The following is a 59,958-nucleotide window of genomic DNA, read 5'->3' as shown; positions in this document are numbered from 1 at the left end:
ACAGATTGGCAATGATTATGAGTGATTTATTATGAAGATGTATCTTTATATTTTAAACAATTTGTAAAGTCTTAAATTCTTTCTGTATGGTTGCATGCATGTTTGTATACAGTTTTTCTAATAGGTGTTATATATGTTATGTATATAATTGAGACTAAATAATTAAATAAAACTAGATAAATGTATATATAGGGTACATGCAATGGCACTAACGTGTCACATTAAAGGTTCCGTGATAACTGTTATATGAAAACATCTGCGTATGTTTGAAAAATCAAAATTGCACAGGTCCACATGTTAAATTATGAATGCTGCATAAGCCGGTGCTTGCAACGTTTTGCTGTCTGATGAATAATCGTTTTCGTATTCAATAATAAATGTACAATATCATGTCATTTTTACATCCTGCACCGGGTATACGTATGTATTACGCATATAAATAATATCTTAAGTTGTCAGATAATATGGTTTCTTTTATTCTATGATTTCAACAATGCCAGTTAGACCATGGGACATCAATAAAATACCAAATGCCAGATAAAGATGTAAATTTATGTCATACATACAGATATATGACTCTATTGTGTAACTAGATTGCTTTATTATGCTGTACAATGAGATGCAGTAGGAAGAGTTACTGACAAAGCATATCAGAATGACAGTTTTAGCTAATAAGTGTTGATTTTGTCAACTATGCTAAATTATTGTTAAACGTCACTAAATGGTTATGAAGGAAGTCCTCGGATGGTCTGTCGTGGTTTATTTCAGGCACAAATGGGAACCCGAATAGGCATGAATGGGAACCTGAACATAGCCAGTGACGGTCAAGCTTGTAGCAGGTTACTTAGAGTATGAACGAATTAGAAGTCCCTGGATTAATCTGAAAATACTGCGGGGCCAAGTGGTTTGATATAATCAATCCAAGATTCAAGTGAATAATTTATAATAATCTTTTGCACAACATCTTCCCAACATCGTATTGGCCTAAACATTTCCAGCAAAACAGGAATTATAATACCACCATAAAAACAATTACAAATTACTTACATACTAAACTACAAAATATGTTAAACGTAGGAAAAATGGTATCACTTTTGAACTGCTCAGCTTTCTGTTGCAAAAAGCTGCGTTTTCGCTTGTTGCAAAGTAAATTTTGCTTTTATGTTGGTTATTTTTTGTCCTGCGGGAAAAATAGTTATATAACAGGTCATATCTGTGTCAGTGTGTCAGTGTGTCAGAAGCGTGTAAGACCAAATCTGTAAAATTATATTACTTCCAAATATTTAGATTAGATTGTCAACATAAATGTAGATATATATTTAGAGTATACAATCGTCAACTATGGAGATGACTGCATTATATGAGGTGTATGATGTGTTGTATTATATTAAAAAAAAATATTATTAAAACTTGATTAATATATAAATCATTAATTTAGTGGGAAAATATTTTCATTTAATGACAGGTCTTTAAAAAGCTGTCACGATGACTAAGTTAATTGTTAATGTGATTAAGTGTTGTTTTTATGTTACCTATATGGAGAAAAGTATGTATAGCAAATTCATCAAAGGCATATCTACAAAAGCAGAAATAAGGCAACGAGCAAATATTCTTTAATTTAATCGAAGGTGATAGTGAATTTTGCTTGATAATTAAATGTCGTTTGAATCACATTATGCAATGTACACACTTTCATATATATTTTAAACATTTACATTTGAAGTAATTACATTAATTTTAGAATATAAATCGTTTTAGTATAACTGCACATACTATTTTAAGAAATTGCATAGTTATATCAGCTAAGGCCTTAATGTAAGTAAGTACTACCTTAATTCTTAGCTGACCATTTTCACATTTATACATATGGCAGTAAAGACCCGAATGCTGATACAGCAGGTGCTGGAATAATTGAATACAACAGATATTGAAAATATAATCAAGGAATAAAATCAAAATCAAAATAAACAAGAGCCGGTTGTACCAGGTGATGGTTCCCGAATAGGTTTAAGACACAGACAAGTTTACATTTTGTAGTTTCAGAGTTATGGTGTTTTGTCCCGGACAAAGTTCAAAGCTATAATTCCAAACATAGACAAGACAGAAGTTATGCTCTTTCCACTGCACTTTTACTTAATGAGATCTATCTACCGACTTAGTTTCCTTTTGAAAGCTGCTGTAGTTTTACAGTTAAGTTCCGGACAATGTTCAAAGTGAAAACATGACAAAAGGTTCTAACTCCACGATATAGATAAAGTCACTGTTCTTTTCACTGCTCATCTACCCAATGGTAAAAGTGAATAAATGAACAAATGGCAATTACTCTAAAATGAAGACAGGACATATTTTTTGCACTGCACTTTTACCCAATGAGATCTACATAGTTTCATGCTGATATATCTTAAAATATGTCCGGACAAAGCTCAAAGAACAAAAATGAACAAAGGGCAATCACTCCAAAATTAGGCAAAGTAGAGTTACGGTTCTTGTGTTGCTTACCTTCTTAATGAGACCTATATATCTACAAAGTTTCATGTTGACACCTATTGTTGTTTCAAAGTTATGTCCCGGACAAGAAAAGCGGACGGGCAGAAAGACGGACAAAGCAGCGGCTATATGCTCACCCTTTGGGGGCATAAAATAACAAATACGTATCTATTTATTCATACGGAAAGACTGCAATCACTTAAGTCATAGCAATAATAAAAAGCAATAGGTATGACAAAACAGAAACATTTACAAACGTTTGAGTATTCTGCAGCAAATTAAATCAGGTTACTTTAAAAATCAGATTGTAATGTGTAATAATTTATTATAATGTAAAGAAGTAAAGTAGCACTAGTATGGGTTCCTGGTTATATAAGTCATTCCGGGAATGAGCAAGCTGATAAATGCAAGCATTGGTATGTGTCGTCGGAAATATACCAGACTTAGCACTTATCTTACAAGAAATAAACAGTTAGATAAATAGAAAAAAAAATACAGGAAAAAGAGACAGATATTGGAAGGAATATTGTGATAGAAATGATATATAGATAAATAGAAATCGCATTTTTTTGCAACGCCCGAATCGCGTACAACGCAACGAAATTGAATCACCAATAGTTAAACTTGGAGTAACCAGACGGTTGCCATTTTTATTGTAATTATGTCAGTCAGTGATCTTATATTCGAATAACTTTTAAAAACAAATCATAGAAACAACGATCTTAATTTAAAAAAAAAAGATAAATGTTTTGCATTTATTTAAATAATTTAAAACATAACAAAACTATTATAATAACATAAAAAGGTTCTACAATTTATTGTGTACTTATTACCATTTAAATCTATTTTTCTGTTAGTCAAATGCATTCGGAAAAAAATAACAATGTTACTTTTACAGTATCGAATGAGTTGAATTACAATTGAGATTTGATTTCAAACAGATATATTTTGACAAGGGTTTAGATGTCTCAAATAATGTCTCAGTGAAGCTAAATGGTAATTTCAGTGGTATATTTCCGGTATGTTTGGTTATTGTGACAGATAAACAAACACTGCCCTTGTGTTGGAAAACAAATGGTCTGTTTTGATAAAGAAACAAGTCAGTTTCTTGAGCAAATAATTATGTAAAATATCAATTTTACTTCCTTGATTTCCTTAGTCAAGCAATATATTTTAGTTTATTTCAAAATAAAGGCCATGAACCTGCCAAAGTAGAAAGTGTTGAAAATGTTCAGTGAAAGCCAACTTTGTATTTTTCTCATGTAAACATCTCAGTCAATAATGAGATTTTCCTAATTTGAGACTTGTCTCAGTTTGAAAACGTTAATGAAAGGCGGGCCTGGTAATTAAATCGTGTCCCAAATGTAGACCACATCGATTAATACCATCAAGTTCCAATTGTTATATTTGCTTGTATATCAGCTAACCAACAATAGTATGTTCTTCATATTTGGTATATTGACGCTAATACCATGCATCACAGTAATTTGTTTCCATTCCATTCAATGCTTCTTTTTTGTTTTAATTATTTTGCCAACATTTGAAACTAAATTATTTTAAGTTATTGCGAATAAAATGAAATTGAAAATTTATTGAAATCTATGTTTGTGTTTGAACAGCACAACAAAATACTTAGTGTCAACCCACTGCGTTTCATTTCCTTTGAATGTTATGTTTGTTTAATCTATTCGGAAACGTGCGCAAACCGTTATCTAAAATTGAATTTGTAAGAAAAAAATCTGAAAACAAAGTGATCCCCCGAAAGCATTAATCATAACAAAACTAACAACAAGGTATGCAACGATTGAAGAAGCAAATACAAATTGCACATTGTATATACAAAAACATTCTGTTATTTTCAAAATAGGAATACTTTGGTGTTCTTTTGATTTCATTTTTTCTGGTAAAAGGATAGAACGGTAAGTTTTACTTTTTTATTAATCTAAAATAGAAATTAAATACGGAATGGATTTTTTTAAAGTTTGGCAGGCTATACAGTTTTACAGCAAATCTGTTTGCAAATAATTCCTAGATGATTCACGCATTTACACAATCATGAATGGTGGAATAGTTGTTTTTCTTTAACTTAATTTTTGCAAGAATGGTCATTCTGTGAGGTTTAAATTCAAACATTTCTACTGTTATGATATTTCTGATCATAACTTATTGCTCATTATTCGAGATTTGATCAAAACTATACATTGTCGTTTTTTACTTACAATAGAAAAGTAATTCATGGATTTTTAGACTCGTTTGAAGTAATGTTAAGGATAACTGGTTAGTTATAGTATGCAAAGTACACTTTCATCACCGAAGAATATATTTTGTGAGCGTCTTTAATTATAAGAAGAGCAGGAAAAAAATAACGGATGTAGTAGTATTCATAGGATAGCCATTTATAAAAGGATCTAAATTTAAATGTGTTTTATATTAACAGATATATTGTGCTCATCTTTGGGTTAAATATTTTATTCCAGAAATTTATCGATATTTTTTACATTTAAAACTATTTACTCTGCTACGAGTATTTTACAAATCATTATGTTATTTTGACCTCTGTAATTTTTTTCTCTTACAGATGAGTGTCAACGTTAACACGTCAGATGAGCTGTTTTTACGGACTCAAAAGCAAATTTATGAGCGCATTCTCCCAGTTACGATAGTGGTCGGGATTTTGTTAATAGTCGGCTTAATCGGTAATAGTTTGACTGTGTTTTTCTACAGGAATCAAACAAAGCGCACCGTATCGAGTTTACTTATTCAATATACAGCGTCAGCGGATGCAACTACCTGTATTTTTGGTTTTCCATTAATTTACGAGAAGATACAGAATATTGGTTATACTTCAGATATTCTTTGCAAGCTTACGCATTTTGGTATTATGTGGAGTGGGGCCCTATCTCTCTTACTTTCGTGGACAATCGCAATTGATAGATACAGAAAGATTTGCAGACCGTTTGGTAGGCAGATTGCAGTTTCCAAAATCAAATATATCGGTAGCAGTTTGGTTATTTTCACGCTTTTTTGGTCAACAAGACTTTTGGCAACTCAAACAATTGTTAAGGTAAACGTTACGTTGCCTTACGTAAATGCTTCAATTCAGACGTTCTACTGTTCTTCCGGCACTGATGTTGGTATTATTAAACAAATTGGACTTGCATTTTATTTTGTAGATTGCCTTATATTCGTGGTGGTCCTGATAACCTTTTTTATAACGTATTCGAAGATCATCTTTGACCTTAAAATACGAAGAAAGTCAATGAACAAATGGAAATTGAAGAATACAAACATCTGTAAGAGTGTCGATATGAAACCCTGTCCTTTAAAAACCGATGTAAATAATACAGAAGTCAAATACAATTATCCAGATGCAGATAGTGACATCAATAGTACTGAAAGTGACAGCGTCGATAACCAAGAAACAAGACAACAAGAGATATCGACAATATCTGAAACAAATATTGTTCAACCGACCAAGAGAGAGTTTCAAAAGTTTACAACAGCTAAGAATCCATCTGAAACAAAGCTAACAATGATGATGTTTACGGTCACAGTTTTGTATATTCTTTGCTACACGCCCTATCTCTATATCCGTGTTGTCATCAGGTCGGTTCTAAACACAGACATTGAATATAACTTCAATTCTGCGCTGCAGTTTTTTCTAATGTTGCCTCTCTTGAATAACGTCTTTAATCCATTGATTTACTTCATTTTTAATCCTAAATTTAAACAGAATGTTCTATCATTTTTCAAAACATAACTTAATTATTGTATACAATAATAAAAGTATTTGAATTCAATTCACCACTTATTTGAAAAAGCTATGATTTCATTGGATAGCAGTCTTATGCTGACCTACTTTTTTGTAGGTTTGACCAGTTTCTCATCCACGTTTGTTACGCATTCAACCAAAATTGACATTAAAATAAATACTTTTCTCGATAAAATATCACGGTTTACTAATTGTAAAGGATTTTCGTGTTTCAATACTTTTTGAGACGTCATCATTCCAACTGTTCACATGATATCAGTATTTCTAGTGGGTAAAAAGTTATCTTAGTAATGGATATTTTCGGCGATCTAAAGGAACTCCTTTTTTTATGTAATTCACCCATCGATATGCATCGCCTTGATTATCAATGTAAAAGCTATGTTGGTTTGTTTTATACATAAATATAATTTAACACGAAATTTGCTAGTATACCACCAATTCTGTTGACCCCTACCCCAACCACAGCTATGAAACAAAAAAAACGTATTATTTTAACAAAACTAATGATTATTAATTTACCGTGTATCAACACATATGAACAGATTCCATCTGTCTTTGAATGATCATCTGTAAATAAAGGCTACAATAAAATTATTTATAATTCTCACTTTAATGACTTTGTATCCTCTTTCGTTAACTGGCTCATGTAAGGATTTTATTAAATGAATGATTTTATGAAGAAAAATAAATTATGTAATAGTAAAATGGAAGACTGCTCACAGTTTGAAGAAGGTTATCTAAAGACCGTTACAGGCGATGGAACGTCGAGAAAATTATTTCCAGTATGATTTAATATGGGGAATTAAGAAAGGAATACATCTTTAGGATGACTGGCATTCCATAGGGGTTTAATATTTGATTTCAATATATTATACATTTTTCAAGTAAGTGTGTTCTTAAGCTTTGGTATATTTGAAAGGTTTTAATAAATGTCTGATTTACTCATGAACTCTAAAACATGTCATATGTATTCATTGAAGTTTGTAATGTAATTGTTTATCTAAAAACTTCCCCCAGGTAATAATATTAAACAGTTTGTTTCCCACGGGACTGAACTGCAATTATACTAAAATCAAAATATCAAATATCAAAATGGTAACACTAGTGATCTGAGGTGATATTATTTAATATTGACTCGCGTGCAGTATTTCGTATTCCGTTTAAATAAACATAAAGTTTTTCTCAATCAATGTTTGTTTTTCAAGGTGATAAAATATGAAGTCTTTCTAGGTGTAATTATATAGTTATTTCATGTTAGTAAGTGTACTTGTACGTGTTGTTACATTATAATATGCTTTACTTTTACAATTTACAGGAGTGAAATCTACATAAGTCTTTGACTTCCTTTTCAATCCTGTCTTATATAATGTCGTTGTATCATAATTGTATATATTTGCATTATATGAAATAAATACTGCTTTAACCAAATATGAAGTAAAAAACTAAATTTTAAAATTGTAGAAAGTCAATGCACCTTTACAAATATAGGTTCTACTTTTGTCTTATTTGGGCTCTAATGTAAAAAAGCACGAACTATTATACAGTAATGCCATTGTTAATTTAATATGTAAAATCTTCATATTATTTAAAATGATAAATATATCCAGTATTTTTGACGCAGATTCATGAATCATTGTAGTTAGATAAATTCTCTTTTTTATCTAACTTTTTAACATGTATATCACACGGATTGACAATGGTTATAAATATTTTAATATGTGAAATGTAGGCTTCATAAATCCCCTTTCAAAATTCCATTTTATTTACTTCCGCCGGTTGTTTTCTCATTTATGTTTCACGCATATTGTAAATTATAAAGCGCCGCTTTTATGTAAAAATACTAACGTGTCACATTGAAGGTTCCATGATAACTGATGCCATGTTGGGCTTTCTTTAAGAATTTCGTTTTTAATGTTTATTTGAACCATCTGTCGTGCAATGTACATCTAGTTACGTACACAACTTTTCATTATCAACAACATGATATCTATTTTTATTGATTTGAAATCACCTTTTAAATAACAATTAACGGCATGTTAATGTTTACCTGATATTGCTTTGTTGTAAGATATGATAATTGTTTCATTGTAAATGTATTGTTTTGATCAATGTAATGTATATTTTTGTATGATTATGTACCATGTATGGAACGTCGAGAAAATTATTTCCAGTATGATTTAATATGGGGAATTAAGAAAGGAATACATCTTTAGGATGACTGGCATTCCATAGGGGTTTAATATTTGATTTCAATATATTATACATTTTTCAAGTAAGTGTGTTCTTAAGCTTTGGTATATTTGAAAGGTTTTAATAAATGTCTGATTTAATCATGAACTCTAAAACATGTCATATGTATTCATTGAAGTTTGTAATGTAATTGTTTATCTAAAAACTTCCCCCAGGTAATAATATTAAACAGTTTGTTTCCCACGGGACTGAACTGCAATTATACTAAAATCAAAATATCAAATATCAAAATGGTAACATTAGTGATCTGAGGTGATATTATTTAATATTGACTCGCGTGCAGTATTTCGTATTCCGTTTAAATAAACATAAAGTTTTTCTCAATCAATGTTTGTTTTTCAAAGTGATAAAATATGAAGTCTTTCTAGGTGTAATTATATAGTATTATTTCATGTTAGTAAGTGTACTTGTACGTGTTGTTACATTATAATATGCTTTACTTTTACAATTTACAGGAGTGAAATCTACATAAGTCTTTTGACTTCCTTTTCAATCCTGTCTTATATAATGTCGTTGTATCATCATAATTGTATATATTTGCATTATATGAATAAATACTGCTTTAACCAAATATGAAGTAAAAAAACTAAATTTTTAAAATTGTAGGAAAGTCAATGCACCTTTTACAAATTTATAGGTTCTACTTTTGTTCTTTATTTGGGCTCTAATTGTAAAAAAGCACGAACTATTATTTACAGTAATGCCATTGTTAATTTATATATGTAAAATCTTCATTATTATTTAAAAATGATAAATATATTCCAGTAATTTTTGACGCAGATTCATGAATCATTGTTTAGTTAGATAAATTACTCTTTTTATCTAACTTTTTAACTGTATATTCACACGGGATTGACATGGTTATAATATATTTTAATATGTGAAATGTAGCTTCATAAATCCCCTTTTCAAAAATTCCATTTTATTTACTTCCGCCGGTCTTGTTTTTTCTCATTTATGTTTCACGCATATTGTTTAAATTAATTAAAGCGCCCGCTTTTACTGTAAAAAATACTAACCGTGTCACATTGAAGGTTCCATGATAACTGATGCCATGTTGGGCTTTCTTTAAGAATTTCGTTTTTAATGTTTATTTGAACCATCTGTCGTGCAATGTACATCTATTATTACGTACACAACTTTTCATTATCAACAACATGATATCTATTTTTATTGATTTGAAATCACCTTTTAAATAACAATTAACGGCATGTTAATGTTTACCTGATATTGCTTTGTTGTAAGATATGATAATTGTTTCATTGTAAATGTATTGTTTTGATCAATGTAATGTATATTTTTGTATGATTATGTACCATGTATAAGTCAAAATATATCATATTCTATTTTTGGCTTTTATAAACAAATTCATTTAGTTTTATTAAGAATATCAAACAATAAAACTAATATATACAAGTGTCTATGAAGAAGCAAAGAAATTTTTAGAAAAAAAAAACAACATTTTTCTGCCATATATACATGTACATGTATAAAGCTTTTAATATTAAATTATAAATTACAATTATATGTCATGTTTTACTTCCTGCAACGGGCATGAGTATAATGTATATCAATAATATCTGAAGAGGTCAAATAAAATGGATTTGATTGTTGTATGATTTTAACAATCCTAACATGAACTTTCGTTTGCCAGTACATGCGACATCAATGTAATACCCCAAATGCCAGATTAAGATGTAATTAACATTTCATAATTATGTCATTTGTACAGTTAAAAAATCACTTGTCTTTAAGTACATGTAACTATATTGCCGAATGTCAAGAACGTTTTAATTTGCAGTAGGTAGAATGGGGCGAAATATGATAAGTTACTTACAAGGCATATCAGAATGATAGTTTTAGCTAATTTGTGAAGTATTCTGGCAATTATCATAACTTAAATACTGTTGAACTTCACTAGAAAAAGTATGTCAAGAAACAAAATAAGAAGGATACATAACCTTCGTTTGCGAAAAAAACGCACTTCTGATACATGAAGAAATCTGCTATATAATGTAGCAAATGATTAAATATAAATTTAGATAAACTTTTCTGAATAAAACTCAAGCTCTGTGAATATTTATTCCAAATTTGAAGGTGTACGCAATTAAAGAAAGGAATGCCATATCCAAATAACATTTGAAAAAGTACATTAAAAAGGTAATATCCCTGGCACTTTGTGTCCATGATCAATTTCAGAAAAAACAGGATTATTAACAAATAATATAGAGCCAATGCAGACTTAACTGATGGGCATGGTGTCCTTGCCCTATTCTGGTGGCTAAGGTTAATCGATTTTAGTATTAGCAGGGTAAGTATTATAACCACCATTGTGCTTTCCCACAAATTGTGCCACTGCCAGTGCTAGGGGGCGTAAGGGATGCTGCTTTTTTCATAACCCCCCCCCCCCCCATGTACAGACTCAATCAAACCGAGTGTGCAATTTTTATGGGATCAGACTTTTGACAGATTTTTCCAGTGCCAGGTCTATTTCCTGTTGATTTCGATTCATATTAGATGTATTTCAAACATAACATTTTATATGTTTTTATATTGACACAGCTCATTATAATATAAGATCATGTCATAGTAAAGTGCAACAAAATGCTTAAAAAGGTGTGCATATCGTTTAACGGTTTTTTTTAAAGCCTACCTTTATGTCAATGCAAATCCTACATGTATAACAGATTGCAATTTAAATTAAAAAAAGTAACTTCGGTATTTCGTTTTTCCTTTCTCATGTTATCAACATGACTATCTTCTACAATGAAAGATATCTCCCCTTTTCTTTCAACATATGTATCAGTTTATGTTGAAAATACCACATTTTGATCTTGGCCAAATTTGCAAAGAAATCATTTTTTTCCAGAGACGATGAAACTTTTACTTCTACAGATATGCCTGATCTCATTGGAATGCAGGGAGTTATTTTTGTTGGTTTTCTTTTTGTATGTTTTGCTTATACATTTTGCATTGAATCGCGTTTTCTTCCGGGGTGTAATTGTTGTTTTTATCTTAATTTCTGTATTGCGTGGCTCTTTATTGCATTTCTGAATGGAAATGTGTTTTGAAAAAGAAAAATAACAATTTCGTATACTTGATTCGTACTTAATAAAATCTCCTCATAACCTATTGTTTTATAAATACTTGAACCAACAAGACATCTACATATGAAGTAGAATATAGAAGCAAGAGAACTTCATCAGCGGTTCAAGTGTGCACATTAGATTGTCAACAAAGAAGACGACCGAATCTTACAAAATCCAAACCAATTCAAAGCAATGCATACTAAGAACCAGCATAAATAACAATAACGATATATACTTTTACATCCATCCAAAATCAAACTCGTGTTACCAGCTTCTTACTTTGAGATTACCTGATGAATATCTTGAAACCTTGAGACGCAGTTACAATATTAAAGATTTATTTTAAAGATGTTTTCAAGTGATAAAAAACAAACACACACACACACACGCACGCACGCACCAACACGCACACACACACACACACACACCGTCATATTGCAGATACAAATAGCTAAAATAGATGCTACACTTTCATGAAATCGACGTTAAGATACAAGGAAAATGTTCAAAAAAGAAAAACTGATGTTTTATCATCTCAACAGGTTTAGATCGTATAGTGATCATCAGGACTGTCTGTGTTGATGACACAATCTAAATATATACGTTACTTTTCTGTCTGTGTTTTAAAAAAAAATGTACGAATTTGAACAATGATATCACCTTATCTCGAAAATACTTTGACAGACAAACTTCTTGCGGGGCAGAAACAAAAATAGAGATAAATAGACTAAGATTGAAAATGTTAATGGAGGTATTGATATAAAAAAGTCAAGTTATGAAAATCTATATCACTGATATCAAACTGCAGATGCACGCTGTTTTGATTTGACGAACGTGATACCACTGTGTTCTTTTTAATAAGTTTAATGATTTCAAATAAAGTATTCAAAACAAAGATACAAACAATAGTGATGTTAATTGTCTTTTTTTTAATTTTGTTTGTTTGGTTTCACCAACACAGTATAGGTCATAAGGCACAGGAACTGGAAATGTCTTACCTTGGTTGTTAAAATCTTTAAATCAATACCAATGTCAAAGCCACCTTACATTCTGGAGCTAAAGATACATAGACTTCCATTAGTCTTCTTTACGATAACACAGTGCAATTCTTATGCCACAAGGAAGTATTTGCAAAGCAGGACAAAGGATATTTGTTCAACCGAAAAACTAACAAATACTTAAATCGAGAAATATTTGCTTACTGTCATTTTTGTTGTGTATCTTTAGTCATTACAAACAAACAATATCAAATTGTTTAAAATTTATTTTGTTACGTCTAACAACTTTTTTGAGCCGAAAAGATCCAAATTTAACATAAATAATAGTATTAAAATGGAAACCTAAATATTGATTAAAAATTGAGATAATAAATATTCCTAATTATAATACTATGTTTCGCCTAAATGTGAAATTACATGAAAACTGTAATTGTATTGTAGATGTATCTGCAGTTGCATAAGATGATTTAAATCAAGCATTTTAGCTTTCCAAATAAAATCTAACATCTTGAAAGTAACTCGGAAGTTTGCGATCGTATAATGATAAATGTTTCTATGTCTATGTTGACGGGATAATCTAAATATTGGTAACTGATATAAATCTACAGAATGGGTGTTACACGCTTCTGACATAGATATAACCTTCTATAAATAAATAGTCTGAAACTTGCTGATAACCACACAGATGATTTTTTGATCACAAATCAGTAAAATGTACAATATCGGCGATAATCTGAGTTTCTTTTTTACGTCAACAAATTGTGCTCGAAAATTTCATGTAGCTGAAGTATCGAATCTAAAATAATTTAAGTAATTGTGTGTAATAAACTTATCAATGAAATGTTAGGGAAATAATTCATGAAATAAATTGCATATTCTTATTTTCAGTATTTTCACTGTACAAATTTATTTTTCATTGCTGTTAAACATATGTTCCGTACTTTCACTGGTGTATATAAGGGGTATATAATAAATGTATCAGTCTTGTTTTCCGCCTCTCGTGAAATACTTATTTCCATGCCACTCGATGAAAGTAAATAACGTATTTATATTAGTAGGAAAAACATGGATATCCTCTATAAATCATAAATAGCTGTATATATAAGTTTTCAACCATTTGTGTTAGGATATCTTTTACATTAACATTTCAAAATGGAAAAAAAAACATTTCTTTTATTAAAGTATACACGTGTGACTAATAGACTAATATTCCACTGTTTTGTTAGTCATGATAGACAATGGCAAATCTACCACATAAATTCCTCACAATGTAGTACGGTTATTGACAGGTATAGGCTAAGATGGATTTTTAAAAAAAAAGCAGCGATATTTATTGCTTTCATCAATTCAAATATTCGAGTTATTAAGTGAATAAAAGTATTATATTAGCTTATGTTCGTCCTTGTAAGAATTGTATATGCTTTTAATAGGTAATTCGAAGTATCTGAAATATCTGGAAAAAAACTGTTTCTATCACATTAAGAAAATACCTAATTGCAAATTCCGAGAGTGTCATCTAAGATAAGAGAACGATAAATCTTAAAATTGCATCAAGGAAATTAAAAAAAAAACTTTTTTGTCAAAGCGTATCTCACCTCAGTGGAACAGCAATCAAATGATAAGGATTATCTTTATAACATTTTCGAGTGCTATAACGTCGTTTGCATATTTGAAATTCTATATTTTAGATTTTTTTTAAATATGCTGAATAACAGATTGATACATGTATAAGAAACATACAGAGGTAGCTATTCATCAAAGTTAATGTTCAACGAATGTTTTCCGAGAATTCGATTTTAACTGGTGATTCTAATGTTGTGTTAAAATGATAATTATGACTCAGAGGGAGTGTTTAAGGGTTGTTTTTTATATCACTGTGAAATTATAGGGAAGTGTGTATAAACTGATATACACATGTTTTAAAAGGGAACCTTAGTGGTCGCCCTCATGACAACATGCTTGGTTTGACTTAGCGTGTTCATGTCCGGCTGAAAGTAATGTAATATCTTTATTAACTGTTGACACAATGGAACTCAGTAGATCGGTTACTACGGCAAAGTTGGAGTCTTGTACAGCAGCAAGAATTATCAAAAATAAAGTTTTTAACAAGAAGAGAAGGTAAATTTTCAGAGACATTCTGAATAGAATACAAGTTTAAGTACGGTTTAAAACTTGTAAAAGCGAAGTGATGTTCCGATATTTTGAAGGTTTTAAGTATGAAGAACGTATACCTTTCTTTTCATTACTTGATTTACATAAAATCTGATATCTCACATAATTCTTTCATCCCGCCAATTTTGCGATCGTATATTGATCAACATATTCATGTCTTGGTGACAAGATAATCTAAATATTTGCAACTGATATCTATCTTTAGAATGAATGAAACACGCCACTGACTTAGATATAACCTTTGTATAAAAAGATATGTTGAAATTTGCTGATATGCCATACAAAAATATGAAATAAAAGCATGTTTGGGTGAATGTTAATAAAACGGAGCACTCCATGTTTAGTGTACGACCGAACAAAAACAGGCAATGTTTTTAATATTTTTTCAGTAGTCAATAAGTTAAATAGATTTTCTCCACATTAAAACGGTAGGGTAAGGTCTTCTCATGCTATTGTAGAAAGATTCCACACAGAACGATTTACAGACAGACGGGCAAAGCAGTTTCAGTATCCCACTTCTGATTAATTGTGGTTATTAATCCTGTAACATGTTTGGGTGAATCTAATATATACAAGTATGTGTTATAAATAGACTGCTTTGATGTAATTTTATAATTTACATAATTTCAAACCTGCTTAGAATTTGGGTTGCTGTTGTTTCTAATATCTAATAAAAGGTAACGAATCCTAAACAAATAAAATAAAGCTTCTGCATTTGTTCTAATAATTACAATGGAAAATCCGTTGTGAAAATTATGCAAAGAAAAAAGTGTTGGTAAAAGTGTTTTATCCTCTACTCCTATATCTCAGTTTTAACTATAACAGATTCCGTACATATATACAGTTTTAGATGTTGGAATAGATGTGTCATCCGAGTCGCAAGCATCACTTACATGTACAGTCTGACAAGGTTTTAATGTCAGACATTATGGCTTCCACTTGCAAAAAGACATTTGTCTTTGTATAAGGTCTCCACTTTTAAAAACATTTGTCTTTGTATAAGGTCTCCACTTAAAAAAAAACATTTGTCTTTGTATAAGGTCTCCACTTTTGAAAAACATTTGTTTTTGTATAAGGCCTCCACTTTAAAAACCATTTGTCTATGTTTAAAAAAAAAAATATCTGTCTTTGTATAATTTCTCCACTTTTAAAAACATTTGTCTTTGTCTAAGGCCTCCAATTCCAAAAACATTTGTCTTTGTATAAGGCTTCCACTTTTAAAACCATTTGTCTATGTTTAAAAAAAAAATATCTGTCTTTGTATAAGGCCTCCACTTCCAAAAACATTTGTCTTTGTATAAGGCTTCCACTTTCAAAAAAAGAACATCTGGTTTTGTATAATTCTGATGTATGACATGAAACTACAGTCATGAAGTGATATCAAATGTTTTACAGCTAATTGGTATTTTAAATACTATTGGTATATCAATTTCTTTTGTAAAGTAAAATGGTTCTGGAAAGAATCAAAACAAGTTGCTAATGTCCGGCTTTGCATTGATTTTTTTACTGTAATATTTAATTATCTTTTGTGATAACGATATACACTGTACACACATCAACGTCATTACATGGACTTCAACAATGAATAAGTTGCATTCAATAATCGAATATTCGAGGAGTCCTACTCAAATGCATACTAAGTTTCTATACCCTAATATTGTATACCATTCGAGCTATCATTACGTAAAAAATGAATTTTGACTCTTGAATGATTTCTCAACTATATAAATTTAGTACTTTACTAAAAGTCTGCAGATCTTCATCAGAAAGACATATCAACAGAATATAGACATATAAAAAATATATGCATACAAACAATGCATGGCATTTGACTCTATATATTTTAGCGACTAAAGAAATGAATACGTATAGTAATGTTTATGCAATTGCACAACTCAAATGCGATTTATACATCTAACACAAAACACAGTTTATCCTTATTTCTTTTCTTCTCTTGTATCATTAATACAGCAATATCTTCTTCACAAATGTAATATACTTTACATAGAAGAAACTGTCGCACAATTGAATTTCATTTTGAATGTTTTACATATATTCAATCAATGTTATAAAGGTTAAACTAAGAGTATACAACCTTTAAATTCAGCTGCATTTAAATAAATATCAAACACTCTTGTAGTGTCAATAATGAAAGTTCTCAAAAATCCTCTAAATGCCGAATTGGTTTAACTTGTATAGACAATTGTTGAGTGTTTTTACTTGGAACTGGTTTAAGTGAAGGCGTCAATGTATCTAGTCCGCTATTTAAACGTTGGATATATTCATTTGGCAGTAAAGGGGAAGGTGTCTGTGGTTCCGCTTCTGATGTCTGGTCACTATAGCAACAACAATCACGTGATTCTGTTAGGGACTTTGTAGAGAGGTCGTTATCATTTTCACAGGAAAGATTGAAGATGTTCCGTCCAGCTGTTTTACACTGCAAATACAAATATCGAGAATCAATGTGTATACTTCTTGGTTTGCTGTAATATTCTTTGAGCGGATCGTGCAGGCTAGTTTCCAAGATACGTGCATAATGATAAGATAAGGATTTAAGTTTATTTCCTTTGCAAACATGTTATTCAAATACATGTGCGCACTTAATATACATGATATATGTAAAATAAAATAAGAAGGCAACTCAGTAGTTTTTTTTATCCTAAATCCGTATAATAAAGTAGAGAAATTCGTTTAGAACTTTAAAATGCTTACCACAAATACAGCAACGGTGATGCCTAATATAAAGCCTGCTATGACATCAGATGGGTGATGTTTATTGTCCGTGACACGTCCAATGCCGCAAAGTAAGGAAGAGAATATTAACCCGCTTTGGAGAAAGATCTTTAGAATCCGGGAAAATTTTATTTGCAGGCGTGCTTGAATATATATCTGTACAAAACAAAACAACGAATTCGGTAGTTTATTACTAATTGATGATGCTATCAGAGTAAAGGTTAGTTTTTTTCTGTTTGTTTTTAAATATAATGATATACATTGATCTCAAATTGTTTATTTAATTGTCTTTACGGGTAATTTAAAATCATGATATTAGACGGCTGTCCCATAATAAAAATGAATACCTTGCAGGTTCATTTTTGCATTATTATATATGTATATATGTATGTATATGTCACATATATTGTGAGCTACAACAGAAACGCTAGGTTTCATAAGTAGAAGCAATATAGCTACATTAAAATGTAACTGACCATTTGAATAACGATTAATACTTTAAGCAAATAAATACTTACACAAAAGAATGTCGCAATGTACATGGAGAACGCTGAATGACCGGAAGGGAACGATTGTCGGCTTTGTCGCAAAGTATTTTCACCATAATCATTTCCTGTACATGTGTAGTCTGATATATACCTACAAAAAAGAGGTTCAGTTAAAGATCCCAAATAAATGTGCTCCTTTAAAGCAACAACAAAAAAAAAGATTAGAAACATTAAGAAGGATGAAGGTAGAATTCGTATTAAACTAGCAAAGCTCATAATTTGAATAAATTTAAAAAAATTGTAAATTAGATGCCAATGATTAAAAACGTCACTGGGTGAAAGTTCACATACACATGTGGGTGTCAAATTTATTAAGAAATGTTTTATTCGATGATTGTAATTTAAACATTGTAGATATGAAGTTACATTAATATCACATAAAAACATAACGTATCGTAACACACGACATTAACAAATTTATACTAGTAGATGATTATAAATGAGTTACCCAGGGCATAATGTCTGGTTGAACTTGGGCTTACAAACGGCGAAGAAATTAGGTCTGAGTATGCCCATCTGGTTTTTAACAACCTCTACCACAAGCTCCAGTATTACAAAGCCGACAAGGAATACACCACAACTCTTAATGCAATAAGTTATTTCATCGACAGGCTGGCATGGTCGCCGGCATTTCTTATCTAGATAATTCAAGACTTCTGTGAATATTATCTGTAGCGAAAAAGAAATCATAGTTCAATGAACTAGGGTATGAAGTAAATATTATGATATTGTTTTGGATTAACCGTTTTGTATGTTCTGTAACTCATCAATGACGATCATGAAATCTTCTGGAAACTGTTGTTAAGACATTTAGCCGTGGGACCATTAGTGAAGGCATTTTCATTCTGTGCATTATCACCGGTGGAATTCTTAAAAAGAGATACTTATGGATTTCAGAAGAGAATGAAAAAACTTTGAAAAATGTAAGATTGATTTGAAGAAAATGATGCTATGATATATTTGAATATTGAAATTCATAAATACTAATACTTACTACAGCTATTGCTGTTAGACAACCGGCTAAGATCAACTCTGTTGTAGATATTGTATCAGGCTTGTATGGGTAACTAAGACGCCTGTCGTCACAGAAAAACCCATCCTCATATGGTCTACCTTGCAGAAATAGGAATAGCGTCGGAATTGCAACTGTAAAGTAAATATGAAGAACATGGAAGTATAGGTATATATAGCTCAGATTTTATAGGTCAAGTTATAGATCAAGATGTTTAGTTTGAAGTTCTTGACCCCTTCACATCTCGCTTATTTAAAGAAAATTATACAGTACACAGATTTACCAGCTAAGAAGAATTTGTGTTAAACTACATAAAACTTAATTTTTTCGTGCGTGCAAAAAGGATAAATGCTGCAAAGGTGTGCCTGAAATTGATTGAATATATGTTTGACTTATAATAGAAACTATACCGAGCTCCCCTAGCTAGGAGATAAAATGTTTGATAATCATCCGATAAATTATATTAGAAGCGTGACGTCATTTAATTTAGTAAATCTTCTATGATAAATAGAGGATATTTGTTTGTTTCAGTGTAAGATCGAAAAATATTTCACCGAGTGAACACCAGATGCAATATTTTCCACGAGTGGCGTAGCCAGGAGTGAAAATATAATAGCTGGGGTTCACGAGTGAAATATTATTTGATCTTACATGTAAAACAAACAAATTTTCTGTTTATTTCATGATTTTTTAACGATTTTTACACCATTTTACTGATTTTTGCCGCGTAACGCCATGCTCTTATCTTCATGACGTCATCAAATAATGACGTCACAATGTTGAAGCAAAATATAATTCCATGATTATTTTTAGATTTTAGATGTTTTTCAGCACAACGTTCGTAAATATTTACGAACTACAGTTATCACGTACATTTTTTATTATGATTGACTACATTTCCCCTGAAAAAAAACATTCATTAATGATTAATATTTTATTTTTACGCCAAATATAGTTCGGCTACTGTGAAATTATATTTGGTAATCATTACTGTGAAATTATCAGAATATAATTAACCGTTATAATTCAGTAATCCACTGCAAAACATGTAATAAAAAGTTGTATATTTGATTAGGGAACAGAACAAATCATTATGTCTTTAAATATGTACATGTATGAAATTCGTGTGCGCAAAAAGTACACATTAAAAAAATCTTTTACAAAATATGTGTAAAACAATATGAAAAGCTCGTGTATGTACTGAAAAATAGCATTAGGCCAGAAATAGTCTTACATACGTGCACATCATTGCATTTGTCACTATTTAATAATTCAGCTTAAAGGGAGTAGGCTTTTTGAAACCGACAAATGAAAGCAACGAACGCTTTCTGGTACAAAATCCAATGACGTAACAGAGACTGTGCATCAAAGACGTTAAACAGGATAAACAGACCTGGTCCGACAACATTCTATTTCAAGCATTGTATTTCGGTCAATATTGCACTTATCGCGAATTTGAATCGTGCAATTACAGCAATGTTTAAACGGCAGTCAAACAATACATTTGTCGACAGAAGTCTTGCATACATTCTAATTAGTCCTTTTGTTTTTCATTTCTGTTTTGTTATCGTCAAGTGCATCTTGTGTTGAAAGAAGTTTATCTGATAGATGTATGCAGGCATGACCTCTTAATGACATTGTTTGAATATTTTTTTCGTGATTTAATGAACTCAATCATGTCAGCAAGATTTTATGTAAGATTTAATGTGTCGACTATGCATGTAAAATAAATCTGTATTATGTGTCATATAAAACATGTTTTCTAACCTTAAAAGTATTTTTAGGGATCAATTTATTCAGTAACAGTTGTTTTCTTACTCATGCCGAATGAAAAAGAAAACATTAAACAAAACCATCAAGTTCTTATTTGATAACTTAAAGAATAATTTAAACGAAGTTGTTGAGATACTTAAAAACAAATTGACTTCTGAACAAAAGACAATGTTATGAAATGATAGTTTGTTCTTCCAGATCGTAGCGAAATCATGAGGCACAATTACTGTCCAGTGTTTGAAGCATTGTCCTTGTCAACAAGTCACATCAAGACATATGAATAAATACATGCTCATCTTAATGTTATGGTGGCGGATATATCATATTTGCAATACATGAAAACAGAATAGTATGTAGTTCCAAAACTTCTATAAAAATTATTGATATGACAGTATGTATAAAGCAAGTATATAAAAACAAATACATAGAGGATATTCAAGTTTTTTCTATAAATACATGATTTATTTTCATCGAGTGGTATGAAAATAAATATTTCATGAGTGGCGGTAGCCACGAGTGAAATATGGTAATTTTCATGCCACAAGATGAAAATAAATCATGTATTTATAGAAAAAACTTGAATTTTCTGTTTATTATGTACATTTTTCTCTTTTTTGCGATATGATTTGAAAAACTTTCCCTTAAATTTTGTGTACTGGTAGAATTTAAAAGAAAGTAGTCCGGCAAGACACCAGTGAAAATACGGAAAATATGTTTCACTGCAGTGAAAAATAAATTTTTACAGTGAAAATACGGAAAATGAAAATACGCATTTTATTTCATCAATATTTCTCAATATTTCATTTATAAGTATATAATAAATACTTATAGATAATGATTTGTTAGAGCTTCTCTTATAAACAGCACAATAAATAACTTTAGCTAAATTGAAAGTTCTTATTTCTTTTTCTGTTTTCATTTTAATTTTTTCATTTATTTATTGACAAGATTGCATAATTGATCTAAATTTGATGGTTGGACAAATACAATAATATTGAGGTAAACAATAACTTCTTAACCAGCGAATAATGAGTTATTGATACATGTTGCAATTAGTACAATATCGTGTTTCCATATGCAGATAGATTGTAATTGTATAATTTAGGGAAACAACTCAGCTCATTACACAATTGTTATTGTACTTTCTGGTCATGTAACAAAAATATTAATTCATAAATTACTAAATTAATTAATTTTCTTAATTCAGTTATCAACAAAAATTAACACTTAGACGTGCAGTTAAAGATTTCTTATTTAGGACAAAATAAGCTCTTTGTCTTAACAGGTCAGAATCTCAGTTGTCATTATTGCATCGCTCAGCCGTTTAAGAGGATGATAGGAAATTCCCACGACTTATGATGTCTTGTTGTACTTTATATCACTAAGACACTTATCCTGCAAAAAAACATGTGTTCAAATTTCAAAATCAAAAGACCGACTTGACCTTCTAATTTGTATCGTTTAGCTCGTTTGTTGTTGTTGTTTTGTTTTAATTTAGTAAACTAAATATGTTTTTTGCCATACACGCAATGATCGTGTATGTTGTTACTGACTTGGTAATATAGAATTATCATGAAATTCATAACATGACTTGCGTATGTTATAGGCTCATTATGCTTCAGAAATGCTTCTTTTTTAGTTCTGAAAAGCTTGTTATTTTGGGTGAACTTTTAATGTTTCCAATGAGCTATTCGTTGGCCAATTACCTGAACCATTTTTATCTTTTTTGACAAATTATTTCACATTTCGCGCTATTTTCTTCCAGAAATAACCCTTTAACGTTGTATAAAACCATTTTTGAAATGTAATACAGTTTATGAGGCAGTAAATGTATTCGTTTCTAAGGCATAATGTACCTTTAAGAAATCGTTCGTATTTCTTTTGCAAAAGTGATCGTGAACATTGTTTTGTTTTGTTGTTGTTGTTGTTTTTTCTTTCTGTTTCTTGTTGTTGTTGTTTTTTTTTGTTTTTTTTTTTCAAATTTCAGCAAAATATATGAATCGATTTTGTTAGTTAATTGTTTTGCAAAATGAAACAAAAAATACGACTCCGAAATTAAAAGTGATATATTTGATGATGACACTTAATGATGATAGTAAATCATTTTATTAGCTCATTTTATTGTTAAGTTTAAAATAAACACCCCTGTCAGAACAATTCATAAATAATCTTGTCTATTATTTTTGATATACCAGTATCAGTTTACATTATGTGAAGTGTTTATGTAGTGACGGACTGATAGATAATTAAATTTATTCATGATTGTCACAAAGTTTGGTTTAAATCTTAGTTTACTCGTACTTCTTTACTATCAGCAGGAGTTAAAGTAGTCGAATTTTCTAAAGAGGTAGATATCCTTGCAGTTTTGCCTAGTTTAGTTCCTTTTACACCATTTGTTTCTTTTTTCTTCTTTCTTTCTTTCTTTCTTTTTTTTTATTTATTTATTTAAGGCTTTCTCTCATTCTCTATCTTTCTTTCGTTCGATTAAAAATATCAATACCACTAACATTTGATAAGTAAATAAAAGTATCGCCAATGTTCTTTAATAACTTGACTCGTTTATTACGAAAATTATAGATAACATTTAAGGTAAGAAACGATTCTACCTTTTAGGCTGACAAAGTTAAAGTTTTGATGCATGTGTTGACATACACAAATCAAAAACACCATCATTTTCAAGATCTACATCATCAACAAAAATGATGTTCATAATAATAATTTTAATAATATAATAATAATATTTTAGCAAACTTAGTTATATTGATGCTAAAATAAAGATAATGCAACGAACAAAACTACTAATTACATGTGTTTTTATATTTAAGTAAATTCAATAAATGTCGCAAATTCAATACCATAATTCGCCTTTCAATTGGGATAGCGTAAATGAAATATTTCCCTTTTTAAAAAAAAAAAACAGGAACATTTATCGAACTTCAAGTTATAGTTTTACAAGGAAATATTCATTCATAAAAATAACTTACGTGTTAATACGTATTATCGGACATTATATAAATAAAAAACGATTTCAATAAAGGGAAAGAGATATAAACATAAAAATTATTAAAAAGAAAACAATACCTGCCAACCATAAAACAATATCCACAATATATCGAGCTTTAATTTTGTGCCCCAATGTCTGAGATTTCTTAACATTCTTTTCCATAATGATATCCACTTGAATTTAAGCGCCGTTTTTCAGAGACTGCCTTTTTATATTGCTATGTTCTTTTCACTATCGGTCATTTAAATCTAAACTAGAGTAAATTCCTGTCTCTCTATATTATAATCCATTTTTGTACTAGATTTATGATAAACGCGCATTTTACGTTCCATTTTTTTTATCTAAATAGAGGACATCAAACAATTTTGACAATCAAATATTTTTAAACATTGCATAAAGTTTTAAATTTGGCACGAAACAAAAAAAAAGATTAGTTTACAACTTCCGTTTATAGTTCAAATTTAAAGTTGCAAAAACTGTTTTATAAAAAAAGGCGAAATAATAAAGTCACATTTTCTGACAGCGCAACACGTCAATTACTCGAAATTCAAACTTTAAACCACATTTAAGAAATAAAAGTCCACTACTTGAGTATACGCATTTCATAAATACCACACATGGCTTGAATCATATCCAGGCTAAATTTCGTATTTTTTTTAAGTTATTGTTTTATCCATAATTAGATTTATTACAATACGACCATCCGATATTTATTTACTTTGATGATATTATTTATAAACTACGGCAAACAAAAATGTTAATTGCCTGATATCGATGTATCTAAAGTGGTTTATGACTTCCTTACAGGGTTTAAGGGCGAACACATTGACCGTTTCATGAAACTTTATGTTTGACCACAATGAACGCGCGCGTTCGATTGATATTTAAGAATGTATTCTGAATAATTATTAACAATCAAGTCCGCACGTGACCTAGGATTAACCGAACGGATGCCGATCTTAAGAGTTTTATTTACCTTAAAATAGGACTCGCGACAATCAAATATTGCTGTTAAACAATTTGTTTAATTTGATTATCAGTGAGATAGCCAGATAAAAGACGTTAATTTACATGCTCGTCATCCAATACTTTTGTTTGACCCCTTGACCTTCCGTATTACACTCATCCCCTATTGACTAAGTACAAAATTATACTGTTTACTTATTTCTCCTCGGCCACATCAACCATATCAGTTGCAATATAAGATAAAGGGAGTGATGACCTAACGACGGCCTCAACCCAGGGATCATGAGCTCTCTTCGGATCTTTGCCATAATGTAGAAAGCGGGAAGGTTTTTGAGCTAAGTGGCGAGGCGAGATATTGTTTTACGGCCGAGTTCATACTCAACCAAATGATCTTCTATATTTATCATTACTAAAATATCATTTATAAGTTATTGTTCTATTTGTTATTATAATGCTATCAATATTGTGTTAATCAGCCATGTGAATAATAAAATATAATTTCACATATCATTTTACTGACCCTATTTATAAACGTAATAGTATATTTTCCGACACAGGGAAACGGAGACTCTAAACATATTTATCTGAAGAAATTATTTCTACCATATCTAAGTTTAAATGACCTACACACATACTGTGATCGATGGGGATTAAAAGTGAACATTGACAAAACAAAAGTGATGGTATTTCGACGGAGGGGAAGACTGAAAAATAGCGAACAATGGACTTATGACGGAAATCGTCTGGAGATAGTGGATAACTTTAATTACTTAGGCACGGTCTTTAATTCTAACGGTCGTTTTGATTCGAATGTTCAAATGCTAGTTGGAAAATCGCTAAAAGCAATGAATACCTTAATATCAAATACTAAAGACTTTGATTTTACACCAAAAACTATGTGCAGCCTTTTTGACGCTTTTTGTGTTTCTATTTTAAATTACTCTGCTGAAGTATGGGGTTATACAAAATGTCAAGAAATGGAGAGAATACATCTTAAATTTTGCAAACATATTCTAAATGTTAAATTGTCCACTAGTAATGTTGGTGTATACGGTGAACTTGCACGTTTTCCTTTATATATTAATCGCTATATCAGAATTATTAAATTCTGGCTTAAAATTTTGAATACGAAAAATTGCGTAATTAGAAAAATTTATGATTTGATGCTGGAAGATGAAAAAACAAACTGGGCTCATAACGTAAAGAAATTATTATATAGCTATGGATTCGGCTATATTTGGGAATCACCACAAAATGTTGACATTAACTGTTTCATTATATGTTTTAGACAGCGTTTAATAGATACTTTTGTGCAAGACTGGAATAGTAGTTTGACTAACAATAGTGTTTTATTTGTGTATAAGAATGTTAAACAAGACTTTGTGTATGAGGATTACCTGAGTGTTGTTAAATCAAAAAAATGTAGACAAGTTTTAACAAAGTTTAGACTCTCTTCACATAAACTACGTATTGAGTCCGGTAGATACGGACAAAATAGGATAGAAAGGAGCGAGAGAGTTTGCGAAGTATGTGGATCAAATGACATTGAAGATGAATATCATTTTATTTTAACATGTACAAAGTATAAAAGTGTAAGAAAACGATATATAGACAATTATTTTTACGAACGTCCTAGTGTGTTTAAACTCACTCAGTTGTTTAAATCAAAGAATGTACACACTTTGAACAATCTAGCTTGCTATCTGAATTGTGCATTGAAAATAAGGAGTAATTTGTTAACATAGTCTCATTGTATAAATTATTTGAGTCTGTAATAGTATTATATTCCAAAGAAGTACTATAGTTTATTGCTTTTGTTTCAATATAATATTGCTCTAGAAATACTTAGTAGCCAAGTGCATTTCTCTTGCCGGGATAACAATTGTTCGATATTTTAAGAAAATAATATAATTGTAATCCGACTTTGTATAAATAACCATTATATTATATCACTCTCATGATAAATAATTATGTACTGATGTGTATATATATTTATATAAGAATATTAATACTTTTGTAATGTTTATGTGATACCTTGATATATACTGTATTTCTGTTAAGATGAGGAGCATATGCTCAAGTCTGAAAATAATAAAATATTTGTTCTGTTCTGTTCTGTTCTGTTCTAAACTTGATAATTTTTTGCTATAAAACAAAAGAGTTCGCTTAAAAGGACATAACTGAGGCTCCAAAGCATTAAAACTTAAAATTTGAATTTCTTACATACATCAATTTGGGCACTTAAATCCAAAAACATAAAATGATTAATAGATATACTCTGAAATAACTTTAAATCTTTTTGTGTGCTGTTTTTAGCCCGATTTAAGTAAAAAGCGTTGCTACGCTTTTTAATTTTGGATCATTTTTTCACAACTAAAATAGTTTTTCCGGAAAAAACGTAGTGAGAAACTGATCTGAAATTCTGCACACAAGTTATTATTATAGACCTACAAGTAATGGAAAATTAATTTCGAAAAATTCTTTCCAGTAACATTATGTCAAACAAAAAACTCAGTGGAGTCCCTTTAAACTGACACAAAATTGTAAAAAAACTAATAAAATAACCTTATCAATAGTCAGATCAAATGAATTTATCAAATGTAGGAGACTCTTTTTTTAATAGATATCGAGAAGTAAAACAAACGTTTAAGTATAGTTTTGTTTGACATCCTTTCAAAAACAGAACATTTATGAGAGGTATTTGTATAACCATTTAAATAAAAATTAAATTTACGATAAGAGAATTGATGTTCAAATTCTGACATAACAATAATCTGATTGTGCTTATATAAAACAGCTTTAAACCACTTGAAATTCCGCCGTATCCATGTTATTTGATGTCTATTGGATATACCCGTGGTTTAACTTCATCCATGACATGATTTAGAAAATAATTTATTTAAATTTGACAGCACTGAAGTGTGATAAATGAGCGAACTAACACACATATTTCGAATTTCAGCAGAATACAACTGATAATACTATAATGAAGAAAATAAACAGAAAATAAACGGTGCATCACAGCACAGCATGGTACATCACAGCACATCACAGCACAGCACGGTTTCATCACAGAACAGAATACTTGTATTCAAACATGCAAAGAATATTTGCTTTATAATTATATCATGATTGAAACATATATATTCAAACATAAAACGCATGTTCGAAATGTTCACCATAAGAGTCGATCTGCTCGTAAGCTGTAGTTTGTTTAAAGTACGTTTTGAGTTATTTATATTTACTGTATACTCTGTTGATACAGTATCTTTCAAGTTTCGATTTATGCAACAACAAATGTATATAGGGATAGCTTTGCTTAAAATGAAACTAGGACAACCCCACGGAAGACATGTAGGAACATTTGAACTTCTTGAAGTTAAAACTGTGAAAATATGAATTTTTGAATTTGAAATCGCGAGTTTTTGAAGAAAATCAAATGGGAATGTACATCTAAAAGAGTGGTATATTTGTTTTCAATTATAAAAGACCATTAGTAAGTCCAAACACTGGAAAATATAATAAACATTTTTGATAGCCCCTGGCGTTCTCCTAGTTTGAAAAGTATCTTTATGTAGTTGTTAAATTATACAGAACCTAATTATTGTGTTAAAAAAGACAAATAACAATTAAGGATATATAAATAAATTGTAAGGAAAAAAGAAATCAAACGAACGAACGAACGCACGAACGATAAGAATGAATGAATGAATGAATGAATGAATGAATGAATGAATGAATGAATGAATGAATGAATGAATTATTATTATTATCATTATTATTATTATCATTATTATTATTATCATCATCATTATTATTATTATTATTCATTAATTCATTTTTAGGGAGGTGTTGTTTTTAGCAACTTATTGCTCCGTGGTGTGGTGGTGGTGATAGAAGTTTTCACTCCGGGTCACGGCAGTAAGTCTCATTAAATTTATCAGAGTTTAGCCGCCGCACCGTTTCTGGGCATGCTGTCAAACAGTTTACCAGTACAAGTTGCCTACACTTTCGCAAGGAACTGATAACTTCTGTACATGTCAGAGCAAAGGTACAGTGCAAATGGCCGTAGAAAGGGTTTCATTATCAATCACAACAAAAGTGACCTGCACCGTCCGGAAATCGAACCCGGCTCGCCCGATTCACAGTCCAACGCTCCACTTATTGAGTTAATCGGACGGCAACTGATTGCCCCCATTATACCGATGGTAGAAAAAGATTGTCAACCTAACGCTAAGTCTGACTTAGAGAAAGTGCCACCATTGGGTACATATACTATAGATTCATACAAGTATATATCTATTTGTGTTCTTGTTGTTGCAAAATGTATACAATGTATACTGTGTGGAAAACTACTTCACATTTATTTTCAAAATTACGTCATTGTTTCACCTATAGTTCGCGCTGAACACGTGTGTAAAATTACGTGTCTCGGTGGTATTTTGTACTTTAAGCACAGGTTCAAAACTATGAACCTATTGACATTATCACCATAATGATTTATTTTTGATTTTCCCAGGGACTTTATGAAAATAACGTGCCATGCAGCAGTACAACTGGCACTCGGAAGTAATTAAGGCCGCAAGCCATTGACATTTTGGCTCGATCAGTATGAGGCGTTCGACCTTCAGTGTAACAGAACTATAATAGAACAATCTAGGCAGCTGCTAGGTCGTACAATTTCGTAACATGGTTTACTCTTTTAAATAAAGGCGTTTAATTGCCTTACTTCATGACTATAGGGCTTACATTGAAACTGTCATTTTAAGATGACGCCTGATAAGTAATAAGACACGTGATTAATATCCTTAACTATTTGGGTGTTTCAGAGAATGAAACTGTTAAAAGGGAAAACGCCCCGAACAGCAATTTAATTAATGCTCATTACGACTGTTTCTCGTTTAAGAACTTTTGGAATATATTACTAATGTAATAGTTATCTTTGTCTAAGATACAATAAACACAATCATGTTTTAACAAACGACGAATTATTGCGTGCGATAGTGCGATTATGACGCTGATTAGTTTTAACTTGAGTAAATTAACTATATGTATTTACATATTAATTATGTCAACTGTACCCTCATGTGTATATTATTAATTGACTTTTACATTTTGAACCCAAGAATGCATAAAACATGCATTTTACATCATCTATTCACGACAAACTGAGGCGTACTATTTACAGTTAGTCATAGGTATAATATCAAAAAATGTACAATATATCAATAAATACAGAATTCGAAAATGTTAAATTTTGACCGTAATTTTAATTTAACACTATAAAATGCATATTGAAACCTTGCTGAATTTGCCAAATCTAATGTGGTTGTGATAAGGTGACACGTGACTTCTGTGAAGCATTGTTCAATTTCTCTTATCATGAAGAACTTAAGATATCACAAATTGGTTTATGATAAATCTTTGCAATTTATGAAGATTCATACACCGAGGTTGAATATTTAGAGAACTTTCTTTATAATATTTAATATGCGTGAATACGAAAACGACCAGAAAATAAAACGTAAATAATTATATGAGTAAAAAGGGACTGGACGTTAAATTCGTGATAAAGTGTCTTATTTAAAAAAGCGCAATATTAGCAAGTTACAAATCAAGGTATCCTCTCTAAGATTCATTTACTATACATGTAGATGGTCATTTTATACATGTTGATGATTAAAAAAATGACGGTATCAAATTTACGTAAACATTACCATACCAGGAGTACCCTTGTATCTATAATTACGTATTTATAACTATATGGCCAATGAGTACAACTTTGTAGAGACTTAAAAAAGGATTTTTAGATCAGTTCTGGGGCTAATAATGGGTCTTTAAACAACATGGTGGCGTATTTACGTAAACAAATAAAATTCAAATCGAACTTAAGGTACTTGAAAGACTGATATAAAATTCATCAACTTTTTATCAGCGTTCGATCACGTGATAACAGTTCCAATCACAAGAGACTTGTTAATGAAATAACTATAACAACGACAACAAAACGTCAAACAAAGTCACGAAACAATTAAAAAACAAAACAAAAAACAAATAAAAAAATAATAAATAGATAAATAAATAGAAAATAAAAATATATAGAGGATATTTGTTTAGTTCAGTGTAAGATCGAAATATATTTCACCGAGTGAGCACCAAAAGGTATATTTCACGAGTGGCGCAGCCACGAGTGAAATATAAACTTTTTGGTGTTCACAAGGTGAAATATATTTCGATCTTACACTAAACTAAACAAATTTTCTTTTTATTTCAATTAAAGAAACGTTTTAAAAAGACTTTTAACCTAATACTGAATGAAAAGCGCGCCAAATAATAATACAACGTGACGTCATTTACGACGTCACGTCATTAAGTTGGTACCCAGTACTGAACACGCTGGTATTTCACTGAAACAACAAAAGGGGCTTAAATTCAAAACAGTGAAATTATCAAAGTGGTAATTTCACTGTTTCAAACAGTGAAATTACCAGTTTTATGTCACTGATATATTTCTATAAACCATCGAAAAGCATGTAATAAAAAAAAATATCATTTTGATAGAAAACATTTCAGCGGGATCATGTATCTTACAGAAGACATCTTTTAATCAATTATTTTTACTACATTGAAAAGTGGTTCTATAAGCAAACAAGTGATATTTACCTGCAATCCATAAAATGACGTCAACAATAATCTGCACTGTTAAAACAGGCCTCTTCCAGGCTGAGTCTTTATTTTTGGATTCGCCACTCATTCCTTAGCTTGCTAATGTAAACTAAATAAGTGTGGCATATACTTTAAAATTTGGAAATTTAAACTCATTGATGTAATTGCCAATTCCAAAATGACAGTTATGCTTTACATGTTAATTCCGTCCTTATTCCGTCTTACATGACAATTCTTCAAAACAGAAATCTTAATTCCGTCGTTATTAACAAATCCATCTAATTTGCCATCGAAGGCGGCACAATTATGTATTATTATATTTTATTCTTTCTTGTTATTGACCGCATCTTATGACAAGATAGTAATTAAATTAAAAACAAAACACTCAATATGGAGGACATCTTAGAAAAAAATATTTGCAATAAATATCCTATTGTCATTCCTTTGTCTAATATATTTCCTTATCACAATAAAGGATTCTTTGAGTTAGATTGTAAAATCACATGCTCTTACTGACTTTTTCATCATCGATGTGTCAAATCAAACCGATTTATCTTCTCTGTTGAACAGAGCACTTACTTCATACAAGCTACCACTTAGATTAATTATCACGATTATAAGAGGTGGTTTCCGGTTTCTTTTTGTCTCTTCAAACACGTCTTAATCATGCTCTCTTGAATACCAAAACATTTTTTTATATCATTTTTGATGTAATAGTGGTATGATTGATCGTGTTTTAGTCATATTATTATATTCATTGTTATTCTTTTTATTTTTTTTTCTATTTTTTAAAGGGTATAAATAGAGGCTATTCAAGTTTTTTTCTATAAATACAGCCACTCATGAAATATTTGTTTTCATACCACTCGATGAAAATAAATCTTGTATTTATAGAAAAAAGAAGATTTTTGTTTATTATAAACATTTTCTTTTTGATATTACAATTTCAAGATTTCCCCTTAAATTTTGTGTATTGGCTGAATTTAAAAGAAAATATTTGGACAAGACACCAGTGAAAATACGAAAAATATGTTTCACAGCAGTGAAAAATATTTTTTTACAGTGAAAACACGAACATTGAAAATAAACATTTTAGTACATCAATATTTCTCAATATTTCATTTATAAGTTTATAATAAAGCTTTACAATGTATCTTCTAAAATATTGTCATGAAATGAATCAGACTGTAAAATTGTATTGGTTTTATGATCTAATAGAAAGTTGTAACGTAGAACTTTTTCTGCCATTTGATAATATACATGAAGTTTGTACGAAAACAGAATACAGAAAAGTTCGAGAACAAAATAGGCCTATAATTCTGCTATTTTGAAATACGGTTTTATCCGTTTATCAAACAATTTACTACCAACTTTATTAATAAAAGTATTTTGAAAGTATTTTATAAGATGTTCAGTAGACTATAGCTTTGTATACTTTAATTTTATTAATGAGAATTCAACTTTAAAGAAAAGGAAAAATGTTATAGGCAAATTGCAGCTACATATTCATACATCAAAACCATCGATGTCCATAAATTGCTAATTGAGTAAATTATATAAGCAACCATAAATTTTCAATAGGATAATAAAATTGTTAAGATTCTGAAATTAACATGCATAATGAATCAATGTCCGCACTCATGTAACACATATGTGTAAAGAGAATGTTTCACGGCAATAGAATGTTCACTTTGTAATAAATATTTCACGTGTTTAGTTCTCCTATTTGTTTAATATCACATGGATAACTAAATACACTAACAATGTGAATAATGCTAAATCAAGTTTGCTGACATTTTTATCGTACAAAGCATGTTTTTAATAAGAATAAATTCAAAGCGCTTACCTAACAATGAACTCTGACGTAACTTCCGCTTTTAAACGGTCCTTTTCCCGCTAAAATTTGTTGTACGATTACCGCTGTAGGTTTGAGCTGCGCAAGCGTCTTCGGATTCTTGATGTGACAAAGCTATCAAGCTAGCTTACGGAACATCGGTGGATCTAATAAGGTGCCGGTTTTGTCTAAAATAATGTACAAGTGTGCATCTGAGGTCTTCTTCAACCCACCAGTAAAGCTGGAAAGTCGCCATATGACCTATACTGTGTTGGTATGACATTTAACCCAACCAACCATCATTTATTCCAAAAGGAATGAGAGAAATTTAAAGTAAAAAGTTTATATTGTGTATGCCCTAGTTCATCTATATTGTATGAATGTACAATTGACTCCCTTGAACCACAGATCAAAGTGAACATCAATCTTGATTAATTAATATATCTTTTGCTGTACAGGATAACTGTATTCTGATTTTTCTTCAACTATTGTAAATCTGTTAATCATTCTACCTTTTTTATAGAATAATAAAGATGTCAATGTTGTTGTTGTTGTTGTTTTTCTATTCTTAATTTTGCAGCTTTAGCTGTAAACAATCTTTTTTGTGCGTGTGTGTTGTGCTGCGTTTGTTTTCATAAAAAAACTCATGAATGCAGTTTAATAAGAAACATGGTTGACAAATAATTTAACGCAAAATAGAGCAAACTGTCTATATCATGTTTACATTAATTGGTGTCTTGCAAAATAAAAAAAATTGTATATTTGAGGCTGATAAGAATGAAATAAACAGACGTATATTTTTAGAAAGCAGAAATGCTTTTTGTGAGGTGAAAGGGTTAGTAAATATAAGTATAATAATTCCGAAAAATCTAGAATTAATGAAATGAGCAGGAAAAACCCAAGAAATTTTTAGAAGTTCATAAATATAAACAAGACATGTAAATCGCCAGAAAATAATTTATCTGCAGATGATTTTTACGTCATTTTTCAAGTCTGAGGTTGTTACTGATTATAGTTCAAGCATTAATATACATGAACTTGATAAACCTTTTGATGAGAATGAAATTCTGAAATGTATTCCCAATTTAACAAGAAATACAAGTAGTGGCATAGATAATGTGGTACCGGATATTTTCATCGATGCTAATAATTTTATTTCACTCTTTCTTATTTAATAAGATATTTGAAAATGGAATTTATCCTGAATCTTTGACGAAAGGCACTATAGTTCAATTATAGAAGGAAAATGTACCCTATGAACCCCGGTAATTACAGGGGAATTGTAATGTTTCTGTGTTATGTGTTTGATTAACCATTTGAATTATTATTGTACATAGATGTATTATTTTGTCTTGGCCATATTCTATAATAATTTACTTGTAAATGGCCAAAGTCATATTTATGCCGTTTGCTAAATAAAGATTGAAATGAAGAATTAAAAAATGTCTAATTGCATAGAAATAATTATTTGTGTACATCATATCATAGAATCCTCAATATAGAAATAAATATCATATTGTAACTAACAATAAAATATTCCTAATTCCATAGGATTATGTCACATCTGTTGAACAAAGTATATTATCAGAAAAATAGGTATAATTATCTCTGAACACATTCAGCTGTGATGGCCGAGTGGTTAAGGCGTTTGACTCGAAATCAAATGGGCATTGCCCGCGCAGGTTCGAATCCTGCTCGCAGCGTACATTTTTTAGACATCTGTCGTCGGAAAAAACTTAACAATTTATCACAAATTATTAATAAGTGTCTTTTTTATCCGTTTCATTTACCGTTAAACAGTATTTGAGCCACATAGAAAAAAAATGTTTTACAGTCGTTTGGTGTAACTAGAATAGATTAAAAAAATGACCTCGACGTGATTCGAACACGTAACCTTCTGATCTGGAGTCAGACGCGCTACCGTTGCGCCACGAAGCCACTTATCCTTAGTCTCATAATATATTTATAATGTCAATAATTACAGCTGTGATGCCAACATTTTAACTATCGATAAAATTCTGCTAAAATATTTCTTCGTGTAGTATTTACAGCGTGAACGACACAGAGAAGAAAACTAACCAATTAACTTGTGATTCAGGATCGAGTTGGCAATCTTAGTCTCTAAACTTATGTTAAATGTAAATGTTAAGGGTAGAGGGGGACTATTTTTACAGCACATCTATAAAAAACGTGTTTTTTTCTTACTAAAAATGTGAGTTTCATAGAAATTTTAATGTTATAGCTTTTATTTACCAATTATAAAGTATAGTACAGCTATAGATATAACGTATGTAAATTAAAAATATCAGATATTGTAATAGCTGATGTCATATACTATATAATATATAACATAATGATGTAGATGCACATAGACAAAACCATTACGCAGCTGTGATGGCCGAGTGGTTAAGGCATTGGACTTGAAATAGAATGGGTATTGCCCGCGCAGGTTCGAACCCTGCTCGCAGCGAGTAATTTTATTTTTTCTGAAAGTTTTAATATCACATTATATTAAAAAAATATTTAATGAAATATAACCGTATTTGGTATTATTATATAATGCGCTTATTGGTACAAAAATATAATCAGATTATATTCATAGTACCATGATATAATATTATATTTCTATGTGAATACTTAAGTTATACTGTAAATAACAAACTTGTATTTTAATTTACTTCACTTTCTGCAACTAATTATTGTTTAAGAAATAATATATCCCAAACAGTGATTTTATCGCTCAATAACATCACTGTTTAGAGTTCGGATGCGAGGAATTATATCACGAGGGCGTAGCCCGAGTGATATAATGATGCGCATCCGAACGACAAACAGTGATCGATGTTATCAAGCGATAAAATCACTAATTTGGATATATTATTTCGATTCTAATACGACATCAACAAATAAATGTTGCCGTACTTGATAGCTAAGCAAAATTGCGCCTGATTTGTTTCCGTACTTATTTTCAGCGCGTCGGATTTTTAGTGGTTACGTCGCGTGTATAATGATTACGTCACATGTCTAAATATAGAACGTCAAACTGTGCATCTGTTGCATAATAACACACACTTTCTGTTCTTCTATGTTCAATAGGGAAAAATGCGGGTCGTGTTAGAATACATGTATTTACTATAGATTATTAGTGGGAAGTCGGTTAAGATGGATGTGTTAAAATGTGTTAAAATCATCGTAAAAAGCCAAAAGAAACCGTGTGAAATAACATCTTGAAGAAGAAGAACTTCAAGAAGAAGAAGAATATACTGCAAACTGAATAATATTTTTTGCCGTTTATCATATTAGATCCGCAAAATAAAAATAAGTAACAATAAATTCGATTACTTACATGTCACATCTGTTCAACAAAGTAGAGCTTAACAAAATATATTCTGCTTTTCAGTAAACCACATACAGCTGCGATGGCCGAGTGGTTAAGGCGTTTGACTCGAAATCAAATGGGCATTGCCCGCGCAGGTTCGAATCCAGCCCGAAGCGATTTTTTATAGAGCACAAAATGTCTTTCTCAACATGAAGATTTAATTCATCAACTGTCACGGGAGATAAACGTTTCACAAGGGATGGAGTTCTTGTGATAACTCGGAAAACTTTTATGCTACAAAATGGCAGTAAGCCACAACGAAATTAATAGATTGCAGTTTAGTCATAGTGCTCAACGGTACATTCATACTTGAAACATTTATCAGACTTAGAGAAAATTCGCATTTACTTTCTTTCTGAAATTAGAAAAGGAAAACGAGCAAATTAAAAAATGTATGACCTCGACGTGATTCGAACACGCAGCCTTCTGATCTGGAGTCAGACGCGCTACCGTTGCGCCACGAAGCCTTAATATGTCTTTCAAGATATTTTATCTAGCTTTATCTAGTAAAGTCATGATGTTATTGATCGGCGTTATTGCGTCATCTGAAAGGTACTATTTTATACTTTTGACACAAAATGTGCGATTATGCAAGGTTGTCCTTTTAATACGATGTAATTTAGTTGTAATATATAGATTTTTATTTTCATGTATGTTTCACAGACAGCGTTTTACAACTTTGTGTATTTCTTGAGAAACATTGTAGATGTATTATTGATTAATATGTATAATGAAATATACCAGACGGTTTTTTCAGTGACAAATACAAATTATTCGTAAGTAAAGCTTGTAAAAAATACCAATGACTGATTTCTATGTAGTATAAATTTGATTTTAAAATTATTTTACTTTCTGAAAATAAGAATTAAACGAGTATTTTTTATCATCAAATCATAAAACTAAATTTTACACTAGCTCAAGTTTTGCTAAACATATTATCTTTTGAATGTCAGATGATAAGTCTGTAAGAACTCATAAGATGATTGTAGATTTTAATTTCTAAAGCATATTCTATTGTTCATTAAATATTGAATAGCTTCTTACACTGTGTATATATACGAGCAAACCCTAATGACATAAAGTCTGTCTGGTCATGCAGTCATTGGACAAAATATGATTTCAACCACTAATGAAAGTTTAGACATATAAAATAGAATATAAATTTGATTTTAAAATAATTTTACTCGAGTAGATTTTTAAAAATGACATAGTTGCTGATGTTTATAAATAGTATATACATTTGCTAGCGTAAGGGTGATTTAACGGTAAAATTACATTTTCAAATATCTGTATGATATGTTGATAGTAACTAGTAAAAGCTACAATAATATTCAAAGAGGAATAGCAGCTACCTCCTAAGGATATCATGACCTTTTTCTATTTATATATACATGTAAAATAATAAAATACGTACTTTCCAGATGAAATTGTGTATTAATAGCTTTAGAAAAGATAAAGCCCCCAGTGAGAATCGAACTCACGACCCCTGGTTTACAAGACCAGTGCTCTAACCACTGAGCTATGGAGGCACGCGTTTCGTAACTAAAAGAAGTAATATAAAAATATTTATCTAATGATCTGCATTTTCAAAGCTGTAACCTTGCCGCCATAATTGATAACTTGTGCATGTGCTTTTTTCCACTAAACTAGTATTTTTCTTATAGTATTAACTTACAAAATAATTTAAATCAATTATTGTTTTTACAATTACATATCTCTAAGTGTCTAAGTAGAGCCAGGGTCTTCCAAATAGATTTGAAAGACCCTAGAGAGCTAAACCATAACTTTTTGTAGCCTATTAAACTTGCTGGTAAAAGATACTACTTTTTTTCCTCCGTTGAAAAAACGTATATAAATAATAAAATGAGCGAACTAAAAAAAAGTATGAACTCGATGTGATTCGAACACGCAACCTTCTGATCTGGAGTCAGACGCGCTACCGTTGCGCCACGAAGCCTTGTGAATGTTTAAATTTAATGTTACAAGTGAATGTAATGTAGCCTTATTTAGTTTAACCGTTAATCAAGGAAGTGTGTAATTTAATCTGAATTATTGCGTCATTTTAATTAAAGGAAACAATTTATATACGCATAAAAATATCTCCTTAAGCACTTTGCAAATAGTGATGAAATAGTTTTGTTTGGTTTTAATAAAATTTTATTCTTAAAATGTTTACTAAAAACATATATTATACCAAACAAAAAAGCGCAGTACGGTAGTAAATAGAGTAACAGTGAGGAACTCACGACTCCTGGTTTACAAGACCAGTGTTCTAACCACATACGTTACTATGTAAATAGAGGTTTTATTACAACTGATAACAATATTTGTTCAGTTAGGAAGAGTTCGATTGGGGTTTTACTTTTTGAAGATTTTACCTTGCCATAATTGATAACTTGTACATTGTGAATGTGGGTGTGTTTTTCCCACGAAACAAGTATTTTTTACATATTGTATTAACTAACAAATAAATAGATTCAAAGTTACATATCTCTAAATAGTCTATTGTCCTAAAGTAGAGCAAAACCAACACGTCTTGTAACCTATTAAACTTGCTGGTAAAAGATACTACTTTTTATCTATCGTTGAAAAAAATGTGAACAAAATATATGACCTCGACGTGATTCGAACACGCAACCTTCTGATCTGGAGTCAGACGCGCTACCGTTGCGCCACGAAGCCTTACAGTGAATACTATCATTTGATTTTACCATACAAGTGAACAAAAAGATGTAGACCGATAATCAAGGTAGTGTGTAATTGATCTGCATTATTGCGTCATTTTGATTAAAGGAATCTAAATATATCTGCGTATATAAATTGTATCAAAGTAGAGTTAAACCAAAACTATTTATAACCTATTTAACTTGCAGGTAAAAATATCGCCTTTTTTTTGTTAAAAACAAATGTTTTAAAAGGTATGACCTCGACGTGATTCGAACACGTAACCTTCTGATCTGGAGTCAGACGCGCTACCGTTGCGCCACGAAGCCTTGTGAAAATTACCATTTAATGTTATAAGTAGATTATATATAGCCTTATTTAGTTTAACCGTTAATCAAGGTAGTGTGTAATTTGATCTACATTTTTGCGTCATTTTAATTGAAGGAAACTATTTATATACGCATTAGATAATCGTGTAAATACGACGTTTCTTGTGGTTTATACAATGTATATTGATTTATTATAATTATTATTATCTTGGTATGGATATAAATATACTAGTAAGGTTAATAGCTGTGATGGCCGAGTGGTTAAGGCGTTTGACTCGAAATCAAATGGGCATTGCCCGCGCAGGTTCGAATCCTGCTCGCAGCGTTAATTTTTTTCAGTCGTCGGAAAAATAAAACTTAACAATTCATCACAGTATATTAATAAGTGTCTTTTTTATCTGTTTCATTTTCCGTTTAAACTAATTTGAGCCACATAGAAAAAAATGTTCAACAGTCGTTTTGAGCAATAAGAATAGATTTAAAATCAAAGCGCTGCAAGCACTGAGGTATACATTGGTTGGACAATATTTGTGTTATCAAGACCATGTGATTTTAATCTACTGAACTCAATAGAAGTCATCTTCTGGTTACAGTCGATTCCGGACACAAATCTAGGCTTATTTCTTCTCAAGTTATTAATAAGACAAGAAAGAGGTTTTGTTCCTACAGACTAGTGCTGTGTTTTTCCAGGTAAGACTTTATGGTTTGCGAAACTGAAGAGCAATACAGAAATCAGTTTGCAAAGACCTGTTTATTATCTGCAGTATACAATACTGAAATAGTAAAATAGAGTCTTCAGTGTTTTTATCTATTACTTTAAAAACAAGACCAACATGCGGGTTTGTAGTCTATAAAAATGTGGTATTAAATCATTCAGCAAGACTTAAAAGTTAGGTGAACATTTTTGTTTACATGCAAAACACATTCACTGGAAAAAATGCACTCCATAGTGCAATTATTGATTCAAAATAAAAGCATTTGTACTTGACAAAATTTAGGCATCAAAGCCCTAAGCTCTAGCCATGTACATTCTTAAATTTTTACTACAAGTACATAACGAAAATTAATGACCACCTCCCCCAACCCTCGCACAAGGCAAATTTTATCCCAGGGCTAAAATTAAAACAATTTTGGTAGAGGTAGACTATGTTTCATGCCAAATATCTTACCTCTAGTCTTTGTCAATTCAAATAGGAGAATATTGTTTAAGTTTTTTTTCTATACATGTATATACATTTAAGGAAAACCTAAGACACCCTGGTGCCTGGTAAACCTTGTACCTTCAGACAAGATTTTTTTAAAGTTTTTACTATATTCATACCATATAAGGAAAACCTAAGAAGACTCCTTGGCAGAGCCAATTTTGACCCCAGGGCTTAATTTGAACAATAGTGATAGAGGTCTACTACACAGGTAAAGGTTTCATGCCAAATATCAAACATCTAGCCTTTGTCAATCAGAGGAGAATATTTTTTAAGTTTTTTTTTCTATACATGTTTATACATTTAAGGAAAACCTATGACACCCTGGTGCTATTCACTAGGGCAGCATTTGAACAACTTTGGTAAAGGACTTACTGATGATATTATTTACCAAGTATCTAAGCTCTAAGCCTTAAACCTTCTGATAAAAAGATTTTTTAAAAATTTTTTGCTATATAAATATAAGGAAAACTTTAATATGACCCCAGGGGTGAGGCAAATTTTGACCCTTGGGCTTTAACGTGAATTATCTTGGTAGAGGTTCACTACCATAAGTTTCAGGACAAATATCTAACCTCTAGCCTTTGTCAATTCAGAGGAGAATATTTTAAGTTTTAACTACATACATATCAGGAAAATCTATGAACCCTAGTGCAGGGCTAATTTGACCCCCGGGGTATAATGTGAAAATCTTGTGAATGTCTACAAGACAATGCCTTATGCAAAATATCTATGCTCTAGGCCTTATTTAAGTCCTTGAATAACTTTGGAAGCCCTTCACTCATGGAACAACCCTGTCAAGTTTGGTTGAAATTGGACAAGATGTTTTCAAAAGATGTTTACATAATTATTATGTATAAAACACACACACATGCACGCATGCATGCACACACACACACACACACACGCACACACACACACACGCACACACACACACACACACACACACACACACACACACACACACACACACACACACACACACACACAAAGAGGGGAATCGCTATATGCCAACGCAGCATCTACATGCATCAGACCAGCAGTCAAACACATTTTCAAAAAATAAAATGACAATTACATTGTTGATGTGTTGAAAGCCTTGTGAAATTTAATAAAAGCTTTATAATATTTAGAATAAACTTTCATTTTTTTCATTCCAAACTGTTATCAAACAATATTAGGTATGGTACATGGTATGGTCAACCAAGTGGATCTCATTGGAGCTAGGTGGGGAGGAGTGTGGGAATCCAAAGATTAGTAAATCATGTTTAAAGCATTTACTGAGTGCATCAGAAAGTATTTAAGCACTAAGTTGAAATTTATATGGCATAATGCACTTTATATGTGTTAATATGCTATATATCAAAATTAAATAATTAATATCTTTTTTATATGTTAACTATAAACTTAAAGAATTAATAAATTTCTTTTATATAATCTATGAATTCAGTTTATAGTATCTTTTTTGGTTTGACTTTTATTACAGTCTGTGCTTTTTGTGATACCATACTATTGTTTCCGGCACCTTTACTCCAAGTAAGCAAATGAAGTAATTGAAGACTAGGATCTTGAGTGTACTTCCTTTCTGAGTGGGGGATCTGAACATCACTGTCTGTCCTGTTCACCATGTCTCGATATCGGATTTGTCTTGGTACAGACCACCCTGTCTCAAGGGGGAGAATCACGCCGTTCGTTACCCAAACAAACAAGATGGCGGATGCAGCCAAAAAGTAGGTTTTTCCCTTTTTTCTCTGAAATTCGTGATGTTCTAATGTAAAAGTACATATAACAACCTTCTATACAATTTTCCTGGCACACAGGATTTTATTTCATGATATTTCGTCCCGTACTTCATCTGAAATGCGCATCACCAGATTCGAAGCGAGAGAATTTTCCACCGCGTTTGATCGTGGTAACGTACGGCTTTTTCTCTCAAATTCACTGTTTCTTTTACATATAAGTATATTAAACTGAAACCACTGACTTAAAAAAGTTATAATATGTTGTCAAGTAAGCAATCATGCCAATTCTGGCTAGATTTACTGCTGTAAATATTAATATCGGGGCATTTTCCGGAAATGATAACGTATGGCGCACAAAATATCAATGATAACGTACGGCGCATTTTTGTCTGATTAATTGATTTTCTTTATAATAGAAAAGTTATGTTAACAAGACATAAGTGGATGTGTAGAACCAAAATAAATAATATTAGTGTCCAGCTTTATTTGTCATCCAATGATAGCGTTGTATTTCTTAACAAAAGTCGATGATATATCAAAGTCCGTTCATAGCAGCCTTTTATTTTTCATAGTACTTCATAGAACCGCGTTTGTGCAAATGGACAGGTATAGTGATGAAATAAAGTTAATACTAATGAAGCCAAATAAAGCTTGACACTAAGTATGTTTGTATTCATCCGTAGCTGTTCTACAGAAATAAGAAATATTCTCCGGTTGCTATCGAAATAGAACAACACGGATGAACACTTACATATACTTTGTAAACAATAGTTTAAGAGTAGCATAATAATTTTTAAAATCGTTCTTTCATAAAGGTAATGACGTCATTTAAGCACATGAGCGGTCTGGCATTAAAGGTTTCAGACGGGTTAGAACCTACTTTCATTCATATTTCTCTGTTATGTATTTTTCTTTCAATGAGCGACCATATTGAATAAACACAGGCTCATCTCATCTGGGTGTAAGCTAGTCGCAATCAATTTTCATTTTGTAAATGTTGACGGGTTCAAATTAATTAAGTTTTTCTTATCAGAAATTTGTTAGGAATGATTTAAGACTTTTTCTTTGGAAAAAGAAAATATATCACCGTCCGTACCTTTTAAAACATTTTTTGCTCTGCTGGAATGCGTTTTCTTCTTTCCAATTAGGGGATAAGACCATAATTATCGCACAACACTGTGCGATATTTTAATGTAAAGACAACAAACACACAAATGTTTCTTAAAGTGGAGACTTTTCTTCCCATTCTGCCATTTTATTACAAAAATTCTCAAAACTATTACACGTGTGTTTTAATTGGTATATTACCAACGAAATATATTATGCCACCAGCTAGAAAGATATTTTTTCCGATAGTACAGCATTGTTCAATTAATTATTTTCTGACCGGACCAACATTTTTTTCAGATATCTATCATTTCCTACATAAAAATAATTCATTATCAGCTGATGGACAAATGGAAATCCTACAAGAAGTAAAATGCGCCGTACGTTATCATTGATATTTTGTGGCGCCATACGTTATCATTTCCGGAAAATGCCCCGATATTAATATTAACAGCAGTAATCTAGCCAGAATTGGCTATGATTGTTTACTTGACAACAATTATAAAACTTTTTAAGTCAGTGGTTTCAGTAAATTATACTTATATGTAAAAGAAACAGTGAATTTGAGAGGAAAAAAGCCGTACGTTACCACGATCAAACCGGTGGAAAATTCTCTCGCTTCGAATCTGAAGGTGACGCGCATTTCAGATGAAGTACGGGACGAAACATCATGAAATAAAATCCGTGTGTGCCAGGAAAATTGTCTGTGTGTAGAAGGTTTGTTATATGTATTTTACATTAGAACATCACGAATTTCAGAGAAAAAAGAGAAAAAAACCTACTTTTTGGCTGCATCCGCCATCTTGTTTGTTTGGGTAACGAACGGCGTGATTCTCCCCCTTGCTGTCTCGTGGTCTGCAAGTTTCTGCATGTATGGCCAGCTGGGACTGTTTAATGTCAATGAGGAGAACTCCATATAGTTTTTTGACAATCAATAAATATTTTACAATCCAATAGGCAAAAAATGATTTCATGTAGTAAATTTTATTTAGCTAAATCCTTTCAAGTCTATCATCATCAACTCGCCAAAATAAAGACTTACTGGTAAGAGTTTAATTAAGGGGCTTCTCCCCCTAATACAAAAAGGTCAAATTAAGAAGTAGTACTGTTACAATGCCTTATCAAAAATAAAATCACATATATAGACAATAATTAAATATTTAACAATATTGATTTAATACAAATAAATCATTAAATATATGCAGTCCAGCCAATAATGAGCTGAAAATATTTTATCAATATCAAAGAGTTTAAAAATAAAAGCAGGGCCACTAAAACTCAAACCAAAAAGACACTCAGAAAAACCATACCCACACTTTCCAAAAAAACCCCTACCCTTTTAATTTCCAACAGCAGCTCACCCGCTTTTTTAAAATTTTCATTTTCATAGTTATAAAGCATTACATAAATTTCCCCACCTATTGAAATTTGTTTCCCTTTTTTATTGGAACACTAACAAAAAAAAATTTACTTTTGATTTATTATTTACATCATAAAACATTTTAAATATTGGGGCCCTAAAAATTTAAAAGGGTTTAAAATATCACAGGGGGTGGGAAAAAAAGTGCCCGTTTGCCGGAAATCAAACCTAAATCGGGAATATTTTTACATATAGGGGGTTTGTACTGACCCCCACTCACCTGAAGCTTATCTAGCCTGGCCCAATGTCTATAATCTATTATACATGGCATTAGAAGACAAAAGAAACATTCATTTGATAATGACCCATTATTAAAAGTAAATCATATTCAGAAAACATCCCTTGGGAAAATGATATTAATTTTTTAAATTTTGACCCCAGTTATTACCACTACCTCCTAATGGGCCCTAATCAAAACTGAGCCTGCCCAAGAATTTTATAATTTTTGGCTGTCTGTCAGACATGGCCCAATTTCTTATCGGTTTTCATCTTTATCCCATTTGAAGGGATGTAAACTCATGTTTACCCTAAATAGTTTGTTTCTTTATCTGTCTATCTTTGTCATTTTACAGACTATTCTAGCTGTATATTAAACATAAACAAAATTATTTTTATTAACAAACAGAACATAATAAAAAAAAATAAATAAAAAAAAAAAAAAAAAAAAAAACATTTAAAAAAAAAAATTAAAAAAAAATGGTGAAAAATTTTACCAGTTGGAGAAATTCATCAAATGGTGGAGGTAAATGAAAATGGATAGAAAAAACTTTTTTTTGACTGGCTTTATGTCCCTTTCTAGTTTTATTGTGGGAAAGGGAAAATTTTTTATAATTTTTTCATTTAAAACCCTTTGGTTTTTAAAGTTTCCCTCAAAAAGGTTTTTTCCAAGGACCCCTTAAAATTCTATATTTGGGATCAGGGAAAATTTAAAATTTTAAATATTTTGTCCTTCGATTAAAAAACAACAATTCTAAATATTTAGAAGGGAAACCCGAAAGGTGGTAATTTTCACCCCCTTCCCCTTGGGTTTTCCGCTAAACCCCTTTTTTATAATCTTTAATTTAACCCGGCCCTTGAATCAAAACCCCTTTAATAGGTTTAATAAGTTTACCTTTAAACAATACAAATTTTAGTAGAAAAAAAATTTTAAAGGGGTGGCTCCGCTACTGGGGAATTTGATTGTAAATACCTTTTTCCCCCAAATTTTCTAACTTGTAAAACCCCTATTAAATACGGGGTTTAATGTTACCTTCCCCTATTGGTTTAAAAAAGGGCCTGTTTCCCAAATTTTAAAAACCCAAACCAGGGAAGAAAAACCCGAAACCCCCTTATTAACTTAAAAGGGTACCAACCACCAAATTATTACAACCCCTTTTAAAAAGGGGAAGAGGAAAGGTTTTTTAAAAAAGGGAATTTTCGGGTTCTCAAAAAAATCAAATATTTGAAATTCAATTTTAAATTCCCTAATTTTTGTGTTTTAATAGGTTTTAAAGGAAAACTTTCCCCCTTTTAAAATTTTTAATTTTTTTAGGCAAAAGGGTTGGAAACCACCAAAAGGTTTTCGAAAAGGGGCAAACCCCGGCAAAATTATAAAAATTTTTTTGGCTTGTGTGCCCAAGGGGGAAACAAAAAGGGGGTATAAAAAGGTGGTTTATTTGGTTTTTTGGGGTTTTCCCCCTTTCCAAAAAACAAATAAAAAAAACCAAAACCCAACAAATTTTCCACCTAATTATTTTCCCTTACTGTCAAAAAATTTTACCATAATAAAAAAACTGTTTACATTTGGGGCGGAATAATTTTGTTTTAACCCCCCGGTAGATAGCTTCATTTGGAGAAAAAAGGTATTCCCCGGAGTCAAGCTTTGTTTCGATTTTCCCTTAATTCCCAGGGCCTGAACTTTTAATTTTATTTTAATATGGTAAAAATTAAAATTTTTTAATTAAAATTTTTAAATTTTTATACATGTAGAATTTGGAAGTTTTCACTTTTTGCAGGGTTTTCCCCCTTTTACAGAAAAGCTTTTCGGGTAAAATTAAATTATTAAATTTGTTTTTAACACATATATTTTACGAAACAGTTATGTTGAAAACCCCCTTGCATTTTTATTAGTCAGCAAGTGAAACTTTACTCTGACCTTTATTCCACATTTTTAAGTTTAGAGAAAAAAATTATCTTTCTTTGACTTTTCTTTACATCATTTTCTGCTTGATTGTTAGTTGATCTTCTGCACCTGTATGCAATTTAAAATTCAACTTCACAATCATTTTTCTCTAAAATTTTGTTTTTTGGGCCTTATTATTGACAACATGTAACCAAACCCCTTCATCTTCACTGATGATTTCAAGATTCAATTTTGTTGTTATTTTCTTTTAACTTTTCTATTAAAAAATTTTGGATAGTCTGCCCCCACATCCCCCGGGGGAGGCGATCGTGCCAAAATTCCAGACATGTTAAAGCCTAAAAAATAGACTTTTGAAAATGCGAACTTTATTTTTTTGCCTACAATTTTTTTTATTGTACCCGTGCATAGCACATAAATTATGCCGCTTTAATTTCAATCTTTAAAAATTTAAGGTATCCCGCCTTTTATATAAACAAGTTTTAATATATATCGTAACAACTGGTCTGACCTTTAACATCTAACACACAACAAAATTTACAAGTTCGTATTCTTCCATTGCGCATCCTCAATGCATATGCATGTTTGCACACCACTTATAGATCTAAATATTACCAAATAAATGTAATTTCTTAAAACAGAAAATTAGAGTTAAGAAAAAACGTGTAACCCAGTTGTATAACTACAAGAGTACTTAAACACCAGTAACATGTTTAAATGACAAAAGTAGTTCACAAAGTTAAAACGATTTTTAGTCAAGCATAACGCCCCGCCCCCACTCGGGAGGTTTTTACGAACTTCTATTGCGGACAGGTATAAAACGGCGCCTGCTCCCATATTTCTAAATAAAACTGAAAGGAACAACCCATACGGCCATTTTTCTAACATTTGTTATTTGTTTACATTTGTTACCAAAAAGTTCCTTGTCACTAGCAAACAATCACTTAAAAATTTGCTGATTTTACCATTTTATGATGAAGGTAACTTATGCATTAACTTATTATTTTACATCGTTGTTCTTATCAGGTTTACAAATTATTTTATCATTTTAGTGATTAGCCCTGTCCTGTGCCTAAGTGCCCTGTCCTGTGTTTTGTTTGGGGGTCCGCCTGGGCTTCCTTGCCACTTTTTTGGGGTTGCTGGGGGGGGTTTTCCATGGGGGGTTTTTTTTTTTTCTTCATTGAACGCCCCCTTTTCCTTTCGTTGGGATCTTGTTTATCATATTATTTCCTGTAGAAACATTCGGCCGATTCGGGAAATTTTAGGGGAAACAATGACAAACTTCAAGGGAGTAAATTTATTATAATCTGATAAAAAAATCATCCAATATTTTTATTGGTATCATTTGAAAAACTGTATTGGCACAAATTTCATTTTTCAACAAAAAACTATGCCAAGTTATTTGCAAAAATAGGTTTTAAAGCGGCGACCGAGATTTCCTTTGCCGAAAATCAAGAAAATACTTATCCGTTTAGCACATATGTACAATCTTTAATAAGCGTTTTTTCAGTATTGAATAAAAAACCCTTTGCACTTGTTCATTATCCCTCATGTAAAGACTCAATCAAACCGAGTCTGCAATTCTTATGTAATTTTGTTGTTGATTTAATTCGTCCGAGGGATCCTTTTGTTTCCAGATTTTTATACTTCACAACAAGCAGGTGTCAAGTTGCGTGTGGCAGCATTAAAAAGTTATGCCCTAGTACTACACTTCAGTGTTGTTATATTTTTCTGGCTCCTTCGCGATCATTGATGCAAAGCGCTTATTAAGTGTTGAGGAATTTGAGTACCGTTTTAAGCCGGTGCTAGGGGCCGTAAAGGGGATGTTGCCACTTATTTCATTATTCCCTCATGTTTCAGACTCAATCAAACCGAGTCTGCCCAATTTTATTGTAATTTTGTTGTGATTAATGCTTCCGAGGGATCACTTTGTTTCCAGATTGTTAATATACTTGTTCAAAGCCTTATTGGTCTTAACTTTCATTCAATATTTATTTTCTTTTTTGAATAAAGTATCTAAAGGAAGCGACGTTGTTATTTTTCCCGAATGATGAGTTGCGGTTTTAAGAGAAAAAAAAAAACAACGATAAGTTTGAAACAAAATTTTTTAATACTTCTACGTAATTAATTTTCATTTTTTAAGGCATCACTAGAAAGTTCATAAAGGATTCTTTTACTTGAGTCTAAAATTATCAAAATTGACCAAGAAATAAAAAAAAGTAAGTAGAGGGCGCCAAATGTTTCTCTAACTGAATTTCAGAGTGTGTTTTGTTGACTTGGGGACCATATGCCGTTTTTCATGGTATGGCACTTACGTGTCACATTGAAGGTTACATGATAACCCCCATATTAACACATCTGCGGATGTTTCAAAAAATTCAAAATTGTACCAGTTCATGTTTGAATTTTGCTTAAGCCGGTGCTAGGGGGCGTGGACGGTAACTTGCTTCTTTCCATTACCGTCCATGAACAGGCTCAATCAAAACCGAGCCTGCAACATTCTCAATTTTGTCGTTTTGAGCGTCTTTAGGGATTCTTATTTTCTCCATTTTTACAGAAAGTAACATGATAAACTTTTTTAAACGAAATGTAATTCACTTTTATTTAATTCATTTTTATTTGTAGGCATTATATAATTAATATATCATAAAATCGTATGAAGCACACTTTTATTTCAATCCAAAATTATCAAAATTGATTACGAAAATAAAAAAAAAAGGTTTGGAGGGAACGCCGTGTTTTTTCTTACCAATTCAAAAAGTGTTATTTTCAGAGGAAAAAAAAAAAAATAAAATAAATTTGAAACAAAAATTTCAATACATCTATTTAATTAATTTCTATTTCCGAGGCACTCATAGAAAGCTTATGGAGTAATCTTTCATTTGATACCAAACATATTTGACTTTTTTATAGAAATAAAAAAAAGTTAGAATGGACGCCGTGTTTTCCTTCACTTTATTGAGAAATAGGAGAGAGGCAACGGGTATTATACCTGTCGGTACATTTTCCGTAATAGAAGATCGTAAATACTCAGAGAGGGGCGGGGCGTCCATGCATGACTTAAAATCGTTTTAAACTTTGTGAATCTACTTTTGTCATTTTAAACATGATGCTGTGTAAACGTACTGTTGTATTTCTACGACTGGAAACACGTTTTATTAAATTATATTTTCTGTATTCGAGTTTTACATTTCATTTGTATTTTTCAGGTACAGATATATATCTACAAGTGTGTAAACATGCTTATGTATTATATGCAATGGAAGATACGAACTTGTAAATTTGTTGTTGTTCTCCATGTTAGGTCAGTTGTTAAGATTTGCATGTAAACTTGTTATTTAAAAGCGGGTGCCTTCAATTAAAAGATTGGATTAAGAGGCATATCATTTGCTGTGCACGAATACAATCAAAAATGCTAGACATACATGTTCGCATTTTCAAAAGTAGTTTTCAAAAGGAACACATTACATGTCTGGAATTTTGGCAACGATCGCCCTCCATAATCCCTCACATAATTTACCCCATGCCGGACACTTCTCTTTTCTAAAATCATGATTGTATCCACAATATTTACATTGTGATCGATTCTGATGTGGATGTTGTTGTTTCTTTACCACTGGTGGTTTATACTGACGCGGGTGCCGGAATGAGAATTAGATGAATATGTCTTCTCAACATTGTGGATTGGTTAATCATTTGTATTGCAAACTTCTTTCACATGCTTATTTGATTATTCGTAAGCTCGGCATATTTTGATTGCCTTTTCAAAGTTCAGATTTTCTTCTCTTAACAGCAGTTCTTGTTGTTTTCCGTTGCTGCTAAACACAATTTTATCTCGTAGCATTTTTTCTTTCTGTGTATCAAAATTACAAGACTCAACATGCTTTCAAAACTCTGTAAGAAAACTGTCAAATGATGTATATTCATCTGGATTTGTTACCCAAAGTCAGTGTGATTGTAGCACTTCATTTTTTCTAGGATTGCAATAGCTTTCTATTTTGTCAAATAATTGTTTTACTTTCAGTTTATGTTCTGCATTTGCCCATGTAAATTGATCATAAATCTCTATAAGTTTAGGTCCAGCACAGTACTTGTAATAGGATATTTACCTGTTTCTTTTCATCTTTCTCAGCATTTCTAATGGCAGTCAACACTGGTCAAGTAAATTTCCATTGGCGCTTCCATTTGATAAAGTTGTGTGATATGTTACCATTTTCAACATCTAAATGTCCAGGGGGGTCTAAACGTATCTGTCATGATTGTCAGATCGAATAATACCGATTGAGAAGGCTAAGTTCGAATAATATTGAGTACGAATCCTTAGTTGGAATACTATTGAGTACGTATCTTCAAATCGAATTTTATTGAGTACGAATCTTCCCCTTCCCGAAAATAGCTTTTGGGCGATATATTTCACTTAAGTGGCAGAAATATTTCACACTGCAGGTGTGCAACAAATAATTGCATACTCCTCCGATGCCACCATGTTGATAGTGTTCTATTATATGCAATTATATGACAATACGTTTTCCTTTTATTCAATTCATACAGACGCTTACAATGTTACATACCACTAAATAAGACATATATCTGTATATGCTCGTTTTGTTAAACAGTTTGAAATAGAAAAAAATATGCAAGTGTATATTTAAAAGAAAATAAGGTTTACTTGTTTGATTTAATATTTATTTTGGACGTTTGACATATTTTTATACAGAGTCTGTCGTAATTCATTCATTCTTTCGCGCGCATGCGTGAATACGAAGTTTGAAGCGTAGGTTTACACAATGCTTTTATGAATGAAATAGTAATTTTCATATTTTTTTGCTTTCATGTTTAGAAATGTTTCTTTACACTGAAAGTGCATAGTTTTGAACTTTCAAAGCTTATTTATCACTATGCAAACAATATTTTTTTATAAAAAGTGATCTTAATGTGACAATCCTGCAAAATGAGGATCTACTTTTATCGAGGTTTCATCCGAAGGTGGATGTTGTTCAGCAAAACAGTCAAACCGTATTAATTTCTGAAATGCAGCTATAACTCTGTATACATTGCAAGCAAAAAATGAAAAAAAAATGACCTCGACGTGATTCGAACACGCAATCTTCTGATCTGGAGTCAGACGCGCTACCGTTGCGCCACGAAGCCACTTATCCTATGCTTCATAATATATTTATATAATGTCAATAATTACAGTTGTGATGCCAACATTTTAACTATCGATAAAATTCTGCTTATATATTTTCTTCGTGTAGTAGTTACAGCGTGAACGACACAGAATAATTAAAATGTTGAAGAAAACTAACCAATTAACTTGTGATTCAGGATCGAGTCTCTAAACTTATGTTAAATGTAAATGTTAAGGGTAGAGGGGGACTATTTTTACGGCACATCTCACTAACAAAGTTTGCACTCTTACCCTATGCTACGACCGGATGTAAACAATACGTTCGCACAGGGCATGCGCGGTGGTTAAATCCCACCCATTTTATTCGATTAAATTCTAGAACAACCTCTACTTTCGGTTTCAATTTTGCTGACAAGGAACAGTTTGAGTCAACGTAAGTGTTAATTTTAATTGCAATGTCCAAAACTTTGCACTACACGGCGTAATTTTCATTACATATCCGGTATTATCACCGTCATGGTAGTTTTTATTCCACTCGGTCAAAATGACGGTACACATTTACATGTAAACAAACAGATTTAACTTCTCAGACAATTTAAATAAGGAATGGACACACTGTAAACTCTGTTGCAACGTAAAGTATATTCATAAATCTGTTTGAGAAAAATTGTCTCGGTGTTCAAATAAATTTCAAAAACGGGAAAAAAAGCAGTCTTTTACCGATACCCTGCAACAGAACCTTATTATTCTGACTAATTAAATTGACTTTATAACGCTCGTATACAATTATTTATTGATCGATTTTCATTATATTTATTTTGCAATACCTATCATTCAATATGCAATCAAACAAAACCAAGTTTTCATACATTCAAGGAAATTGTAAGTTAGGACGAGCTTTCAAAACGAACAGGTAGCAATTTCCAACACGCTTACCGAAACTCAAACATGGCGGCTCATTTGCATAATTTATTCATAAACGCAGGAGCATAGAACTTTGTTAGTGCATCTATAAAAAACGTTGTTTTTTTTCTTACTAAAAATGTTAGGTTATAGAAATTTTAATGTTATAGCTTTTATCTACCATTTTATAAAGTATAGTACAGCTGTAGATTAGGCGTACTTAATCAATATAAGATCTGATGGCAACGTATGTAAATTCAAATATCAGATATTGTAATAGGTCATGTCAAATACTATATAATATATGTCATAATTATGTAGATGTACATAGACTACTACCATTATGCAGCTGTGATGGCCGAGTGGTTAAGGCGTTGGACTTGAAATCCAATGGGCATTGCCCGCGCAGGTTCGAACCCTGCTCGCAGCGATTTTTTTTCATCACATTATATTAAAAAAATATTTAATGAAATATAACTGTTTTTAGTATTATAATATAATGCGCTTATTGGTACAATAATATGGTCAGATTCTAATCATAGTACAATGATATGATATTATAATTCTATATGAATACTTAAGTTATACTGTAAATTATCAACTTGAATTTTAATTTACCTCAATTTCTGGCAATTAATTATCGTTACATGTATTAACTTTAGATTAATAGTGGGGAGTCGGTAAAGATGGATGTGTTAAAATCATCGTAAAAAGCCAAACACAATTTTATTAAAGAAACCGTGTGAAATAACATCTTGAAATAAATTTTCTATCAGTTAAACATATTTGACAACTACATGAACTACAACGGCAACAACAACAACACTTACTTATTTTGTGTCACGATATTAGGTGCAACAGTATGACTTGATATACTACAATATAATGTATGTTTTATTCAGAACAAAATACCATCAGAAAAAAAAGCAATCAATATGAAGATGGCTACAGTATTCTTAAGAAGAAAAAGAAGAAGAAGTAGCAGAAGAAGAAAAAAGAAGAAGAAAAAGAAGATGAAGAAGAAACTCTTTATTTTCAGGGCATTTTTGATGATGTAGATCAATCTTACATACTGCAAACTGCATAAAAATTTTTGCTGTTTATCATATTAGATCCGCAAAATAGAAATAAGTAACAATAAATTCGATCACTTACATGTCACATCTGTTCAACAAAGTACAGCTTACCAAATCAACAAAGCATGCATATAGCTGCGATGGCCGAGTGGTTAAGGCGTTTATGTTTATAATTATGTTTTTTATCTATTGATATATCAATCGTTAATACGTACACTCCCGATTAAAATAGAGTATTCATAGCTTTAGAAAAGAGAAAGCCCCCAGTGAGGATCGAACTCACGACCCCTGGTTTACAAGACCAGTGCTCTAACCACTGAGCTATGGAGGCACACGTTTCGTATCTAAGAGAAGTAATATGAAAATATTTATCTAATGATCTGCATTTTCAAAGCTGTAATCTTGCCATAATTGATAAATTGTGCATGTGCTTTTTTCCACTAAACAAGTATTTTTTCCTATAGTATTAACTAACAAATTAATAGAAATCAATTTATATTTTCAAAATTACATATCTCTACGTGTCTAAGTAGAGCCAGGGTCTTGCAAATAGATTTGAAAGGCCCTGGCAGAGCTTAACCATAACATTTTGTAGCTTGTAAACTTGCTGGTAAAAGATACTACTTTTTTCCTGCGCTGAAAAAATGTTAATCAATAATAAAATGAGCGAACTTAAAAAAAGTATGACCTCGACGTGATTCGAACACGCAACTTTCTGATCTGGAGTCAGACGCGCTACCGTTGCGCCACAAAGCCTTATGAATGGTAAGCCTTATTTAATGTTACACATGCATGTAATATAGCCTTATTTAGCAAGAAAGTGTGTAATTTGATCTGCATTATTGCGTCATTTTAATTAAAGGAAACAATTGATATACCCATGAGATAAACTTACAGGTATAAAAAATATACAGTATCGTTTTAATACGATGTTACTTGTGTTTTATGTATATATATCATTATATCAATACAGATCTATATGTAACATATCAATTAAATTTGTAAATAAATATAAGATAAAATGCAATAGGCTAATGTATAGTATCACATAATATTATATCAATACCAGTATGCATACAGCTGTGATGGCCGAGTGGTTAAGGCGTTGGACTTGAAATCCAATGGGCATTGCCCGCGCAGGTTAGAACCCTGCTCGCAGCGAAAGATATTTTTGATAGGGCTTAAAATTAATTTTTACACCCTCAACTACATGGGAGTGGGTTGTCCCTTTGTCACGCTACGTGGAATGTTGGAATATCCGTGCCCCGAGGACGCACTTTCAAGTTACATACAACCTATCAATGATGTCTTTATTTGATTTACAATGATTTAACACAATAACTGTGATACATTTTGCTGTAAACGATTCTTTAATACTTTAAAGTAGATATCTTTATAAACATATTAGAAGTAATTAAGTTTTAATATTTAGATTTTAATGCATATTTCACTGACTTTGTTTACAAATGTGTGTATTTCTTCAAGAAACATTGTTAAATGTATTATTTATCAATATGTATAATGAAATATACCAGACGGCCTTATAAGTAAGATTTCGTAAGTGAAACTAGTACAGAATACCAATGACTGATTTGTATATATATAGCAGCTAACCTGTCCGGACATTGCTCATAAGAGTTCGGACCAAACACCTAAACTACTCGGAGTAGGAATACCTTTATTAACATACAAAACTTTGTTTATCTTCTGTTACGATATCAATGAACAGATGATGAAACAAGTCGTGACTCAATATACTATTAGGTTAAAATTCATTGATAAAGTCGCCGTTTGTATTCATTGTATTAAGTAAGAATAGCTCTTTTTGTTAAAAGAAATACATTGATCAATAATATACGATTCTGTTAAATATGTTTTGTAATCTTCATTTCGAAACCACATTTCTGCACGATGGAATGATATTTATGAAATAAAAGTTCATATTGGAAATATGAACCAGTGGATATATAATAAGGAATAGCTTCTTACCATTTATATATTCGGTGTTAAGTATAGGTTAGTATTTATAAGCCAGCATTAATGAAACAACATCTGTCTAGGACGACGCATTCATTGGAGAATATGTATATTTTAACCACAAACGAAAGTTTAGATGTGTGAAATAGAATATGAATTTGATTAATCATAACTCAGCTGAAATTGAATTAATTAATTAATTAACTCAATTATTTGTGGATGTTAAAAATTAGTTACTTGCATTCTAGTTTTAGGAAGAATCATGAGTTTTTTGTTAACAGAATCTCTGTTAATTACTTTCGTATACATGAAATTGCTTTTGTATACTCAAAACATTTTGTAAACAATAAATAAATAAATTGATAAATAAATAAATGAAAATAAATAAATAAATTAATTAATTAATGGTTCAAGGGATTTTTTTCTCTATATACAAGTACATATATGTATAAAGCAATAAAAGACCCTCGTTGATACGCACTTTCAGGATGAAATTGTGACATTTCTAGGATGAAATTGTGTTATCATATTTTTGGAAAAAGAGAAAGCCCCCAGTGAGGATCGAACTCACGACCCCTGGTTTACAAGACCAGTGCTCTAACCACTGAGCTATGGAGGCAGACGGTCACTAGTTCAAAGGAGGATTAAATACAAGACACTTTTGAATATACACGAAACACTGTTGTACAGCGTCCACCGGATATAGCCCCTAAAAACACCGAAAACGAAAGTAGAAAGCTGCACAACGAGTGCACCCAAGGTAATGTTTTTTTTGGAAAACGATTATGATGACTCTTCAATGATGATGATGACGATGATGATAACAATGGTACTTTATGTTTTCATTTCAACAATGCCATACCAATGTACAGAGTGTGCAGAGAGATATGAAACATTTAAAGTTACATTTAATAAATTTCATAAAAACAGAAATAGCGACATTTCATTAATATATTGGGTTTCATATCGACTCCAGGTCTTATTTTGGTGTCCAGACAACCAAAATGAGTTTTATGAGCATACAAATGTGCAACCTCATTGTGGCGAATTCGGAAGTACAATTTTTGTTTGCATGAGAAACTCCACCTTCAGATAATCCGTACATCAATGTTAAATCAACAAACATTACTATAAGTAGCAGTCCTAATTTAACGGTATATTTCCGCATTTGTAACGGTTATTTTCATACAAATTTAATCTTTTTTTTATGAGATGATTATTTTTCTGGACCCCAGGCCTAGTGCCCCGTGAAGCTTAAACGGTTAAATTGTGTTTGCCACAAGAAAATCTTATATTTGCTGTGTTCCGGATAGCAACTAAACACCGTGACGTAGCGCATACACGAGCTGATTATAGTCTCCATTTGCATGTTAAAATTCGTATACGAACTTTAGTGTTACCGTTGGGGTTTTCCATTAAAAATCCTAATTTATGAACAGTATTTGATGAGATGATATAACGATACTGTTAAAAAGGTTAATGCAACTGTAGAATGCTTGGTTTTTAGGCCGACGGCAAAAATATTTTTACATATTTATTTAATGTAACTTTAAAGAGTCTATTCGGCATCTTCTAAGTCGACTTATAGCTTAAAACCGTTTTATAGAAGACAGTGCTAATGCCGTTTTGTAGAAAATGACACTCCTGCATAATCTTTCAATCAATTTTCGACCTCCTACCTTATGTGTAGGTTAGTTATACATGTATATATATAAATAAATTCCCATTCGGACCATCTCCATTCAGCGAGTTTGTTAGAACACTCCTCAACATGTCTTATAAATACCGACAGACACTATTCAGCTGATGGTTGTGATGGTATGACAATAAAAATTAAACGCAGCTATAGGCTCAAAAACACTAAAAACTTAAATTATTTACCAAATACCTCTGTATCGTCCTCTAACCTATCCATGTTTAGTCTGATATGAGATTATTTCCAATTAAAATAATAAAAAAGACTATACTTTATAAATTTGTGACTGCTAGACACCGTTCACATCGACTAAACCCTATACATTAAACTACTACACCCCGTTCACTTAAATTTGTTTTCTTTGCTAGACTCTGTACACAAGGCAAACCAGTTTTTTTGCGAATTTTGTTAAAAGCAGCTCGATTTAAAGGATGTAAACTCAAATATAAGTAGAGGGATGACTATAACTTGTGCAAAACGGCGAATTTTGATACAGCAAATGCGTTTTGGGCTTGATTTAGTGGTAAATATCAACATCGTTCGCACATGTCAACAAATACGCTACATTTTTCGCCAAGTTAACAAAAAGTATTCAATGTGCAGACAAAAGCAAATATTGCTCTAAAACCAGAATCATTAAGCTTCACAAAATTGTTTAGTTTGGAAAAATCGATGAAGTTATGATGAAGAAATAAGTTAAAACATTACCTTGGATGTACTCGTTGTGCAGCTTTCTTCTTTCGTTTTCGGTGTTTTTAGGGGCTATATCCGGTGGACGCTGTACAACAGTGCGAAACACAACGAAAAAAATAAATGAATATCATATCCTTTTAACATTAAGTAAGAATTACAATATATGATGTGAAATATAGAAATGTTTTCATTTGTTAGTAAAACAATACATATACAATTTAGATACTATATAGATTTTCTTACACAAATGGCGATTAAAATATTATATGAATACTGTCCTCAGAGGTGGTGTTTCATTTACAAACATACATTGCACAAGGACAATACATTACAATTTCATCTTTTTTATTTACATTACAGTAATTTTTTTGTTAGAATGTCATTTGTTATGTATTCCATCCGAATTTTATTGCATTAAATTTAGAATTATTCTAAAATATGATGTATTTTTTTTCACTTAACACGTTTTTCACATTGTTTTAACTTACAAATTAACTGAAAGCAATTTTTATCAATATCATTATTAACTCTTTCAAAATTACATAAATATGTGTGTCTAAATAAAAAAATTTAAATGTAGAGTTAAACCAAAAGTTTTTGTCACCTATTATTCTTGCTGGTAGAAAATGCTGCCTTTTTACATTTAAAAACAATTGTTAACAAACTATATGACCTCGACGTGATTCGAACACGCAACCTTCTAATTTTGAGTCAGACGCGCTACCGTTGCGCAACGAAGCCTAACTTATGATTATTTACTTTCACCATATAAGTAATAATAAAAATATAGCTTTATTTAGTTTAACCGATAATCAAGGTAGTGTGTAATTGATCTACATTAGTTTGTCATTTTAATTGAAGGATACTAAAGTTCTTTGCGTATATAAATACTTTTAAAGTAGAGCTAAATCAAAATTTATTAAACGTTTTTTCGTTAAAAACAAATGTTAAAAAAAAAGTATGACCTCGACGTGATTCGAACACGCAACCTTCTGATCTGGAGTCAGACGCGCTACCGTTGCGCCACGAAGCCTTGTAATTTATTTTAATGTTCCAAGTACATGTAATAAATTTTTTATTTAGTAGGGGGTAATTTTATTTGCATTATTTTCGTTTATTCTAACTGAAAAATGCGCAGAATAATCGTGTAAATACCTTTACTTTGGTTTTTATATAGAATTATATTTTTTTAATTGGTAGGGTTTAAAATCAGTGA

General features: G+C 31.1%; 1 protein-coding gene and 18 non-coding genes across 20 annotated transcripts; 6 read left to right on the top strand and 13 right to left on the bottom strand.

Moving 5' to 3' along the window:
• Positions 1-16,270: 16,270 nt before the first annotated feature.
• On the bottom strand, positions 16,271-32,041 carry LOC132734174 (phospholipid phosphatase 2-like). Of its 2 annotated transcripts, none has more exons than XM_060720884.1 (6): positions 31,468-32,041; positions 19,044-19,195; positions 18,498-18,718; positions 18,020-18,140; positions 17,481-17,657; positions 16,271-17,205 (listed from the first exon to the last, which is right to left on the bottom strand). In XM_060720884.1, exons 1-6 carry the CDS (start codon positions 31,556-31,558, stop codon positions 16,927-16,929), a joined length of 1,041 nt encoding a protein of 346 aa, XP_060576867.1. In that variant the 5' UTR covers positions 31,559-32,041; the 3' UTR covers positions 16,271-16,926. The 2 variants fall into 2 exon arrangements, with proteins under 2 accessions (XP_060576867.1, XP_060576868.1); XM_060720885.1 differs by lacking the exon at positions 31,468-32,041 and adding an exon at positions 23,916-24,721.
• A 2,884-nt stretch (positions 32,042-34,925) lies between these two features.
• Trnas-cga (transfer RNA serine (anticodon CGA)) lies at positions 34,926-35,007 on the top strand. Its single transcript has one exon. It is a non-coding gene; the product is annotated as a tRNA-Ser (tRNA).
• A 163-nt stretch (positions 35,008-35,170) lies between these two features.
• Trnaw-cca (transfer RNA tryptophan (anticodon CCA)) lies at positions 35,171-35,242 on the bottom strand. Its single transcript has one exon. It is a non-coding gene; the product is annotated as a tRNA-Trp (tRNA).
• Positions 35,243-35,692: 450 nt separating this feature from the next.
• On the top strand, positions 35,693-35,774 carry Trnas-uga (transfer RNA serine (anticodon UGA)). Its single transcript has one exon. It is a non-coding gene; the product is annotated as a tRNA-Ser (tRNA).
• Positions 35,775-36,717: 943 nt separating this feature from the next.
• Positions 36,718-36,799, top strand: Trnas-cga (transfer RNA serine (anticodon CGA)). Its single transcript has one exon. It is a non-coding gene; the product is annotated as a tRNA-Ser (tRNA).
• A 279-nt stretch (positions 36,800-37,078) lies between these two features.
• Positions 37,079-37,150, bottom strand: Trnaw-cca (transfer RNA tryptophan (anticodon CCA)). Its single transcript has one exon. It is a non-coding gene; the product is annotated as a tRNA-Trp (tRNA).
• Positions 37,151-38,139: 989 nt separating this feature from the next.
• On the bottom strand, positions 38,140-38,212 carry Trnat-ugu (transfer RNA threonine (anticodon UGU)). Its single transcript has one exon. It is a non-coding gene; the product is annotated as a tRNA-Thr (tRNA).
• Positions 38,213-38,568: 356 nt separating this feature from the next.
• Positions 38,569-38,640, bottom strand: Trnaw-cca (transfer RNA tryptophan (anticodon CCA)). The gene has a single exon. It is a non-coding gene; the product is annotated as a tRNA-Trp (tRNA).
• Positions 38,641-39,293: 653 nt separating this feature from the next.
• On the bottom strand, positions 39,294-39,365 carry Trnaw-cca (transfer RNA tryptophan (anticodon CCA)). Its single transcript has one exon. It is a non-coding gene; the product is annotated as a tRNA-Trp (tRNA).
• A 239-nt stretch (positions 39,366-39,604) lies between these two features.
• On the bottom strand, positions 39,605-39,676 carry Trnaw-cca (transfer RNA tryptophan (anticodon CCA)). The gene has a single exon. It is a non-coding gene; the product is annotated as a tRNA-Trp (tRNA).
• Positions 39,677-39,919: 243 nt separating this feature from the next.
• Trnas-cga (transfer RNA serine (anticodon CGA)) lies at positions 39,920-40,001 on the top strand. The gene has a single exon. It is a non-coding gene; the product is annotated as a tRNA-Ser (tRNA).
• A 12,344-nt stretch (positions 40,002-52,345) lies between these two features.
• Trnaw-cca (transfer RNA tryptophan (anticodon CCA)) lies at positions 52,346-52,417 on the bottom strand. The gene has a single exon. It is a non-coding gene; the product is annotated as a tRNA-Trp (tRNA).
• Positions 52,418-53,648: 1,231 nt separating this feature from the next.
• On the top strand, positions 53,649-53,730 carry Trnas-uga (transfer RNA serine (anticodon UGA)). The gene has a single exon. It is a non-coding gene; the product is annotated as a tRNA-Ser (tRNA).
• Positions 53,731-54,634: 904 nt separating this feature from the next.
• On the bottom strand, positions 54,635-54,707 carry Trnat-ugu (transfer RNA threonine (anticodon UGU)). Its single transcript has one exon. It is a non-coding gene; the product is annotated as a tRNA-Thr (tRNA).
• Positions 54,708-55,060: 353 nt separating this feature from the next.
• Positions 55,061-55,132, bottom strand: Trnaw-cca (transfer RNA tryptophan (anticodon CCA)). The gene has a single exon. It is a non-coding gene; the product is annotated as a tRNA-Trp (tRNA).
• Positions 55,133-55,455: 323 nt separating this feature from the next.
• On the top strand, positions 55,456-55,537 carry Trnas-uga (transfer RNA serine (anticodon UGA)). The gene has a single exon. It is a non-coding gene; the product is annotated as a tRNA-Ser (tRNA).
• Positions 55,538-56,899: 1,362 nt separating this feature from the next.
• Positions 56,900-56,972, bottom strand: Trnat-ugu (transfer RNA threonine (anticodon UGU)). The gene has a single exon. It is a non-coding gene; the product is annotated as a tRNA-Thr (tRNA).
• A 2,439-nt stretch (positions 56,973-59,411) lies between these two features.
• Trnal-caa (transfer RNA leucine (anticodon CAA)) lies at positions 59,412-59,483 on the bottom strand. Its single transcript has one exon. It is a non-coding gene; the product is annotated as a tRNA-Leu (tRNA).
• Positions 59,484-59,703: 220 nt separating this feature from the next.
• Positions 59,704-59,775, bottom strand: Trnaw-cca (transfer RNA tryptophan (anticodon CCA)). The gene has a single exon. It is a non-coding gene; the product is annotated as a tRNA-Trp (tRNA).
• Positions 59,776-59,958: the final 183 nt, after the last annotated feature.

Source organism: Ruditapes philippinarum, unplaced genomic scaffold, assembly GCF_026571515.1.
Source record: "Ruditapes philippinarum isolate M1 unplaced genomic scaffold, ASM2657151v2 ctg6449_1_1_1_1, whole genome shotgun sequence".
NCBI lineage: Eukaryota > Metazoa > Mollusca > Bivalvia > Venerida > Veneridae > Ruditapes > Ruditapes philippinarum.
Note: the sequence above shows the minus strand (reverse complement) of the source record. Positions and strands in the feature narration are given on the sequence as shown.

Coding starts and splice junctions, on each gene's coding strand:
- LOC132734174 (XM_060720884.1), bottom strand. CDS start 31,558: ATGAGTGGCGAATCCAAAAATAAAGACTCAGCCTGGAAGAGGCCTGTT. Junction 18,719..19,043: donor GTCTAACAGCAATAGCTGTA/GTAAGTATTAGT, acceptor TTTTCGCTACAG/ATAATATTCACAGAAGTCTT. Junction 17,206..17,480: donor TCACCGTTGCTGTATTTGTG/GTAAGCATTTTA, acceptor TTGTATTTGCAG/TGTAAAACAGCTGGACGGAA.